The sequence below is a fragment of the Phaseolus vulgaris genome, chromosome 7, assembly GCF_051622355.1.
Source record: "Phaseolus vulgaris cultivar YP4 chromosome 7, ASM5162235v1, whole genome shotgun sequence".
Classification (NCBI taxonomy): Eukaryota; Viridiplantae; Streptophyta; class Magnoliopsida; order Fabales; family Fabaceae; genus Phaseolus; species Phaseolus vulgaris.
The window spans coordinates 30,674,955-30,747,043 of record NC_143504.1 but is presented as its reverse complement, the minus strand read 5'-3'; positions in this window follow the sequence as shown (position 1 = coordinate 30,747,043).

Here is a 72,089-nt window from a genome sequence, read left to right as displayed (position 1 = left end):
AAATTTGATTTCTCCATCCTCATTGTGTTCTAAGTGATTTACTTAGAAAAAGAATTATGTGAAGATTTTGAGGGATAGTTTTTGGCTAAGGCAAGACTTGGTATTTAAGTAGTCCTTAGTGACTCACCTCTCTTACCTGGAAAACTACCTTCATTAACTTTCCTCTTCTTTCTTAAGGTAAAGCACTTCTACACAAAAAGTTTTAGTCATGTCTTCTCACTCCTCTAAATCTCTTAAAAGTGATGTGAAATCCTTGAAATCTCTTTTAAAACAACTTTCCAAGGATATTCAATCAATTTCATCTAAACAGTTGGAGAATGAGGCCAAAACTAATGAATTGACTACAGCAAAGGATGAGAAGTCTCAAATTTCAAAAAAATTACATTCTCATGCATATAGCTCTCAGGTTTATGATTCTTTTGGGGAAGAAAGTCTTAGGATAAATAAATATCATCAACCATCCCCTAGGAGAGCTAGAAAAGAGAGACAAGAAAACCTAAAGGAAGTTAAGAAATGAGGATGAAGAAACATATCTATATTGGGAGATGAAGGTAGAGCAATTGTTTCCTTGCAACCATGTGAGTGAAGAAAAGAAAGTACCCTTAGCTACCTTAAGTTTTCAAGGTGATGCTATGTATTGGTGGAATGCCCTAAAAAGAGAGAGGCATCTCCACAAGGACCCTCCCATTACAAATTGGAATGACCTTAGGGGAGCCTTGAGATGTCGTCATATTCCCTCACTTTACAATAGGAAGTTGATGGACAAGCTCCAAAGACTTCATCAAGAAAATATGAGTGTAGAAGAATATTGGCAAAAGATGATGTCATATATTAAGAGGGCAAGGATTAACGAAGACAACCATACCACCATAGCTAGGTTTTTAAGTGGTCTCAAACTTGAGATAAGAAACAAAGTTGAACTTTTACCTTATAGAGATTTAAATGACTTGATTCAACTCAGCATTAAAGTTGAAAAACAAATTTTGAGAAAACAATCAAGTCAAAAACAAAGTTCATACTATGTATCTTATGACAAGGATGAGTTTCCTAGACGGGAAGAGCATATAAAAGAAACATCTCTAGAACTTTCCCAAAACCTAGCCGAGCATATCTCACACACTCAAGCTAGAGCTATTCAATGTTAAGAATGTCTTGGTAAGGGCCATCTAGCATCTCAATGTTCCAATGAAGGATCTATGATCTTAAGGGACAAAGATGAGAATAGTAGCCAAGAAAAAGAAGCCAGTGAGAGTGATGAAATGTAAAAATAGAAAAGCAAGAGAAAACCCTTGGGAAGAAAACGGCGTGGGAGAAGAGTGTTCCTTCCCACATGGTCATTCAATAAGAAGGAAAAATTGAAAATACCTTTGAAAATATGCCTCTTGTTGAACAACCTAGCCTTACCTTTTGTAAAGGAACACTTGCAAGCATGGTAAAAAAAGAAGAATCCTTAAAAGAGGCTTGCATAGATAAAGATGTAGTAGATTATTTTTCATATGTGCTAAGATCTCACCAAGTGAAGGTCAAGTTATCTATAGGCCTCTACAAAGACAAATTTTTTTGTGAGGTAGTGCCTAAAGAAACTTGTCATGTCTTATTGAGACAACCATTGCAAAGAATTAAAATTTTCCTGAACAAAGGTTGTATCAATGAGACTACCTTCACATATAAAAAAGAAATTCTTCATGAAGGAGAACTCATGGGCCAAATTAGAGTTGATAAAAATCTAGAGCTTTTAAAAGGAAAACTCTTGTCAACCATGAGAAAAGATGTTTAAAGACATTACCCTAGATACATTCATTGTTTTAAAAATACATCTAAGGCGATGGCTCATTGATCCTGCCGGTAACTTGAACGTGGGTGAATCGCTTCGTAACACTTTCTGCCCTGTCTTCGCGACTGCGTCTCCTGAAGAATCACCTTCTGAACTCTCTCTCTCAGATGTCTTCAAAATGTGACCTGCAAAATACACAGACGGCGCCTCTAGCGGTCGTTTGCACTCCGACGATCAAGTTAGTTCAACAGAACCACCAGAAACTGGAAACTTAGTAAAAATGTGTGTGTGAGAAAAACTTGCACTCTGTTTTTCCTCTCTCCTCCTCTCACTCTCCCTCTGATTCTGCCTTTTATCTCTCTTTCCCTGCTTCTGGGCATAACAGAATTCTGTTATGCTTTTCTGGCATGTGTCAGAACCCTGTCATGCTCTTCAGAGAAAGCGTACCTTCAGAATCAGCAATGGGGAGCGTGAGAGTCTGCGCATGTCTGCGCTTGGCTGCGCCTGTCTGTACCTTTAGCGGTACGGAGTGCTCTTTTGTCTGGACCGCACCCCTCTCAGATGGTGACACGTGGAGGCCTGCAACTCACATCTAACCACACACGTGTCACTTACTGGAAGGGTTCTAGCGCCTCTCTTTGTCCGCCTAAGCTACGCCCTTGCGGAGTAACTTAGGATGCTTCTCTTATCTGGGTAAATTGCACACTCTTAGGAGTGGACGTCGGGTGTGGCTGGTCTAGGCGCACTCACCGAACGTTACTCTCTGTGTAGGCGACTTACCCTTCTGGATGACACGCACGTAATGGGTTGAGGGAATCACCAATCACTGACTGGCTTACTAGTTCCCTCAGGCCACTCTCGTGCATGATTCCTTGAGGTGTGCTCATGCGAGGTCCATGCGTAACGCTCTCGCTGGGAACCTTAGTCCCAGTTTAACTGCGTGTAACACGAGACCCCGATGACAATACACCCGATGACTGATCAGTGTTATTTCGCTACTCGCGCTCTGCCTCCAGGCGTGAGTCTGGGAACTGGTCTGCTGGTGGTCACTTGGCTACTGACCACCGATCACCATTCTGGGTGACCTATCCCCCGACCTCTCTGCCGCCTGATCTGTCGGTGGTGACTTGGTTACTGACCACCGATCACCTCTCTTGGCGATCGTCCCCCTACCTCTCTGCCACCTGGTCCACGTGTCACCCTGCGAGTGGTCCACATGGTTCTCTGATGCTGACGTCATCGACTACCGATGACCGATCGGATCACAAGCCCCCCAGTCTCGAGTCGAGAACTCGTTCTCAGCGAAGAGACTAAGTGGTCGTGCCCTCAGTCCACGTGGCAAGTGGGGCCGCCTCACGTGCCACCTCACGTGCTGCTTCTTTAATGTTTGGACTTCCTTTCTTAATCTCGCGACACGTGGCCCCATCAACGGCCAGCGCTGTGCGTCGCTAGCGCTTCTTTCATTCAAATTGGCGCGCCCTTCCACTGTTCCTTCATCTTCTTCATTTGACTCCCAGACTCTCTGCGAACTTCTCTTCTGCGCACCCATCTTTCTTCAAATTCTCTGTGATCCTAAACTCTTACGATCATTCAAAGGTATGGTTTTTCTTTTCCCTGGCCCCTTTTTGGTCATCTTTACCGATTGCATTTATCATTCTAGTTATCATGCATCCATCTTCCCTGTTTTTCTTCTTCTCAACCCGCGCTAGGGTTTTTCTCGTGTTTCCGCTTTAACTTCTGCCTCCCCTTCTTTCTCCTTTACCTGGGCATTTCTTCCTCATTCCCTCTCTCTGTTTTTCACCGAACCATCCATCACTCTCTCCCTTTCTATTTCTGACCCTTCGTTTTCCTCCATTGCAGCTATCTCTCGATGGCTCGCTTGAAGCAGACCGCTCGTGTCATTGCCTCTTCTTCTGGTGCACAGCCCTCCGCGAGTGCACCAGCTTCGCCACCGCCTGTTGTCACCTCATTCCATGACAACGCCAAGGTCTATGACTGGGCCCCTCTGGCGTTGCTATCTGAAACGTCCATCTTGCTACCTGAGGACCATCTTAACTCACTTCTGAGCCACGACCCGGACGAACCCTCGTGTTCCATAGACAGGGAAAACGACTTCCACATCCGAGTCCGCATCCCTCCCCGAGGGATGCCCATTTGCGCTGACGACAGGGCCACCAATGGGGTGCCCTTCGTTTTTGTTTTCTCCACGATCTTCAAAAGGTTGAAGCTGCGACTCCCCTTCACCTTCTTCGAGAAAGAGCTGATGATGGAGTTGAACGTCGCGCCCTGCCAACTCCACCCCAACGCCTGGGCCTTCATCCGGGCGTTTCAGATCCTGTGCAACCACTTTGGGCACAACGCCTCGGTGGAGGTGTTCCTTTACTTCTTTGAGGCGAAGAAACCAGGGGATAGGTTTTGGGTCAGCCTGAACGGGGTTGCTGGACGGGTGCTTCTGGGCCTGTACCAGCAGTCCTTCAAAGACTGGAAGGGCAGATTTTATATGATATCCGCCACCCCACAAAGCCCTCATCTGCTCGAGGGGTACCCCCTCTACTGGGTCCCCCAGGTTCAATTTAAAAAACCCAAGGACCTCGAGACCATGGCCCCCTACGAGCGCGAGCTGTGTGGGCTGCTCCTGGGGGCTAAGTATGACTCCGCTCGCCTCATCAAGGATGAGTTTGATGTGGTTTCCCTGAAGAAATATATAGGTAGTTCTTTCTCTGCCGCCCCTTAGGACATTTATACCTCCTCATGCATGCTCTTATACTTTTCACCTTGCTTGCGTCTCTTAGCTGTCTAATTTTCCCCTTTCTTGCCTATGCAGATTCAATGTCAGGGAAAGATAGGAGGTTGGCGGTGTTGGAGCTCGCTAAACGCCGAGCGGCCAAAGGGACTGGCTCTTCCTCTTCCACCACTGAGCCAATTGAAGCCCCTCCACTCTCGGTCGCGCCAGCCGAAGGCGCCGAGCAAGGGAAGAAAAGGAAAAGACTGGTGAAGGCTTCTTCGCTGGTACCTGCTGCTGCTGCTGCCTCAGTGGAAGAGGAAAGCTCAGGCTCCCCCCTCATTCACCGCCAGAGGAAGAAAACAGTGGTTGAGGGGGTCTCGTCTCTCCAGCCTGGAGGGATCGAGGTGGTAGAGGTAGAGGAAGGTTCACCACCTCCCTCTCCCTCTACTCGACCTGCCCCAGAGCCCGCATGCCCACCTTCTCCTAGCCAAAAATCGCCTCCAATCTCTCAACCGCCAACTTCCCCCCCAGCAGGCCAATCACCTGGTCCATCCGCTCACCCTGCTGGGGGTGTTTCTACTCAAAACGAGTGTGCCCCGCCTCCAATAACAATCTCCACCGCCAATGCTGAACATGGTGGGTCTGGCTCGCGCCCAAGCAACACTGGAGCCAACCATGAGAACTTCAGCAGAGTTATCTCCATGGTGCGACAGCACATCAGCAACGGGGAGCTCGTCGACTGGAGCGGGGAGGAGATAGATGCACACCTTGCCAAGCAGGTGGTGCTCTCGCTGGAGTTCTCCACCCAGCATCGCAAGCAGAAAGCCCTGGAAAAAAGGGTGAAGGAACTTGAGCACGACAATGAGTCGCTGCACAGTGACCTTGAAGCCGCTCAGGGGTCTGTTGAGCTGATGCGAGGCATGGTGGAGAAGGCCAGGAGGGAGTATTTGCTGCAGGTCCAGGAGACCATCAAGATGGAGATCTTGATGGGGCAGACTGTTGGTCCTCTGGACTGCAAGGTGGCAGAGCTACAGGCTGAGAATTCTTCCTTGCGCGAACGGAGTCAGATGGTGGAGGAGTTACAGGCTGAGAACGCCTCCCTACGCCAACAGGATTCTCAGCGGGTGGAGATGCTCAAGGCCGCCAAAGAGGCAACTGCTGCTGCTGAAAAGAAACTTGAGGAGGCAGTGGGCAAGCTGTCTGAGGCTGCCTCCTCCCTTGCTGCCCTTACCACGCAGAGGGATGCTGCAGAGGCTTCGAGGCGAAGTCTGGAGGCGGAGAAAGAGGACTTGATGAACGTGGGCGCCGATTCCCTCATTGATGGATTCGAGCTGGCGCTCGAGCAAGTCCGCTGCGTCCTCCCAGAACTGGACCTTGCGCAATTCAGCATTCATCACTCGGTGGTAGATGGAAAACTTAGGCCTCCTACTCCCTGAATCTCTTCCTTTTTGTAAATTTGACTTCTTCTGTACAAAGCTTCATTCTGTAACCTTATGTTTCTGCACCATTCAACTCTTTGGAACTGACAATTGTATGAACATCTCTGGTGATATATACCTTGGTTTCAACTGCTCAATTTCTCTTTGTATTTTCTTTGGACTTCACTTATCTTTATGTGCGCGACTAACTGTTAGCTAGTTTAGGTTCAGCGCGATCTTGGGCTTTACCTTTCCTTTCGCACACGACTAAGTGTTAACCAGCTTAGGCTTAGCGCGATCTGCTTCTCTTACTCTTTGCGCGCGACTAAGTGTTAACCAACTCAGGCTTAGCGCGATCTGCTTCTCTTACTCTTTGCGCACGACTAAGTGTTAACCAACTCAGGCTTAGCGTGATCTGCTTCTCTTACTCTTTGCGCACGACTAAGTGTTAACCAGCTTAGGCTTAGGGCGATCTGCTTGATCACGACTGGCTATTCCCTCAGCTTGGTGTTTAACAGTCCTCGTGCGCTGCTTTGTACTACTAGCCAATTACCGACAACTCCTCAGTGATCGCTCTTTAGTCCTTACTTAGCTTTCTCTGTCGCTCTAGCGCTAAGTGCATAAAGGACCTTGACATCGATCGCTCAAAGTGAGGCCTCGTCTTGGGAAAAGGAAGTGTTTCTCGCTAACCCCTTTCCCTTTCCCCGAGGTCATCACCCTTTGGCGGGTTGAGTCGCTCACTCCCTGTCTCACTCCTGGGGTGAGAAAGGTTTTCTGACTGAGAGTCTTACTGGGCCAATATTGGTGCATGCCAAGTGGGTAAGGACGTTTTGTCAAAACCTTTCCTTTCCCTCTCTTGGTTTTACTAGCACCCCTGGCTTTTCAAACCTTTCTGCTTGCGCTCACACCTGGGGTGAGGAAGACTTAGATCGGTGCCAGTACTTGCGCCTAGGGCAAGTAGGGCCTAACCAATCACCTGCACTTGCACCTGGGGCAAGGAGGATTTTAACTTTAATACTTGAGCACACTTGATATGCTGGAAATTTTTCTTTAATTGGGTGGCCTCGTTAAAAACCCTCTTTAGGGAAAAGAGTGCCCCCTTGTCTGTTCAACTGTTTCCACCACATACAAAGCATGCGTCTTTTAGCGCGAGAACGCCATTGTTGTACAACTTTAACTGAAATAAAATTTTAAATGGGTGGCGTTCCACGTTCTGGGGATTGCTCCTCCTTCCAAAGTCTCTAGGCGATAGGCTCCGTTCTCTAATGTCTCCACCACTCTGTACGGGCCTGTCCACTTTGGGGATAACTTGTTCTGCATGTCATTCTGATGCGCCTTTCTCATCACCAGATCACCTTCCTGGAAGCGCCTGGGCCTCACTTTAGAGTTGTGCCTCCGCTCTACTCTCCTCTTCACAGCTTCAGCACTGACTCTGGCCTCTTCTCGCACTTCGTCTAGCAGATCCAGGTCCACCTTACGCTCTTCATTGGACTCTTCAGCAACGAAGCTCAAGAATCTGGGGGAGCTCTCCTGTATCTCTACAGGAATCATGGCGTCTGTCCCATAGACAAGGCTGAAGGGTGTCTCATGGGTGCTGGACTGTGGGGTGGTGTGATAAGACCACACAATTCTGGGGACCTCCTCTGCCCAGCCTCCTTTGGCTTTGTCTAGCCTTCGCTTCAGCCCCCTGAGCAGCACTCGATTTGCTGACTCCACCTGCCCATTTGTTTGTGGGTGCTCCACTGAAGCGAAAACCTGTTGTATCTTTAGCTCTTCACACATCTTCCTCAACTGATGACTGGTGAACTGGGTGCCATTGTCGGAAACCAGCCTCTTGGGTATTCCGAAGCGGCAGACAATGTTCTTCCAGACGAAGTGTTCGACTTTCTGTGCGGTGATGTGTGCAACTGGCTCTGCCTCCACCCACTTAGTGAAATATTCGATGGCCACAATGAGGAACTTCATCTGCCTTGTCGCCAGGGGAAAAGGTCCTAGGATGTCAATCCCCCATGTATGGAATGGCCACGGGCTATGGATGGACCTCAACTCCTCAGGGGGTGCCTTGTGCCAATCTGCATGCAGCTGACTTTGTTTGCATCGCTGAGCAAACCTTATGCAATCTTCCTTCAGCTTTGGCCAGTAGTACCCCACGCGGAGTACTCTACTTGCCAAAGCGCGACCACCTACATGGCTTCCACACACCCCCTCGTGCAGCTCAGACATGAGTCTGGTGCATTGCTCGCCGTGTACACAGATCTGCACAGGGTGAGAAAATCCAAATCTAAATAGGCTTCCATCTATGAGAGTAAACTTACTTGAACCCCTCTTTATTCTTTTTGCCTCTGCCAGATCGGGCGGGAGTACACCATCTTCTAGGTATAGCCGGTATAGCGTCATCCAGGTGTGGGGTTCCTTCTCCGCGTGGACCTCCATCGACTCACCGATCTTTGAGGGTCGCGATCTCACCCTCGGCGCTCTCAGCGTCTCTTGAGTCAACGACCGATGACCGATCGTTAGACGCTCCATTGACTTGTATACATGAAGCACCTGGTTGTCTGACACAAACGCGCGCGGCACCTTCAGGGTCTCCTGAATGACAGTCCTCTGCTTCCCCCCTTTGCCTGAGCTGGCCAGCTTGGCAAGCAGGTCTGCTCGGGCGTTCTGCTCTCTTGGTACATGCACTAACTCAAACTCGGCGAAAGACGTCTTCAGGAGCTGCACATACTCCAGGTAGGCTGCCATCTGGGGGTCCTTTGCTTGGAACTCCCCGGTAACCTGCCCGGTGACCAGTAACGAATCGCTCTTGGCCAGCAGATTTCTTGCTCCCATTTCCCTTGCTAGCAACATTCCCGCGATCAGGGCCTCGTACTCCGCCTGATTGTTGCTAGCTTTGAAGGCGAAACGGAGGGACTGCTCGATCAGTACTCCGTTTGGCCCTTCCAGGATGACTCCAGCGCCGCTTCCCTGCTGATTAGAGGAGCCATCCACCGATAACACCCATCGGAAATCTAGCCCTTCTGCAGGTGTCGCGATGGACGATAGCTCGACTACGAAGTCCGCGAACACCTGCCCCTTGATCGGTCCTCGGGGCTCGTACTGAATATCGAATTCCGACAATTCTACTGCCCACTTGACCATCCTTCCTGCCACATCAGGTTTCTTCAATACATTCTGGATAGGCAGATCAGTCATCACCACCACTGTGAAGCTGTGGAAATAATGCCTGAGTCTTCTGGCTGAGAATACCACCGCTAGAGCAGCCTTCTCGAGGGCCTGGTACCTTGTTTCAGGGCCTTGCAGCACCTTACTTACGAAGTAAACAGGCCTCTGGGCCTGGTCCTGTTCTTGCACCAGGACTGAACTGACTGCCCTCTCCGTAACAGCAAAGTATAGACGAAGAGGGATGCCTACCTGGGGCTTCCGCAAGACTGGTGGGCTTGCCAGATACCCCTTCAACTTAATGAAGGCCTCCTCGCACTCCTGCGTCCAGAGAAATCTGCTGTTGCGCTTGAGACACTGGAAGTATGGGTGACCTTTCTCCCCACCAGCAGACATAAATCGGGACAGTGCTGCCAAGCGACCGGTGAGCTGCTGCACCTCCTTCACCGTCGTTGGGCTCCTCATTGCCACGATCGCCGCACACTTCTCCGGGTTAGCTTCGATTCCTCGCTCTGTCAAGAGGAAACCCAAGAACTTCCCAGCCTCCACACCGAATATGCATTTCTCAGGGTTGAGCTTCAGCCTATACTTGGCAACGGTGGTGAATAGCTCTTCCAGATCAGCTGCATGATGCTTCTTCTCTTGGGACGTGACCACCATGTCATCTACATAGGCGTGTACGTTCCTTCCCAGCATGGGCGAGAGCACCCTATCCATGAGCCGCTGGTAGGTAGCCCCCGCATTCTTCAACCCAAATGGCATGACCTTGTAGCACTAGCAAGACCGTTCCGTCATAAACGCGGTCTTGCATTCGTCCATTGGGTGCATCCTGATCTGATTATACCCTGAGAAAGCGTCCAAGAAGCTGTGTCTCCTGAAGAATCACCTTCTGAACTCTCTCTCTCAGATGTCTTCAAAATGTGACCTGCAAAATACACAGACGGCGCCTCTAGCGGCCGTTTGCACTCCGACGATCAAGTTAGTTCAACAGAACCACCAGAAACTGGAAACTTAGTAAAAATGTGTGTGTGAGAAAAACTTGCACTCTGTTTTTCCTCTCTCCTCCTCTCACTCTCCCTCTGATTCTGCCTTTTATCTCTCTTTCCCTGCTTCTGGGCATAACAGAATTCTGTTATGCTTTTCTGGCATGTGTCAGAACCCTGTCATGCTCTTCAGAGAAAGCGTACCTTCAGAATCAGCAATGGGGAGCGTGAGAGTCTGCGCATGTCTGCGCTTGGCTGCACCTGTCTGTACCTTTAGCGGTACGGAGTGCTCTTTTGTCTGGACCGCACCCCTCTCAGATGGTGACACGTGGAGGCCTGCAACTCACATCTAACCACACACGTGTCACTTACTGGAAGGGCTCTAGCGCCTCTCTTTGTCCGCCTAAGCTACGCCCTTGCGGAGTAACTTAGGATGCTTCTCTTATCTGGGTAAATTGCACACTCTTAGGAGTGGACGTCGGGTGTGGCTGGTCTAGGCGCACTCACCGAACGTTACTCTCTGTGTAGGCGACTTACCCTTCTGGATGACACGCACGTAATGGGTTGAGGGAATCACCAATCACTGACTGGCTTACTAGTTCCCTCAGGCCACTCTCGTGCATGATTCCTTGAGGTGTGCTCATGCGAGGTCCATGCGTAACGCTCTCGCTGGGAACCTTAGTCCCAGTTTAACTGCGTGTAACACGAGACCCCGATGACAATACACCCGATGACTGATCAGTGTTATTTCGCTACTCGCGCTCTGCCTCCAGGCGTGAGTCTGGGAACTGGTCTGCTGGTGGTCACTTGGCTACTGACCACCGATCACCATTCTGGGTGACCTATCCCCCGACCTCTCTGCCGCCTGATCTGTCGGTGGTAACTTGGTTACTGACCACCGATCACCTCTCTTGGCGATCGTCCCCCTACCTCTCTGCCACCTGGTCCACGTGTCACCCTGCGAGTGGTCCACATGGTTCTCTGATGCTGACGTCATCGACTACCGATGACCGATCGGATCACTCATGAACTCTATACTCCTTTACCTTTTGCAAACGATCCATGGGAAGATATAAATCTAGATTTTATATTAGAGCTTCCTTGGACCACAAAAGGTATCGATTCCATTTTTATGGATAAGCTCTTCTCTAGAGAAGTAATTGTACCGTTCCGTATCCGGGCGTTGACAAAGTCAAGGTTAAAGTCAACGTCGGGGTCAAAGTCAACATAAGGCGCCGCCTAGGTGAGGAGACGCCAAGTGCAAGCATTGCCAAGACAGGGCGTCGCCGAAAGGAAGTGTCGTCAAGGTAAGGCGTCGCCTAGGTGAAGGCATCGCCAAGTCAAGGCGTCGCCCAGCTAGGGCGTCGCCAAGGCCAAGTGTCACAAAAGCAAGGCAATCACAGTGTCGCTCCCCGATACCCATGGGTAGGAAAGACCATGGAGGGAGCGACGTCGTGGGAAGGCCTCAAATCCCGATAATCCAGGGTAGTAATAAAGAGAAGAGAAAGGTGGCTTCAAGGCCATAGTAATAGCGCCAGTGTAGAGCAACCTGACTCGTGTAGTGCCCCTGCCGCCCCAGAGACGCCTTTGGGATAGATACGACTCATGAGGAGGGTCACGCCCAGGGTAGCCGGGTGCAGGGTACGAGAGGAAGGTAGATACGCTCTCAAAGTGAGTGACTAGATGTTTGGGGGCATGAGTTGGCACCCAAAAGGTCACCCCTTGCGCAGATGCACTCCCAGGTAGGAGGACTCACACGAGGAAATACCCTCAGATGGGGTCACGGCGCTGTGAGGCCTTCCACGTGTACAGCAGCTGATGAGAATCAAATAAAGGAGGCTTTTATTAATGGAGGAAAAGGACATCCACCCTCACATTTGAAGTTCTTCCTTCTAGTCTTCTCAAAATTAAAAGAAGACATAAAATAAAGATGAGGCCCAAGCCCAAAGCCCAAGCCCAAGCCCAAGAAGGCCAAAGCCCAAAGAGCCTAAGTCCATCCCATGAGGGGCAAGGCCAAGCTTTGAAATACTCTTGTATAGTTTTAGGAGGTGTGGTTATTAAATAAAGGTGTGTGAAAATGTAAAATAAAGTCACATTGTCCATGTGACTTAGGAGAGTGGTGTAGGTGTAGTTTTTGGGAGGTGTCATAGTAGAAAAAGGTCACACCTCCCATGTGACTTGTTTTTGGTGGGAATTTCAAATGAGTTTATTTGAAATTTCCCACTTATTTTTCAGCACCTTAGGCTATAAATAGAGGTGCTTCCTTTGTAAAATTCAGATTGGAATTTTATAGTAGAGAGACTATACTCAATTTTGGAGAGAATTTGTGAGTTTTGAGTCTTCCTCTTCTTTGCCTTATCTTGTGAGCTATGGTGAGCTTCAAGTGGTGGCACTCCATCACTTATCTTGGTTCAAGGTTCCAAGTGGCGTGAATGGCTTCTTCCAATTCTCAAAATCCAGCAAGCATCTTCTTCTATAAGTGTTCTTCTTCCCTTTTCTTCAATTTTCCATTGGGTAGTTTTGATTCCTAGAGTTTACTCCTTTTTCTACCGTTTAATTTTGTGTTTCCAGCATTGTGTTCTTAATTCTGTTTTGGTTCAGTAGCTAGCTTTTAAATTCTGTCCAGTTTTAATTCTTGTTCTTCTTTCCTTTTGTTTTGATTCAATTTGACAATACATGGACTTCCATATGAGTCTTGGTTGGTGCTTAGTTTTGGTGAGTTCTTGAATTTAGAACATTGATCCAATTCTAAAGTAAAGTGCCTTTCAAATCCAGCTCAAGTTGTTCCTAAGAATGTCAAGAATCATGTGTTCTTGTAGTTACATTCACATCATGTGGTATCAAATAAAGGAGGCTTTTATTAATGGAGGAAAAGGACATCCACCCTCACATTTGAAGTTCTTCCTTCTAGTCTTCTCAAAATTAAAAGAAGACATAAAATAAAGATGAGGCCCAAGCCCAAAGCCCAAGCCCAAGCCCAAGAAGGCCAAAGCCCAAAGAGCCCAAGTCCATCCCATGAGGGGCAAGGCCAAGCTTTGAAATACTCTTGTATAGTTTTAGGAGGTGTGGTTATTAAATAAAGGTGTGTGAAAATGTAAAATAAAGTCACATTGTCCATGTGACTTAGGAGAGTGGTGTAGGTGTAGTTTTTGGGAGGTGTCATAGTAGAAAAAGGTCACACCTCCCATGTGACTTGTTTTTGGTGGGAATTTCAAATGAGTTTATTTGAAATTTCCCACTTATTTTTCAGCACCTTAGGCTATAAATAGAGGTGCTTCCTTTGTAAAATTCAGATTTGAATTTTATCTAAAGAAACTATACTCAAAATTGGAGTGAGCATTTAGAGAGCTTTGAGCTTCTTCTCTAGTCTTATCTTGAAGGACCATGGTTTCCTCAAGTGGCGGCTTCCACACTCATCTAGGAGCATCCATACTTCTAGTGGCGTGATCATCCAACCTATCTTCCATCTTCATGAGCATTCTCTTCTCCTTCCTTTCTTCTTCTTCAATTGTTCATGTTACCTTGTGTTTTTGAGTTGTCTAGCTTTCGGTTTTTTCTATTTTCAGCACCTATATTCTGTTTTGTTTTTAAATTCTGTTCGGTTCTTTTGTTTAGTAGCTTAATTCTGTTCGGTTGATCTAGTTTCTATTTCTTTGTTGATTCAATTTGACAATATTTGGTTCATCCAAATGAGTTTGGGATTTGGTACTTGTTATTGGTGAGTTCTTGATCTTAGAACCATGATCCAACTTCTAAGAAAGTGCCTCTACATTTTCCAGCTCAAGGTGATTCCTCAAAGTGTCAAGAATCTTGTTCTATGTGGCTATTGGAATCACATCATGTGGTATCATGAGTCTTAGGTTCTTCTTGTTTAATTGTTGAGTTGTGTGCACTTTATTTCAAGAGCTCTTTTAATTTCTTGCAATTTAAGTTTCTGTTTTAGAATTTTAATTGAGTTTTCTTGCTGTTTTTCTTTTGCTCCAAGTGTTTGAGGAAAGGTTTATGGCACTCATAATTCTTATGAGTATGGTTGCTCTTTTGGAATGGCATTATCCTTCCTAGAGTTTACCTTAAGCTTCCTTTCATTTGTTACAATTTGTGTTGTGTCTTTTAATTTTTGAATCATGTCAAGTTGTGTCTTAGTCATGTTATTCCATATATGTCATTACTTCTAGTAGTACTTTTATTGTTTTGATTGTTTCTTGCTTTGGTGTCATATAATTTTCTGAATTGATGTTGATCCTTTGTGCATTTTCTTTTTAGAATTGAGTTCATACTTGTATTCTAGACCTATACAAGTTCCACTACATCATTTTCTATTATGTCTTTGCTAGTTCATCATCCTGTTTTTTATTCCTATTAGGATTCCTTTGTTTCTGAAAAAAGTGCTTACTGTTTTTCCTTATTTCAACTGATTTACGTACTGTAAAATTCTGAAATTCTGGATTTGAGATATTCAAAGTGTTAGAAAAGAATAGAAAAAAGAATCATTCAAAAATATGAAGTACACAAAAAATGATAAATAAAATAAAAAAAGTGTACATTTCTGCCGAAAAAAATACGGTAATCTGGCAGCGATTTTGAAAAATTTATTTCTCTCAATTGGCTTACTGTTTTTAATTGATTCCAGTGCCATTTTTGAGTTAACATCTTGAAGTTTCTGTGGTATAAATTTCATAATCCAGTTCGCTCTACAACGTTCCAGTTAAATCAGTGAATATCAAACACAGTTTGCATTAAAAAAAATTTTCCAGTAGCTAAATTTTTTTGTTTTCTTCATCTACTCTAGTGCTTTTCCTTAGGTATTCTTTTGTGTGCCTACTTTTCTCATTGAGTTCTTTATTTTCTTGATTGTCTTTCATTCTTACTCTTTGAGTTTGTCTTACATATAGTATTCCTTTTGCAATTACCTTTTCCTTGCTTATACCTTTTCTTGTTTGTCTTTATTGTTTCTTTGGTTTTGTGGTGGTTTGCTCTTAAGATTGGTGTGCTTGCTTTGACATATTTCATTTGAGGATTCCAAGGCCTCAAGATCAGATTGGAGCAAGAAAATTATTTCTTTGAGAGTGATATCTTTTTCAGCCTTAGTTCACTTCGGCAGTTTCATTACAGCTCACTGTTTTTGCTAATTTTTAACTTGTTTGCTGTTTTTGTGTGTTTGCTGTTTTTTATTTGTAAAATGGCTGGCTATTCAAGTGGTGCATCTTACAAACAGCATTCTCCTTCCAAAGCTTCAGTCCTAGGTGAAGAAGAACATAGAAGAAGGAGGCATCACCATCATTCTCATGAAGAGAGCTATAATCGTGACCAAAGATATCACCAAGTGTTCAACATTGCTTGTAAAAAAGTCCCTAGTTTTAATGGTGATAGTGATCCTAATGTGTATTTAGAATGGGAGACTAAGGTTGACCATTATTTTCATGTGTATAAGGTCCAAGATGACCAAAAACTTAGATTAGTTTCTTTATCCTTTTTGGGCTATGCCAAAGAATGGTGGCATAAAATTGTAATGGACATTATATATCGCAAGAAACCTCCCGTGGTTTCTTGGAATGCTTTGAAAGAGTGTATGCGCGCGAGGTTTGTTCCTCCTTCTAGGAAGGAACACTTGTTGAAGTTCCAAAGGCTTCCTCAAGGACATAGGATGGTAGATGAATACTTTAAAGATTTTGAAACAACTTTGACTAAAATGAATATGCATGCTAATGAAGAGTCAAAGATTAAATGGTTTGTACGTGGTTTGAAAAGAGATATTAGAGATTTTGTAGAATTAAAAGAATATTCTTCTTTAAAGAGCGTGTTTCGCAAAGCCATCAAGGTAGAATCATATCTTTTGAACAAAACTTTCAAAAATACTCATGATGATGATTTCTACAACTCTTCTAGGAAGGATGCAAACAAAATTTCTCCTTCCAATTTTTCCAAACAAACCATGTTTCCAAACAAAGTTTCTACTACAAATCTTTCTACTCCTAAGTCACCTACCAAAACTTCAAATATCAAATGTTTTAAATGTTTAGGTTTTGGGCACATAGCTCTTCATTGTCCACAAAAGCAAATCTTAAAGATCAACAAGGTAAAACAAGACCTAACTCACCCACCTACCACAAGTAAACAAGAAAAAGACAAAGAAGGCCAAGTTGACATGGGTCTTATCCTTTCACCTCCAAGGTGTTTTCCTTCCTTATCTTTTTCATTACCCAAGGTTCCTATTTCACCACCATCTTGGTTAAAAAATGTTAGGGATGATTTGTTCATACCTCCTAATGGTTGTCACCATTTAAGATGTCTTTTTCCAAAACATCACATCATTCCCAAACAAATTTTTCCAACTTGGTCGATTTATAGAACCTCCTTTTTTGAAATCCCATTATTTACAAATGCTAAGTCATGTTTACATTTTTCTTCCACTTTTAATTGTAAAACTAAACTGACTTTGTTATATGCAGGGATTCAGAATTCGTGGACGAATTCTCTCCAACTCGAGGAGTATGATGAGAATCAAATAAAGGAGGCTTTTATTAATGGAGGAAAAGGACATCCACCCTCACATTTGAAGTTCTTCCTTCTAGTCTTCTCAAAATTAAAAGAAGACATAAAATAAAGATGAGGCCCAAGCCCAAAGCCCAAGCCCAAGCCCAAGAAGGCCAAAGCCCAAAGAGCCCAAGTCCATCCCATGAGGGGCAAGGCCAAGCTTTGAAATACTCTTGTATAGTTTTAGGAGGTGTGGTTATTAAATAAAGGTGTGTGAAAATGTAAAATAAAGTCACATTGTCCATGTGACTTAGGAGAGTGGTGTAGGTGTAGTTTTTGGGAGGTGTCATAGTAGAAAAAGGTCACACCTCCCATGTGACTTGTTTTTGGTGGGAATTTCAAATGAGTTTATTTGAAATTTCCCACTTATTTTTCAGCACCTTAGGCTATAAATAGAGGTGCTTCCTTTGTAAAATTCAGATTTGAATTTTATCTAAAGAAACTATACTCAAAATTGGAGTGAGCATTTAGAGAGCTTTGAGCTTCTTCTCTAGTCTTATCTTGAAGGACCATGGTTTCCTCAAGTGGCGGCTTCCACACTCATCTAGGAGCATCCATACTTCTAGTGGCGTGATCATCCAACCTATCTTCCATCTTCATGAGCATTCTCTTCTCCTTCCTTTCTTCTTCTTCAATTGTTCATGTTACCTTGTGTTTTTGAGTTGTCTAGCTTTCGGTTTTTTCTATTTTCAGCACCTATATTCTGTTTTGTTTTTAAATTCTGTTCGGTTCTTTTGTTTAGTAGCTTAATTCTGTTCGGTTGATCTAGTTTCTATTTCTTTGTTGATTCAATTTGACAATATTTGGTTCATCCAAATGAGTTTGGGATTTGGTACTTGTTATTGGTGAGTTCTTGATCTTAGAACCATGATCCAACTTCTAAGAAAGTGCCTCTACATTTTCCAGCTCAAGGTGATTCCTCAAAGTGTCAAGAATCTTGTTCTATGTGGCTATTGGAATCACATCAGCAGCCAAGTCAGAATAGAAACGCCATTTTGTCAGGTACAAGGTAATTAAGGTTATTTAATACAGTTTCCATTTCGAGCGTTTAAGGTACTATAAATGCTCCCAAGCGGTTTAAACGTCTTAAATGCGCTGAACGCTTTATAATTAAATGCGCTTTAAGGCGCTTTGAATGCTGGAGTAGCTTAAATAGCGCTTTGAATGTTGGAAACGGGGTTCGAACTTTTAGTAGACTTTCCCAGAGTACACTCTAGTTGCTTGCTCGAGTCTTGAGATTACGGACAAGGGACTAGAGAGAGAGAGGTTGTTTGCCAGAGGGAGAAAATAGACACTAGAGACAGTTTCTTTTGACCACCTTCAGAGGGCCATTCACGGTGCTCCGATTCGGAGGTGCATAGTTTTGGTGTTTATTGCTAGCTGACTTGAGCGTCGGAGTGCAAACGGCCGCTAGGGCGCCCTTTTGTCCTTCTTTGCAGGACTCCACAGGTAACCAGTGGGAAGGAGTCCCTAGCTGACGGGTGAGGTTGCGCACAAAGACGTCCCAGGTCAACCGGCCGGAACATTTGGCGCCCACCGTGGGGCCGATTTAAAACATCAGTCCCATCACAAGCAACGAAAACCTATCAAGCCACCACAACGTTGGAGGAAGTTTGAGGAAACAATGAAGAATGAGGGCTACCACTAGACAAGGTACCGCACGCGTTGCTAGTGAGGAAATGTCCATGCAGCAGGTCCTGGAGATAATGCGGGGGTTGCAGGATGATATGGCGGAGTCGAAGATGGAACAAGAACGTATGCAAGCGGATCTCGAAGCCTCGCATGTGAGGAACGAAGAGCTCCATCGTGTAAATGAGGAGTTGCGCCGGGGTTTGAGGAACGACCAGGGGCAACGTGAACAAGATGAGATGGAGGACCTCACCCCGCCAAGGGAGTTTTCCACTCCCTTCTCGCAGGAGATTCTGGATGCGACGATCCCCAACACGTTCGCAGGACCCAAGGCAATTTTCACTGGGATGGAGGATCCCGAGGCGCATCTTACTGTGTTCCACACGCAAATGGTGTTAGTAGGTGGCTCCGATGCCGCGAGGTGCAAGCTCTTTATGAGCACGCTGACAGGGATGGCAATGGACTGGTTCATCAGCCTTCCAAATGGCCATATCAACTCCTTTCGGAAGTTGCCGCAGCTGTTTAGGGACCAATACTTGGCGAACAAGGCCCCGCCGCCGGTTTCCTACGATCTGTTTGATGTGAAACAGTATCAAGGGGAGACCCTAAAGGAATACATCAACCGTTTCGGGGCCCAGGTGGTAAAAGTTGTCACGTCGGAGGAGCCTATGATTGTGTATGCCTTCAGGAAAGGCGTGTGTCCCGGCCCTTTTTGCGAATCTATTATTCGCAATCGCCCAAGGACTTTTGCTGAAATACGGCGTCGGGCAGTGGAACATATCGCCTCCGAAGGAGTGGTGTGCGAGAAGCGAACCAGCGTTGTGTCCTCCCGCCCGAGGGCGCAGACGCTGATTCAGCCCATGAGGGTCAACGAGACTACGACGGGGAGGAAGAATCCGGAGGGGAGACGCCCCTATGAGACCAGAAAAACCTTGCCCCGGGGTCCAGCAGGAGGCGATCGCCCCGCCAGAGAGAGGGCAAGGCCGGCGAGATACAACTTTGTGGCGGAGTTGAAGAACCTGATTGTCGTGCCTAACATAGTCGAGAGGTTGAGGCGACTGATAAGGTGTTAGGGCCTCGGAAAGACTCTTGGTCTGAGTTCGACGAGGCTTTTGGTCATCACATCGACAACTGCCTGTCGTTGGGTTACCAGCTAGATGAGCTGGTGAGAAGCGGGTTTCTGAAGGATTACGTCGCAGAACCCGCCGCGACCGCCGCCCTGCCGGCGCCAACGGAAGAACAACCGCACGAGATGCATGTTCTCGGCGAGGTCCACACCATCGCTGGAGGTTTTTCCGGCGGAGGACGCACCGCCTCCCAGGAGAGAATCTCAGGTGATCCATGGGAGTCGGACCTCGTGTTCACAAGGGCGGATCTGCGAGATGTCGTGCCGCACGACAATGATCCCGTGGTCATTTCGGTTGTCAGGGCTGGAAGAAAAGTGCACAGGGTTCTAGTCGACCAGGGAAGTTCTGCAGACGTCATGTTCTGCTCGACATTCAACAAGTTGCGGTTGTCTCCCGACCTTCTGAGGCCCTACACAAGGTGCCTATATGGGTTCGCAGATAACCAAGTGGAAGTCCGAGGCTACTTGGAGCTGAGGACAACATTCACAGATGCAGAGGCCTCGCGTACCGAAAGCATCCGGTACTTGGTCGTAAACGCCAACTCCGCCTACAACATTTTGTTGGGCAGACCGGCGTTGAATAGGCTGAATGCAGTGGCCTCCACGCGCCACATGAAGATGAAGCTGCCAGATCTCAGCGGCAAGGTGATTGTCATCAAGTCGGATCAGGAGGAGGCGCGAAAATGTTATGAGAACAGTTTGAAAACGAAGAGAGGCGTGTTCATGGTGTTTGAGCGTCCGCCAAGTGTAGACACGACGATGATTGAGGCGATGGCCGCTGGGTCAACGCCTGACGAGGCCATACCCGTGAGGGCAACGCCCGAGGCAGATACACTCATGGAGGAAGGCCCCGACGACGCGGCGCCCGTGGAAGAGGCAGCGCCCGTTAAGGATAATAGCAGGGATCAGCAGGCGGCTAACGTGGTGGAGCGGGAGATTGGCGGCAAAATGTTTAAGCTAGGGCGTTTGCTGAGCCAAGAGGAGCAGGAGGAGGTGGCAGGGGTGATTTCACGCCACTTGAATGCTTTCGCGTGGTCTGCCTCGGATATGCCCGACATCGACCCTGATTTCCTATGCCATCACCTTAGCATGGACGCCACGGTCCGCCCCGTGCGCCAAAGAAGGAGAAAGTTTAATGAAGAGAGGCAGCTGGTGGTAAGGGAAGAAACGCAGAAGTTGCTGAGTGCTGGTCACATCAGGGAGATTCAATACCCTGAATGGCTGGCCAACGTCGTCCTGGTGAAGAAGGCGAATGGGAAGTGGAGGATGTGTGTGGACTTCACAGACTTAAATAAAGCGTGCCCGAAGGACTCGTACCCACTGCCCAGCATCGACGCGTTGGTGGACAACGCCTCCGGTTGCAATGTACTTAGCTTCTTGGATGCATTCTCGGGATACAACCAGATCAAAATGCACCCGCGAGATGAGAGTAAAACTGCGTTCATGATGGAGACCAGCAGTTACTGTTACGAGGTGATGCCTTTTGGGCTGAAAAACGCAGGCGCCACCTACCAAAGGCTGATGGACAAGGTCCTAGCGCCCATGTTAGGAAGGAATGTGTACGCCTACGTGGATGATATGGTAGTAGCGTCGAAGGATAGGGCACAGCACGTGGCGGACCTAGAGGAGTTGTTCGTCACTATATCCAAGTACCGCCTCAAGCTAAACCCCGAGAAGTGTGTCTTCGGGGTAGAGGCCGGTAAGTTCCTAGGTTTCATGCTCACGAAGAGGGGAATAGAGGCGAACCCCGACAAATGCGCAGCAATCATCGCCATGCGAAGCCCGACGTCAGTAAAGGAAGTGCAGCAACTGACGGGGCGGATGGCGGTGCTCTCAAGGTTTGTTTCTGCTGGAGGAGAGAAGAGGCACCCATATTTCCAGTGCCTCAAGAGGAATAGTCATTTTGCATGGACTGATGAATGCGAAGCGGCTTTCATCAAGTTGAAAGAATACCTGGTGACGCCACCGGTCCTCTGCAAACCGATAGCGGGTGTGCCCCTCCGGCTGTACTTCGCGGTGACAGAGCGAGCTATCAGCTCTGTGCTGGTCCAGGAGCAGGACCAGATTCAAAAGCCCATCTATTTTGTGAGCAAGGCCTTACAAGGCGCGGAGACGAGATACCAGGTGCTGGAGAAGGCAGCGTTGGCCGTGGTATTTTCGGCCAGGAAGCTCCGTCATTACTTCCACAGCTTTACAGTGGTGGTGATGACGAACCTCCCTATACAAAAGGTATTGCAAAAACCCGACATAGCTGGACGAATGGTGCACTGGGCGGTGGAGTTGTTGGAGTTTGACATCCAGTACGAGCCCAGAGGATCCATCAAAGGGCAGGTGTACGCAGATTTTGTGGCGGAACTCTCGCCCGGAGGTGAACAAGAGGTGGAGGCGGGCTCACAGTGGTTGCTCTCGGTTGATGGCTCCTCCAACCAACAAGGAAGTGGTGCGGCAGTAGTCTTGGAGGGACCCAATGGCGTGCTGATCGAGCAAGCTTTGTGCTTTGCCTTCAAGGCAAGTAATAATCAGGCTGAGTACGAAGCTCTGGTTGCAGGGATGCTCCTGGCTAAGGAGATGGGCGCGCAGAACCTTTTGGTGAAAAGCGACTCCCAGCTGATTACGGGGCAGGTATCAGGCGAATTCCAAGTGTACCGCCCTAGTAGTCGGAAGTGATGACGTGGCACCAAGCCACAGAGTAGGCGTGTGGACAAGGCGCCAGAGTTGCAGAAGGGAAGGAAGTTGGGGGGTTCGTGTAATCGCCAGTTATTAAGTTGGCGTGCTCCGATCTCCAGCATACAGGCGATCGCCCAGTTGAAGATGAAATCCCCAGATGGTAAACTCAGGCGACCAAGTGATTGGAGATCGCCAGAACAAGCACATCGCCGAAGATGAAGGTGGTGCAGATTATGAAGGTGGCCGGCGAGACCACAGGGAAGGTGTACGAGAGCACTCTAACTCGCCAATTCCAGTAGAGATCGCGCTCCCAAGTTATCTATGCACTGGGCAGTACCATGCATAAGTAACTTAGCCAAAAAGAGAGTCAGAAGCAGCGCCCAAGTCAAGGAGGCTCCAGATGGTGGCACGTGTACGACTGGATGCAAGCCACGTGTCCAGGTCTGTAACTGCCAGGAGAGAGAAAGTGACCAGGTATATAAGAGTTCTCAACGAACTTTCTGAGGTACGCGCGTTCAGATTACACTCTTTACGCTTGCGAGTTATAGAGCTTTCTGTGAGAGAGAATTTGCACGGTTCCTGTTCTTAGTTTCCTCTTAGTATTTGGTGATTCAGTCACTGACTTGGGCGTTGGAGTGCGATCGGCCGCAGCGGCGCCGCTCTGTTCCTTTGCAGGTTCTTGAGGTGGATCTCGAAGAAGAACGGAGGTTTGAAGCGGTGCACACATCGATCCTTTGACGAGGCAGTTTCCAGCGTTCTGGTCAACAGGCAGGATCATCAGGCGCCCACCGTGGGGCCGTGTAAAACTTGCTCCCATCCACAGCGTGAGTTCTTGGAGGTTTTCAAAGTTTTCTGCGTGGTTGTGTGCTGGTGCAACCATCGTTCGCTGTTTGCTTGAGATTTGTTCGGTGATTTCGCGTTTTATACCGTTCGTTTGGGTTTTTGATCGGTGAAGTGAGGTTTTCTGCTGTCTACGCGTGATTTGTTCGGTGGAGTTTGAGTTCTTTCGCTCGTTTGGTTATCCGCGGGGAAAGCGGTGGTTTCTGGTGGAGTTGCAGGTTTGTTTGAAGGTTTGCGGTGTTCTTGAGTTTTCTTGCGGAGTTTCGCACAGTTTTTCCGATTGATCGCTGAATCGATCGTAGCTGAAGTACGTGTTGTTCGCTGCATCCTGTGATTCGCTGAGTTTCATGAGAAAAATGAGAAGCAATCGTTCAAGTCCAGTTGCACCCGTCGCTGCTGAAGGCGCCGCCGCCATGACCATGGCGCAGATGGTAGAGATTATGCGCTCGTTGCAGGCAACGGTGGAAGCCTTGCGCAAAGAGCAGGCGAGAATGCACGACGACCTGGCCGCCTCTCGGGCCAGGAATGACGAGCTTAGCATGGTGACTGAGGAGCTGCGTTAGGCTCTTCAGGAGCAGCAGGGGCGTTCCGTTGCTGAAGAGGTCGCGCCGTCGTCGCCACCTCGCGTTTTTCCTATGCCCTTCGATCAGGCGATTACTGACACGCCCATTCCTGCGAGCGTGGTTCCGGTTAATGCTAACTTGGAGAGTGACTTCCCGAGCGTAGAAATCGGCCTAAAACTCCATCGCCTCGCCCAACCGCCTTTCAGCCTCCTCCTTGGCCTCTTGCGCCAACTTCAGAGAGGCTTGGTAGGCCTCGTTTTGGCGTCCCAGAGCTTTCTTTTCCTCCTCCGGAGCAGCCACCCTTGCTTCCAGGGCCTGGAGGGCTTGTATGTTTAAGTTTGCGTTTCTAGCTTGGGCGCGCCAGTCAAGGGCCACGGCCAAGAAGGCTCCCAAGTAGAAAGGCATTCCTTCTCTGCCCCTTCACCTTTCTCTTCTTGGACTATACTGGGAGGGGGAGAGGTAGCACTAGGGGGGATGTCCCTGAAGGAATCCCCTCCCGGAAGCGATGCTGCTGGAAGGGAGGGAACCCTCGCAACCTTCCTCCTCTTGAAGGATACCACGCCATCAGAGTCCTCATCATCGGAGAGGATCTCCATAACCCTTTTTCCTTTGTCAAGGGGGGTTGGAGCCGGTGATGAAGGCACAACCAGTGGGACTGCGGCGATGGGCGGAGGTGATCCAGGTGTTTGAAGTGGTTGGGGGCTATGTGGGGGTGGTGAAGATGAGCCTAGTGGGGCTTCGGTAGTGGTCGGTGTTGGTAAGGGAAAGGTTAATGAGAGGTTTGGATCGGCGGCAGGGGCGGAGGAGGCGCCAGCTTTGGTGGCACGAGCAGCCTTCAGTGCTTTCGCCAGGACCATCCTCTTGGAAGCATCCATCACCGATCCTACATTCAGACGAACCAAATAATAGAAGTTAAGGCTAATGCAGTTATACAAATCCACAAAGCGCGCAGATGAACGAGACATAAGGCACTTAGCACCGAGGAAAACAGGTGGAGGAGGCCAACAGAGCAAGCATGATGCAGTAAAATACAGATAACAGAAGGCAATAAAAGAGGAGCCTCCCTACCAAAGTAGGTGGACAGGGAATGGGCGTTGTACTCGCACGCGATGAGCTTCAGCGTGTCGAAAACGATCCCCAACCCAGCCAAGGCCTTGCACACCTCCCTATCAGTAGAGGACAGCTCATCCAGGGCCTTGGCCTTGAGCAGCTTGGGATGCTCTGTCCAATATAGAGGGAAGCCGTCCAAGGCTGTGGGGTCATGCTTGGCGCAGCACACCCTGAAGAATTTTCCCTTCCAGCTTTTGTACGAGTTTTGGAAGAGGGAAAGAAGGATCCTGCTAGCGATCCCGGAAAAGCTTACCCAGAAGCTTTTCCCCTGCTTCTTCACCTCGAAGAAGTGTAAAAAGACGTCCACAGAAGGGAGGACGCCTAGATACCCACAAAGAATCTGAAAGGCCCGAACGAAGGCCCAGCTATTGGGATGTAACTAGGCAGGGGCCGTATTGATCTCCGTGAGGAGTTCCCTCTCGAAGGGTGTGAACGGAAGGCGTACCCCGATGCGTTTAAATACAGTTTGATACATGAAGAAGAAGGGGTTCCCTTTCCTGGGTCTGTCGTCCACAGAAACAGGTTCCCCTGGCCTGCCGGGACGAACGGAAATGTGGGCATCATGGGTGCGGCAGAAGGCATTGAAATTGTACAAATGGGGATCACCGCGATGGTTCTCCAAGTCCTGAAAGGTCGTCAGAGTGGTGCACTCATTTAAAAGCTCGTCAGGGGCCCATGTATAGAGGACCTTATTGTCGGTCTTGGGGGAAGAACCGGACCTTTGTTTCAGGCGCACCATGATGCGGATAAATAACTGGAGAAAGAAGAAAGGAAAAGGGTTTTAACAAGCGATGCCAAGGCAGAAAAGGGAACAAAACCCTAGAAAATGCCACCCACACGAAGAAACCCAGAAAGGAGGAGAAGAGAACGGAGAAGAACGGAGGAGCGAAAGGATGCAGAAACGCAGAAACATAAATAGTCCCAGGCAGTTCAATACACAGCGATGCAATGCGATGAAGAAGAAGAGTCATGGAGATGGAAAAATCATACCCTTTAATGTCGAAGTGTGAAAGGAATGGAAGTGCGAAGGAAAGAGCAGAGATCGCAGAGAAAGAGCTCGAAGGCGATGAACAGTGCGGAAATGCAGAGAGAATGGATGAAACAGTGGTTTGAGCGCGGGGTTTTGGGTAACTTAAACGTTACATTTGCAACCCGAGAGGCGCTAATTGGGGACCGTGTGATCGAGCCGCGTGCCAAAGGATTAAGCGCTCAAGGGGAGCGCAAGGGACTTTAGAGGCTAACCGTGTGACGATCCACGTGGCGCGTGATTAAGCGTGGCCCCAAAAGGTGTTACCTTCCCCGCTTCAGATGATGTCCAATCAGCCATTAAGAGCACCCACATGGTTCAGAGAATGTCAGGTCAATAGTTCGAGAAGTGTTAAGTCAGCAAAGAATGACACGTCACCAGGGTGACACGTGGATGGCGTGGGCGAGACCTTAGTCTTTGCGCTGAAGACAAGTCTTCAGCTTAAGACTGAGGGGCTTGTGTACCGTTCCGTATCCGGGCGTTGACAAAGTCAAGGTCAAAGACAACGTCGGGGTCAAAGTGAACATAAGGCGTCGCCTAGGTGAGGGCGTCGCCGAAAGGAAGCGTCGTCAAGGTAAGGCGTCGCCTAGGTGAAGGCATCGCCAAGTCAAGGCGTCGCCCAGATAGGGCGTCGCCAAGGCCAAGTGTCACCAAAGCAAGGCAATCACAGTGTCGCTCCCCGATACCCATGGGTAGGAAAGACCATGGAGGGAGCGACGCCGTGGGAAGGCCTCAAATCCCGATAATCCGGGGTAGTAATAAAGAGAAGAGAAAGGTGGCTTCAAGGCCATAGTAATAGCGCCAGTGTAGAGCAACCTGACTCGTGAAGTGCCCCTGCCGCCCCAGAGACGCCCTTGGGATAGATACGACTCATGAGGAGGGTCACGCCCAGGGTAGCCGGGTGCAGGGTACGAGAGGAAGGTAGATACGCTCTCAAAGTGAGTGACTAGATGTTTGGGGGCATGAGTTGGCACCCAAAGGGTCACCCCTTGCGCAGATGCACTCCCAGGTAGGAGGACTCACACGAGGAAATACCCTCAGATGGGGTCACGGCGCCGTGAGGCCCTCCACGTGTACAACAGCAAAGTCAGAATAGAAACGCCATTTTGTCAGGTACAAGGTAATTAAGGGTATTTAATACAGTTTCCGTTTCGAGCGTTTAAGGTACTATAAATGCTCCCAAGCGGTTTAAACGTCTTAAATGGGCTGAACGTTTTATAATTAAATGCGCTTTAAGGCGATTTGAATGCTGGAGTAGCTTAAATAGCGCTTTGAATGTTGGAAACGGGGTTCGAACTTTTGGCAGACTTTCCCAGAGTACACTCTAGTTGCTTGCTCGAGTCTTGAGATTACGGACAAGGGACTAGAGAGAGAGAGGTTGTTTGCCAGAGGGAGAAAATAGACACTAGAGACAGTTTCTTTTGACCACCTTCAGAGTGCCATTCGCGGTGCTCCGATACGGAGGTGCATAGTTTTGGTGTTTCTTGCTAGCTGACTTGAGCGTCGGAGTGCAAACGACCGCTAGGGCGCCCTTTTGTCCTTCTTTGCAGGACTCCACAGGTAACCAGTGGGAAGGAGTCCCTAGCTGACGGGTGAGGTTGCGCATAAAGACGTCCCAGGTCAACCGGCCGGAACAGTAATGAAACTTCATAGTTTACCTCTAAGCAAAGTATTGAAAAGAGCTCCAAACTTTGAAAACCATTTTTGGAGGATACTTTTAGAAAAACATGGAACTAAGTTGTACTCTTCAAATTCTTATCATCCTCAAAAGAATGGTCACACTGAAATTGAAAACATAGCTCTTTCTACTATACCTAGAGTAATCATGAAGTGCACACACAACTCTAGAGATGAGCATGCATACAATAAAGTAGTCCACAAGACTACTAATATTTCTACATTTGAAGTTGTATGTGGACTTAATTCTCTTTCTCCTTTTAAGTTGTCACCATTTCCTAAAGGATTTATGCCTAAGGAAGAAGTAACAAAGATTGAAAATTTTAAAATGAGGATTAGAGAACACATACAACGACCAAAAGAGAAATATTGTAAAAAGTTGCCAAAAACAAAAGAAAAACAAAAATGGCAACTTCATAAAATTGATATAACTGCTTCAACTAACTCATTTGCTTTATTTGATAATCCCCCTAGATGGACGTTTGATCCGGGAGGACGAGCTTAGTTGTCAACGCAAGAGGCTGCAATCCGAGATCAACACTGTGGATCTGAGGATAGATTTTCTCAAGAAGGAGGAGATGATGGACACCATCCAGCCATATACATCCATCTCCCTAGCCATGAAGAAGAAGAAGCAATGGATTTGAGGACAAATCCTTTTCAAGAGGGAGGGGATGATGGAATAGGCCCCAACACCAATCCTATCAAAGGCCACCAAAATGCTACATTTAAGGCAATCACTAGAGTCATAGTCAAAGAGGGGTCAAGGGGACATTTTTACATGTCATAGACTCTAGTGTGAGATAGTTCTTCTTCCTTTTCTAGTTAAAGTAGCATAGTTTAAATCTTTTTGTAAATGTGATGAAACATGCAAAGTGGTACTTAAAAGGCTAAACCTAAGTTTAATTAGAAATAACCATTTCTAAGTAAACTTGGGACCGGCCCAATTAGCTAGACGTAATGGGCGTAAATTCTAGACCAACCACACAAGGAATACTTCTACAACTTACCTCCATTTAGGCGCCAGTTCACCCATGTGCTCCCATGTGCCATGTGCTCCATGTGCTTCCATGTAATTTGGCTAGCATTTCATTTGTATTTGGCTCTTCAAATTCTAGCCCTCCAATCCTATATAAGGAGGTGCTTGGCTCTCATTTTGTAAGATTAAATTGAGTATTGTTATGCTGCCAAACTTGAGCCATACTTTACTCCCTTGCCTAAGATTTAGGTCTTAATCTTCAATCCTTCACCTACCAAAGGGGGTTGGCCGAATCTCCCTCAATTTCCCTACTCTCATGCACCTCCAAGGCAGCCACACCTCCTAGGAGGGCCTTGATCCATCAACAAACCGTTAAGCTTCCGCAAACCACCCAAAAACCACAAAAGAGAAGAGCTCAATGCCATCAGTGTATGTTTGCACTAGATCATATAGACTTCCTAGGGTTTGTTGTGAGTTCAAAGGGGGTGCATGTAGATAAAGAAAAGCCAACACACACCAATGTTAGTGAGGTACAAAGTTTTCATGAACTTGCTAGTTTTTATAGGAGGTTTGTGAAAGACTTTAGTACCAATGACGCACCTCTAAATGTCGTAGTAAAGAAGGATGTGGTTTTTAAATGGGGACAAAACCAAATTGGTGCTTTTGAAAGTGTGAAAGAAAAATTGACTAAGGCTCCCATTTTAGCCCTTCCTAACTTTGCTAAAACATTTGAAATAGAATGTGATGCCTCAAACATAGGCATTGGGGCTGTCCTCCTTCAAGAGGACCACCCTATAACTTATTTTAGTGAGAAACTTAAGGGGAGTTATCTCAACTACTCCACCTATGATAAAGAACTTTATGCTCTTGTTAAAGCCTTGAAAAATTGGCAACACTATCTTTTTCCAAAGGAGTTTGTGATACATAGTGATCATGAATCTCTTAAATATTTGAAAGGCCAAAGCAAGCTTAATAAGAGTCAGGCTAAGTGGGTAGAGTTCATTGAGCAATTTCCTTATGTGATCAAACATAAGCAAGGCAAGACAAATGTGGTTGCGGATGCTCTTTCAAGAAGGTATACCTTGCTAAATGTTTTGGATGTTCAATACTTAGGTTTTGATCACATAAAGGAAATCTATAAAGATGACCTTGATTTCTCTCTTCTCTATCAAGAGTGCTTAAAAGGAGGGCACAAAGACTTTTTCATCCATGATGGTTTTCTTTTCAAAGGAAAAAAACATTGTGTTCCCCAAGGGTCTTTACGATAATCTCTTATTAGAGAGGCACATAAGGGAGGTCTTATGGGACACTTTGGGGTAGCCAAGACTTTAGATACATTGCATGAGCATTTCTTTTGGCCACACATGCGTAAATCCGTACATAACTTCTGTGAAAAATGCATAACATGTAGGAAGGCTAAATCCAAAGTGCAACCATATGGTTTATGTACCCCTCTTCCCATCCCTACTTTTCCTTGGGTAGACATTTGCATGGATTTCATATTAAGTCTTCCCAAGACATCCAAGGGTATGGATTCTATCTTTGTGGTAGTGTTCCGCTTTTCTAAAATGGCTCACTTTATTCCATGCCACAAAGTAGATGATGCTTGTTTTGTTTCAAATCTTTTCTTTAAGGAAGTATTTCGTTTGTACAGGCTTCCTAGAAGTATTGTATCCGACAGAGATTCAATGTTCTTAAGTCACTTTTGGAGGACTTTGTGGGGAAAACTTGGAACTAAACTCTTGTTCTCTACTACTTGCCATCCCCAAACTAATGGTCAAACAGAAATGGTTAATAGAACTTTGGGTCAAATGTTAAGGTTCCTTATTTCCGGGAACCCAAGGGTGAGGGAGAATTTACTACCTCATATTGAGTTTGCTTATAATAGAGTAGTACATTCTACTACTGTCCACATCCCTTTTGAGGTTGTCTATGGGTTTAATCCCCTCACACCTCTTGACCTCCTTCCTATTCCTGTACTTGATGAGGTGTTGTGCAAAGATGGTTTTGAGAAAGCTTTGCACAACCACATCAAACAAAAAATTGAAAGGAAGGTAGGTAAGTATGTTGACCATGCCAACAAAGGCACAAGGCATTGATTTCTGAACCCGGGGATTGGGTTTGGCTACACTTGAGGAAGGATAGATTCCTTACTCATAGAAAGTCCAAACTTATGCCACGTGGTGATGGTCCTTTTCAGGTCATCAAGAAGATTATTGACAATGCCTATGAGTTGGATCTTCCTGATATGTACTTAGGTAGTCATTCTTTTAATATCAGTGATCTAACTCCCTTCTCTACATGTCTTTCAAATTTGTGGACGAATTCCCTCCCACCCGGGGAGCTAGGAGCAGAGCATAGACTCTGGGTGTTGAGCATCAATTGGTCTCTTTCTTTTTTAATTTCCGTAGAGTAGGTCTATATAGCATAATTAGGAGGTGAAAACATAAGAATGGGCCCATGAGATGTCCATTAGGGTAGGAAGGAAACCCTACTTTCTAGAATAGGTTGAATGGTGCGGCATTGACCAAGGTCAACACCTTAGCCCCACCATATTATGCTTCTTCCCTTTCTACCCTCTTTTCTTCTTTTCCAAGGCTCCTAAATGTTGAACCAAGTGGTGTTCAAGATTTGAAGAATCCAAACCCTTTGAAGGAGGATGGAGGCTGGTTGTGCTTGTTGTTGCTGTGCTGCCCTTTTAGATAAGATCTGGGGTAGATTTAATATGTAATCCACTATTGATTGAATCCAAAGCATAAGCACTCCCAATCCTTTTAAAAGAAAAGTGTTTTTCAAACTAAGTGAAAAACAACCTGTTGTTTTATCAAAACAACCGATTGTTTTATACTTAGGTGTTTTTAGAAAAGGTTGAAAACTATTTTTCAAATCGTTGAGCTGTCAAAACCAAAAAAACCGATTGATTCGAGGAAACAACCGATTGTTTGTTTTGATACCATAACAGAAAAATAGATTGTGCTTTGACTGAGCATTAAATGATTTTCCAACTGTTTATGCTCCAGTTTTTAATGCTTTGACCATTCTTTAAATGCAATTAATAGTTTGTTACGATTTGATAACAAACAAACAACTTTGTTTTACAAATAGAAAAACAGATTTGGGTTTTTCACAACTTACTGATTTTGAAAGAGTTGAGATTGCTTAGAGATTGAGATTGATCAAAGAGTGTGAGCTAGGATTTTCTGCTTGTATTGATTTTAGATTTGTTCTGTAACAAGTGTAATCCTTGTATCTGTTGAAAGAAACTTTGTGTGTTTGCTGAGAAGTGTTGTGTGTTCTTGAGGGGATCAGGATCAACATTCGTAGTGTTAGTGTGTTTGACCAAAGGAAGTTTGTGTCTTAAGGGGATCAAGGTCACTTCTTTGGTTGTGGTGTAAGTGATCTAGGTTTGATTGCTTAGTGGAATTCCTCAGTGGTTTCTGAAAGACTGATTGTAGCTCTGGGTTTAGAGTGAACCAATATAAATCCCTGTGTGCATTTTCTCTATCCCTTAACTCTTTAAATTCAATTTTTATATTTGTAAACTGGTATAAACAACTGATTGTTTTTCAGGTGCTGTTGTTTTTGTTTTGTGTTTTGGCAAACTGATTTCCTTATCATTTGTTTCTCGAAGTAATTTCATTCTTGGCTTAAAAGTTTGTGAAAACTCTCTTTAAACCATTCACCCCCCTCTAGTTTAAAGCCATACATTCTAACACTAAATCTATAGATAGGAGGCCTCCCCCAGTATAAAGACAAGCTGAATGAAATAGAGAAAAGTTACTCTGCACATTTTGTGTGAGATGCTAGTGAGGCTTATTCTTCTTAGTCTTTAGTCTTATCTTGTGAGAATTTGAGAGCTCTCAAGTGGCGGCTTCCAACACTTATCTTCGAGTCATTTCATCAACCAAGTGGCGTGCTCATCATCTCAAAATCCATTTCTCATAAGCTTCCTTTTCCTTCATCTTTTCCTTCCATTGTCATTCCATTCAATTCATAAATATGTTCTTATTTTGGTTTCCTTTTGTCTATTCAATCATTGCTTCCATTATTGCTTTCCATGCTTAAATTCTACACCTGTAATTGTCATCATCTTCACCTTATAATTTCCTTTTCCTTTTGCCTTTGTGAAATTAACCTTCACATCTACTTAACCATTTGGTTAAGTTCATGTCCAGTGGGGATTTTCCTTAGGTTTTCACTATTATTTGTCTAACAATCTCAATCATAAATCTAAAGTGTCACCTAAATGAACAATCCTAAAATCAACTCACATCAGACTCCAACAAAACTTGAAAGAATAAATTTTAGACAAGCAAGAAAAGTTGAAAGAAGATGATGACAAAACTTTAAGCAAGACAAACAAGAAAAGCACGTTTAAGACTCTAAGACACTTATTTAAAGTTTTAATTATGAAGTTTTAATTTTTTTAGAAATTGTAAAAGCAAGAAAGATTAAATTTCACATATGAACACAATTTGCAAAAAAAAAAAAAAAATCCTCTTTAGCATTTTAAAGTTGAAATGTTAATTGCACTGAAATAGTTTTTGTCTTTTTGTTTTATGGATTCAAAATGTCCACATTCTTGGCATGCATATTTTTAATTCACCTTCAATTTTTTCAAATGAATTGGGATTTAATTCATATGATCACTTCAATTCTTCGTTTGGAACTAAATCAACTACTACTAAAACAAATTCTAATTATTTTTAGTTATTTACAATTAAAGTTAAAATAAGCAGAATGGATGTAAGACTCCTAAAAACAAAAAACTCAAGAAAAATAAGTATGGTTAAAAAAAATTGACACAAATAATTCAAAAGGAGAATTTAATTTGCTTAATGAATAGAAAGCGAAATTATAAATGACAAAAAATTTAAAGACTGAATTGAAATTGTTGGAAGATAAAGACATAATTGAAATGTGCTGGCATTTTAAAACAGAAAATCAACTCAGAAAAGATAATTACAATTAAAACCATGTTATGAATACCATATGTTGTGAGTTGATTTTAGATTGACACATATTTTAGAAGTTTCACTTTTGGATTATGATTCTCATTAGCAGAATATGGTGAAACTTGTTAGAGATTATTAGATATTATTATTTATGTAATGGACTTAGCTCATATGTTTATTATTTCTATATAAACATAATTTTATATGTTCAATATACAAAATAAATTTACCCCATTCTTTCTTTTTCTTAATATGGTATCTAGAGCATAGGGTAACGGTTCAATTTTTGTTGGTGAACCCACTGTTCACTGGAATTTTCTAGCCACCACCCCACCGCCTCGCCGGAGTCACCACCACTGCCTTACCAAACTCTCGTCGGAGTCGGAGTGTCACCGCCACCTCGCTAAACTCTTGTTGAAGTTGTGATTGTCACCTTACCAGACTCTCGGTGGAGTCGCCGCTAGAGCCGTTGCCGCACTCTCTCCGGAGTCATCGCCAAAGCCTTCATCGTTGTTGGTGCCGCTAATTTGCTGGTGACTAGATCTATCCTTATCATCTATGGCTTCTTCCGCTGTCATTATGCCGATCTATTTATACTAATTATGTCAATTTCAAAAATTGGATGGAACCAATTATGAAACTTGGGCTTCAGATATTAAATTATGGTTTAAGAGTCAAGTTCATGTTGATCATCTTACTTGTTCCAATGTTGTTAAAAATGAGGTTTCTCGTTGGTTGAAAATTGATGTTCAATTATGCATTGTTATCAAATCTTCAATTCACTTATTTTTAAATCAATTTTTTCTTACCTATGAGACATGTTCAAAAGTTTGGGAACGAGCAAAATTATTATACACCAATGATACTCAACGTCTTTATGGTGTATGTTAAAATATCCTCACTGTTGTTGCTTCCAAACGCCATGATGGTACAATGGCGGAATATTTGGGTAAACTTCAAGCTTTTTTTCATGATTTTAATGAGTTATTGCCTCCTGCCTCTAATCCTTTAAAGATCCAAGTTCTTCATGTTAGTGGGTTTGCATGGCCTTCATGATAATTATTCTTATGTTTGTGATTAATTTTTGGGATCTTCTATCGTGTTCAATTTTACTTTCACTTGTTTTATACTTGTACGTGTACTAGGTAAACACACCACTGATATAACGCCTCATGTTGATGACTCTTCTCCTTTAGTCTCTCAACATAATCGTACTCGCCCTCACAAGACGGGAAAAGGGCGTCACAAGTGATGGAAGAGGGCCAAGCTCAACACCCCATGAAAGACAAGAGCCAAATCTAGAGCGTCTAGAGCCAAGTGGGGAGCGTCCAGCACAAGGAGAAGAGCGTCTAGAGGGGGAGCGTCTAGAAGGAGGAGGAGAGCGTCTAGGACCTCTTACTAGGTCCATGACCAAGCTACGGATGGGAGCCTTGGGCCAAGCCACGGATGGGAGAGAAAGAATCATGTATATGCTACATGAAGGCCCATTAAGGGTAGCTTAGTATTAAGTGTAGTGTAAATAACATAAACTTGTTTCCATGTGATTTACCCTAGATTTTGTTCACGTTCTAGAATGTTTCTTCAAATGGCCGGCCATGTGGTGTAATTTGCATTTCATTTTGATTAGCATTAGGGTTGCATTATGGTCCTCCTTAGCCTATAAAAGGAGGAGCCTACACCTTGTATTTTCAAGATTAAATAGAGTATTGTTATGCTGCCAATTTAGTGCCATACATTACTCCTTGCCTAGCTTCTAGGTTTTAATCTTCATTTCACCACCTTCAAAGGGGTTGGCCGAACCTCCCCATTTCCACAATCTTCATGCACCTTCAAGGTCACCGCACCTCTTAGGAGGACCTTGTTCATCTCTTCCATTAAGCTTCCGCACCATCTTCCACAAACATCCAAGAAGAGCTCATAGGAAATCCATCAACAAGTGTGACCATTGTGGCAAACTTGGCCACAAAATTGTCAAATTTTAAACCTTACACAATTGTCCTCCTGAATCTGTTGCGGTTGCCCAAACTGCTCATCTGCAACCTGCTACTGTGGACCATACTTCATTTGATACCCTAGGCCAGCTTGTGATGGAGATAAAAAAGAAGAGGAATTCACTAATGGAGGAAGAGGCCATCCACCCAAACATTTAAAGTTCTTCGTTCTAGTCTTCTAAAAAATTAAAGAAGAATTAAATAAAGAGAGGATCAAGCCCAAAGCCAACAAGAAGACTACAAGCATTCAAGAATGGGCTCCAACTAATATCTTTCTTTGTAATTTCTTTTGTATAAATTTGTAAAAATGTTCCGTCCGGTTGACCGGGACGTCTTCGTGCGCGACCTCAACCATCAGCTAGGGACTCCTTCCCACTGGTTACCTGTGGATTCCTGCAAAAGAGAGGACAAAGAGGCGCCCTAGCGGCCGTTTGCACTCCGACGCTCAAGTCAGCCAGCAAGAAACACCAAAACTGTGCACCTCTGTCTCTGAGCACCGTGTATGGCACTCTGAATGATGGAGATCAAGCCCAAGAGAACATGGAGGCCACTCATCAAGCTCAAGAAGAGGTGGAGGCACAAATGGAGGACGCCCATGGAGGTCAAAGTCCACCTCAAAGGATTACAAGAAGCATGTTCAAAGCCTTGGGAGCTAGAGGACATTTATTTTCTCTTTTTGTAGTGTCTTTAGTTGAAGGTGCTTAGAGGGAAACCTTAGAAACCTCTTTTGTTATAGCATCTTTTAGGTTTTAGTTAGGAGCTTTAGGGGGGTGTATTAGTAGATAGGTGTAGGAGTAGAAAAGGGGGTGCCAAAGTGAAGGAAAGGATCACACCTTCCTTGCTTTGCAAATTAGCGCCGGTTCTAGATGGTTTTTGGAGGGAATTTTGAATTGTTTAGCTTTCATTTTTCAGCACCTTAGGCTATAAATAGAGGTGCCTTCCTTGTAAAATTCAGATTTGAATTCATCTAAAGAAACTATACTCAAAATTGGAGTGAGCATTTGGAGAGCTTTTGAGCTTCTACTCTAGTCTTATCTTGAAGGACCATGGTTTCCTCAAGTGGCGGCTTGCACACTCATCTAGGAGCATCCATACTTCTAGTGGCGTGATCATCCAACATATCTTCCATCTTCATGAGCATTCTCTTCTCCTTCCTTTCTTCTTCTTCAATTTGTTCATGTTGCCTTGTGTTTTGAGTTGTTGTTGTTTCGGTTCCTCTAATTTTCCAGCACCTATTTTCTGTTTGTTTCTTAATTCTGTTCGGTACTTTTGTTTTTGATTCAATTCTGTTCGGTCTCTTCTTTTTATTTGTTCCTTTGTTGATTCAATTTGACAATATTTGGTTCATCCAAATGAGTTTGGGATTTGGTACTTGTTATTGGTGAGTTCTTCATTTTTAGAACCATGATCCAACTTCTAAGAAAGTGCCTCTATATTTTCCAGCTCAAGGTGATTCCTCAAAGTGTCAAGAATCTTGTTATATGTGGCTATTGGAATCACATCATGTGGTATCATGAGTCTTAGGTTCATTCTTGTTAATTGTTGAGTTGTGTGCACTTTATTTCAAGAGCTCTTTAATTTCTTGCAATTTAAGTTTCTGTTTTAGAATTTTAATTGAGTATTCTTGCTGTTTTTCTTTTGCTCCAAGTGTTTGTGGAAAGGTTTATGGCACTCATAATTCTTATGAGTATGGTTGCTCTTTTGGAATGGCATTATCCTTCCTAGAGTTTACCTTAAGCTTCCTTTCACTTGTTACAATTTGTGTTGTGTCTTTTAATTTTTGAATCATGTCAAGTTTTGTCTTAGTCATGTTATTCCATATATGTCATTACTTCTAGTAGTACTTTTATTGTTTTGATTGTTTCTTGCTTTGGTGTCATAATTTTCTGATTTGATGTTGATCCTTTGTGCATTTTCTTTTTAGAATTGAGTTCATACTTGTATTCTAGACCTATACAAGTTCCAATACATCATTTTCTATTATGTCTTTGCTAGTTCATCATTCTGTTTTTTATTCCTATTAGGATTCCTCTGTTTCTGAAAAGAGTGCTTACTGTTTTCCTTATTGCAACTGATTTACGTACTTTAAAATTCTGAAATTCTGGATTTGAGATATTCAAAGTGTTAGAAAAAAGAATCATTCAAAAATATGAAGTACACAAAAAATGATAAATAAAATAAAAAAAGTGTACATTCCTGCCGAAAAAAATACGGTAATCTGGCAGCGATTTTAAAAAATTTATTTCTCTCAATTGGCTTACTGTTTTTAATTGATTCCAGTGCCATTTTTGAGTTAACATCTTGAAGTTTCTGTGGTATAAATTTCATAATCCAGTTCGCTCTACAACGTTCCAGTTAAATCAGTGAATATCAAACACAGTTTGCATAAAAAAAAAATTTTCCAGTAGCTAAATTTTTTGTTTTCTTCATCTACTCTAGTGCTTTTCCTTAGGTATTCTTTTGTGTGCCTACTTTTCTCATTGAGTTCTTTATTTTCTTGATTGTCTTTCATTCTTACTCTTTGAGTTTGTCTTACATATAGTATTCCTTTTGCAATTACCTTTCCTTGCTTATACCTTTTCTTGTTTGTCTTTATTGTTTCTTTGGTTTTGTGGTGGTTTGCTCTTAAGATTGGTGTGCTTGCTTTGACATATTTCATTTGAGGATTCCAAGGCCTCAAGATCAGATTGGAGCAAGAACATTATTTCTTTGAGAGTGATATCTTTTTCAGCCTTAAATTCACTTCGGCAGTTTCAATTGCAAAGCTCACTGTTTTTGCTAATTTTTTTAACTTGTTTGCTGTTTTGTGTGTTTGCTGTTTTTAATTACAAATGGCTGGATTTTCAAGTGATGCATCCTACAAGCAGAATTCTCCTTCCAAAGCTTCAATTCTTGGTGAATTACATGAAGCTCAAAGAACAATTAGAAGGTTGGAGGAGAAATTGCAAAAGATGGAGGTCCAACAAACTAGACCATCTCCTTCTATCCATGATGGACATCATTCTCATAGACCATCTTCAAGAGCTTCTTCAAATGATGTTGGCCGTGAAGATGAGCATAGGAGAAGGAGACCTCCACCCCAAGTCCATGGACAAAGACATCATCACCAAGGGGAAAGAATTCACTACGGCAATGGCTTCTACCATGATGCAAAGTCCAAGCTTCCTTCGGTCAAACTACCTTGTTTTAATGGTTCTAGTGATCCAAATGTGTATTTAGATTGGGAGGCTAAGTGTGAACAAATTTTTGAGATCCATGAGATCCAAGATGATCATAAGCTCAAGCTAGCCACCCTAGAGTTTAGTGATTATGCCATGAAATGGTGGCATGGAATTGTAAAGGACATTATCTATCACAAGGGTCCTCCCGTGGACTCTTGGAACTCTTTAAAGGATCATATGCGCGCTAGGTTTGTGCCCCCACGTTTTAGGAAAGACCTCATGTTGAGACTCCAACGGTTTCAACAAGGCACGCTAAATGTGGATGAATATTATAAGGAGCTTGAGACGCTTGTGCTTAAAATTGAATTAGAAGAAAGAGAAGAAGCCATGGTTGCTAGGTTTGTGAGTGGTCTTAGGAAGGATATCCAAGACATTGTTGAGTTACAAGAGTATTCATCATTGGGCTCTTTAGTTCATCTTGCAATGAAGGTGGAAGCCCAACTTGCTAAGAAAAACTCTTTTAAAAATGCTTCCAATAATGGATACTACTCCAAGTCTTGGAGAAACAAAACTTCTTTTTCTAAACATCCTTCCAAAGATTCTTCTTTCAAATCCAAGGAATCTAAGCCATCAACATCTAGACCTAAGTCTCCCACTAGAACATCTAACACTAAATGCTTTAAATGTATGGGTTATGGTCATATTGCTGCAAATTGTCCTTCCAAACGAAGTATGTACATGCATGAGGGCATTGTAGTTAGTGAGCATGATTCGGATTCTTCAAAGCATTCATTGCATTCTCATGCATCTAGTGAGGAAGAGAGCGAATGTCCACTTGAAGGGGACTTGTTAGTTGTGAGAAGACTTCTTGGACAAGTTTCACAACCTTTTGATGAAAGTCAAAGGGAAAATATTTTCCATACAAGATGCCTTATTCAAAATAACATTTGTTCCTTGATAGTGGATGGGGGTAGTTGTGCAAATGTGGCTAGTACAAGAGTAGTAGATAAGCTTGGATTGCCTACTATCTCTCATACAAAGCCCTACAAGTTACAATGGCTTAGTGAAGTAGGAGAAATAATTGTTAATAAACAAGTCCTCATCCATTTCTCCATTGGAAAATACAAAGATGAGGTATTATGTGATGTTGTGCCCATGGAAGCCACTCATGTTCTTTTGGGAAGGCCTTGGCAATTTGATAGAAAAGTTTTACATGATGGCTTTACCAACAAATTATCTTTTGAATTCCATGGTCACAAGGTTACTTTAAAATCTCTCTCTCCAAGAGAAGTCCATGAGGACCAAGTTATCATGAAGAAAAAGAGGGAGAGTGAAAAAGATAAAAAAGATAAAAAAGATAAGAGTTCTAAGCCTACACTCCTTGTGTCTAGGCGTGACATTGAAAGGGAAATAGTGGCTCATCATCCTCTTTTTTTAGCCATCCCTAGAACTCTTAGCATAGAATCACTTGTTGATAGTCCTCATTGCTTGGAAAATTTGGTAGAAGAGTTCAAAGATGTGTTTCAAGATCCTCCAAATGGACTTCCACCTTTGAGAGGGATTGAGCACCAAATTGATTTGATACCGGGCTCTTCTTTACCAAATCGTCCCGCATACAGGACCAATCCAAGTGAAACCAAGGAAATTCGCCAACAAGTTGAGGCTTTGATTGAGAAAGGGTGGGTGCAAGATAGCATGAGTCTTTGTGCTATGCCTATCATCTTAGTGCCAAAAAAGGATGGCACATGGCGAATGTGTTCGGATTGTAGGGCCATAAATAACATAACAATTAAGTATAGGCATCCCATACCTAGACTAGATGATTTGTTGGATGAATTACATGGTTCTAAAATCTTTTCAAAGATTGATCTTAAAAGCGGCTACAATCAAATCTGTATCAAACCGGGTGATGAATGGAAAACGGCTTTTAAGACCAACTTTGGTTTATATGAGTGGTTAGTTATGCCTTTTGGTTTAACTAATGCACCAAGTACCTTCATGCGCCTCATGCATCATGTTCTTAGACCTTTCATTGGTAAGTTTGTTGTGGTTTACTTTGATGACATTCTCATTTATAGCTTATCTTTGAATGACCATAGGTTGCATGTTAGGAAAGTTTTGGAAACCCTTAGGAAGGAACATTTGTATGCTAACCTTGCTAAATGTATGTTTGCTCTTGATCATATAGAATTCCTAGGGTTTGTTGTGAGTTGTAAAGGGGTCCATGTGGACAAAACAAAGGTGGTGGCCATTCAAAATTGGCCTACACCGAAATCTTTGAATGAGGTCCGAAGTTTTCATGGGCTTGCTTCTTTCTATAGAAGATTTGTCCCAAACTTTGGTACCATTGCCGCACCACTCAATGACATAGTGAAAAAGGATGTGGTCTTTCATTGGGGAGAAGCACAACAAAATGCTTTTGATACTTTGAAAGAAAAATTGACTAATGCTCCCATCTTGGCCCTTCCTAATTTCACTAAGACATTTGAGATTGAGTGTGATGCTTCAAGCATAGGTATTGGGGCTGTTCTCCTTCAAGAGGGCCACCCCATAGCCTATTTTAGTGAGAAATTGAAGGGAAGTCATCTCAACTATTCCACCTATGATAAGGAATTATATGCACTTGTTAGGGCTTTGTTTACTTGGCAACACTATCTTTTTCCCAAAGAGTTTGTGATACATAGTGATCATGAATCTCTTAAATATTTGAAAAGCCAAAACAAACTTAACAAGAGGCATGCTAAGTGGGTGGAATTCATTGAGCAATTTCCTTATGTGATCAAACACAAGCAAGGCAAAATAAATATTGTGGCGGATGCTCTTTCTAGAAGATACACCTTGCTATATGTGGCTATTGGAATCACATCACTGAAGGTGGTAAAAAGAACTGTGTATATGTGTGTGTGTTTTCTCCCTCAGGCAAAGATCTTTCCCCAGTCCCTTGTCTGTAGTCTCAAAGCACGAGCAAGCAACTAGAGAGTTCTGGTGAATTTGCCAAAAGTTCGAACCCTATTTCCAACATTCTCCACGCTATTTAAACTACCCAAGCATTTAAAGCGCCTTAACGCGCCTTTAATTGCAAATGTAACGCACTCAATCAGCGTATCTAATCAGAAAACGTAGCGCATTTAAGACGTTGAAACGCTTGGGAGCCATTATAGTACCTGAATGTTCGAAACAGAAACTATATTGAATGACTTTAATTACCTGGCACCTGACTAGAGGGTGTTTCTATTCTGACATGGTTGTCGTACACGTGGAGGGCCTCACGACGCCATGACCCCATCTGGGGGCGTTTCTACGTGTGAGTCCTCCTGCTTGGGAGTGCTACTGCGCTAGGGGTGACTTTTTGGGTGCCAACTCATGCCCCCAATTATCTAGTCACTTACTTTGAGAGCGTATCTACCTTCCTCTCGTACCCTGCACCCGGCTACCCTGGGCGTGACCTTCCTCTTGAGTCGTATCTGTCCCAAAGGCGTCTCTGGGGCGGCAGGGGTACTTCACGAGTCAGGCTGCCCTACACTGGTGCTATTACTATGGCCTTGAAGCCACCTTTTCCTTCTCTTTATCACTGCCCCGGGTTATCGGGACCTGAGGCCTCCCCACGGCGTCGCTCCCTCCATGGTCTTTCCTACCCATGGGTATCGGGGAACCACACTGTGATTGCCTTGCTTTAGTACTGTTTGAGCTGGCGACGCCCTGGTTGGGCGACGCCTTCATCTAGGCGACGCCTTGCCTTGGCGACGCCTCTTCTTGGTGACGCTGGCATTTAGCGTCTCTTCACCTATGCGACGCCTGGTGTTGACTTTGACCTCTGGTGTTGACTTTGACCTTGACTTAGTCAACGCCCGGGTACGGGACGGTACACAAGCCCCCCAGTCTTAAGCCGAAGACTTGTCTTCAGCGTAAAGACTAAGGCCTCGCCCACGCCGTCCACGTGCCATCTTGATGACGTGTCGCTCCCTGCTGACTCAACAATTCTCGAATTATTGACGTGACGCTCTCTGAACCATAGGAGCGCTCTTAATGACTGATTGGACATCCTCTGAAACGGGGATAATAACACCTTTTGGGGCTACCCTTGATCGCGCGCCACGTGGCCCATCGCACGGCCAACCTCTAGAGACCCTTGCGTTTCCCTGGGGCGATTGATCCTTTGACACGTGGTACGATCTCACGGCCCTTAGTTAGCGCCTCTTGAGTTGCGAAATGTAACGTTTAAGTTACCCCCAAACCCCGCGCTCACCCCACTGTTACATTCATTCCCTCTGTGTCTCTGCACTGTTCGTCGTCTTCAAACCCCCTATCTCTGCAATTGCTGTTCTCCCCTTCCTGTGTTCTTCTCCCGCCTTCACTTTGATAGCAAAGGTATGACTTCGAATACTCACGACTCTCCCCTTTCGTCGCATTGTATGATTTATTGAACTGCCTGGGCCTGTTGACATTCATGCATTACTGCGTTCTTCCGCTTCTCCTTTCTTCTTTGTTCCCTTCTCCTTCTTTCTGGGTTTTCTCGCGTGGGTAATGCTTCCTGGGGTTCACTCCCCTTCCTGTCATGGTTACACTTGTTAAAACCTTTTTCCTCTCTTCTTTCTCCAGCTATTTATTTACACCATGACGCGCACGAACGCGGAGCCTGATTCCTCCCCCAAGACCCTCAAGTCCAACTACAAAGCCTACTACCCATGGGCCCCCGACGAGCTTTTGAACGAGTGTACCAGCCTGACTACCTTCCAGGACCTGGAAGCTCACCGTGGGGATCCCCATTTGTATAACTTTAACGCTTTCTGCCGTACTCATGACGCCCACATATCCGTCCGTCCCGGCAGGCCTGGGGAACCTGTTTGTTTGGACGACAGACATAGAAAGGGGAAACCCTTCTTCTTCATGTACCAGACCGTGTTCAAACGCGTAGGAGTGCGTCTCCCATTCACCCCCTTTGAACGGGAACTCCTCACCGAAATCAATACCGCCCCCGCCCAGCTCCACCCCAACAGCTGGGCATTTGTAAGGGGGTTTCAGATTCTTTGCGGACACCTTGGCATCCTCCCTTCCGTAGACGTTTTCCTGCATTTCTTTGAGGTGAAAAAGCAGGGGAAAAGCTTCTGGGTGAGCTTTTCCGGGATCGCAGAATCCTCCTCTCCCTCTTCCAAAACTCTTACAAAAACTGGAAGGGGAAATTCTTTAGCGTGTGCAGTGCCAAGCACGACCCCACAGCCTTGGACGGCTTTCCCCTCTATTGGACGGAGCGCCCTAAGCTGCTTAGGGCCAAAGCCCTGGAAGAGTTATCTCCTGCCGACAGGGAGGTAAGCAAGGCCTTGGCTGGGCTGGGGATCGTTTTTTATACTTTGAAGCTTGTTGCTAGCGAGTACAACGCTCACGCCCTAACAACATACTTTGGTAAGGAGACCTTTCCCTCGTCCCCTTTGCTGTGAACACCCTGCTACCGAGTGTTTGTTCCCATTACTTCCTCCCCTGTTTCCCATGGTGCCATGTTACTTGCATCTCACGCCTCTATGTGTATTGTAATTTTGCATAGCTGCTTTGGTCCTAATTTCTGCTGCTTGGTTTGTTTTGATGTAGGATCTGTGATGGACGCCTCTAAAAGGATGATGCTGGCGAGAGCAATGAAGGAGGCTCGTGTCGCCAAGGCGAGCGCCTCCTCCGTCCCTGCTGCTGCTCCGATCCCCCCACCAACTTTGTCACCGCCACCTCTGGTCACTGCCGAAGCTCCCTTAAGCTCATTTCCGTCATCTCCACATAGCCCCGAGGCGCTTCCAACTCCCAGCTCTCCTCCGCCCATCGCCGCCGTTCCCCTAGCCGCGGCCTCGTCACCGGCTCCAACCCCCCTTGACAAAGGGAAACGGGTCTTGGAGATTTTATCAGATGATGAGGACTCGGAAGGTGTGGCGCCTTTCAAGAGGAGAAAATCTGCGCGGGTTCCTCTTCTGCTAGAGGCATCGCCCCAGGGAGGAAATCCCTTCATGGATGACCCTCCAAGCGCGACTTCGCTTCCACCCCAAACAGTCCAAGAGGATGGGGGCGAAGGTGCCGAGTCTGCCCCGCCCCCGCCACCGGTTGAAGTCTCTGCTTCCCCTGCTCCCGTCGCTGCCGCTGCCGCCCCCGATCTCATCACCATCCCTCCTCCAATCATGCATCTGATGAGGGGCTTCAGTGGCGGGACTATGCCAGAGGGCACCGATAGGAAGGAAGGCATGCCTTTCTACTTGGGGGCCTTCTTGGCGGTGGCCCTTGAATGGCGCGCCCAGGCTAGGAATGCTGTCTTGCAAACTCAAACTCTCCAGGCCTTGGAAACAAAGGTAACTGCTCTGGAGGAGGAGAAGAAAACCTTGGGATGCCAGAACGAAACTTACCAAACCTCCCTGAAGCAGGCGCAAGAGTCCAAAGCAGAAGCTGAGAGGCAACTGGCAGAGGCATTGGAGCTCCAGGCTGACTTTTATACTCGGGAAGTCGCCCTCCAAGTTCAGATAACGGGCCTTCAGGAATTGGTCAAAGCTGATGCAGAAGTTCAAAAGGACTTGAAGGACCGTTGCTGCGAGCAGGCTGACAAGATGGAGCGGATGGAGGGGGAAATGGCCACCCAAGCCAAGGCTATGGGCCTTCTCCAAGCTGACTACGACAAACTACAGGCCGAGGTCAGTCGGCTTCGTGTGGAAAAGGAGGCTTTGGAGAAGCAGGTAGCCTCTGGGGACGCCGCCATCGAAGAGCTAGAGAAGGACAAAAAGGCCCTCATCCAGGAGATGGCGGGTACTTTCGAGGAAGGGTTCCAAGAAGCTTTGGCTCAAGCAGTCTGCACGAATCCGGGGATTGACATTTCCAGCTGTGATTCCACTCACCACGTTGTTGATGGAAAGGTCGTGCCCTTGGAGATAGACGACTGAGCCGCCACCCCCCGATCATCAACCTCGCTTCCTCTCTAACCTCATCCAGTAGATCCAGGTTCAGCCTTCTCTCTTCATTCGAGTCTTCCTCTACAAAGTTCAGGAATCTCGGCGAGCTCTCCTGAATCTCCACTGGAATCATCGCATCACACCCATAGACTAGGCTGAACGGGGTCTCATGGGTTCCTGACTGCTCGGTGGTATGGTATGCCCAGACTATACGGGGCACCTCCTCAGCCCAGCTTCCCTTGGCTTTTTCTAGCCTTCTCTTCAAACCTCTCAGCAACACCCGATTAGCTGACTCCACCTGGCCGTTTGTCTGAGGGTGCTCGACGGATGCAAACACTTGTTGAATTCCCACCCCTTCGCAAAGCTTCTTCAGCAGGTGGCTTGCAAACTGAGTCCCATTGTCCGACACCAGGCGTTTAGGCACTCCAAACCGGCACACGATGTTCTTCCACACGAAACCTTCGATCTTGTGTGCGGTGATCTGGGCCACTGGTTCTGCTTCGATCCACTTGGTGAAATATTCAATCGCCACCACCAAGTACTTCATCTGCCTGATCGCCAGTGGGAAAGGTCCCAGGATGTCGATTCCCCATGTATGAAATGGCCAAGGGCTATAGATCGACTTCAACTCCTCGGGAGGCGCCTTATGCCAATCGGCGTGCTGTTGGCATTGTTTGCAACATTGGGCATACCTCTTGCAATCTTCTCTCATCGATGGCCAGTAGTACCCTGCACGGAGAGTCCTCGCGGCCAGAGCTCGACCCCCGACGTGGCTTCCGCATATACCCTCGTGGAGCTCTGCCATGATTCTCGTGCACTTCTCGCCATGTATACATTCCAGGAGCGGGTGAGTGAACCCAAACCTGTACAGATCGCCATCAATCAGGGTGTACTTGCTAGAATTCTTCTTTACCTTCCTAGCCTCAGTCGGATCCAGCGGGAGAAGGCCATCCGCCAGGCACCGCTTGTACTGTGTTATCCAAGTGTCTGGCTCATGGGTAGCGCAGACCTGCATCACGTTCACCTTCTCTCCCCGACATGCTCTAATTCTCGGCGATCTCAGAGTTTCTTGCGTCAGGGACTTATGGCTTCTCGCTGCTTTCTCCGTCGACTTGCTTATCTGAAGGACCAGGTGATCTGCCACAAATGCTCTCGGCGTCTTCAGAGTTTCTTGAATCACCGTCCTCTGCCTACCCCCCTTGCCTGAACTGGCGAGCTTAGCTAGCAAGTCAGCTCGGGCATTCTGCTCTCTGGGCACATGCACTACTTCAAAGGAGGCAAAGGAACTCTTCAATTCCTGCACATATTCCAGATAGGCCGCCATTTGTGGATCTTTAGCCTGGAACTCGCCTGTTACTTGCCCTGTGACTAGCAGCGAGTCACTCTTAGCCATCAGCACCCTAGCTCCCATCTCCTTGGCCAGCAAAATTCCGGCGATCAGCGCCTCATACTCTGCTTGATTGTTACTGGCTTTGAAGGCAAATCTCAAAGATTGCTCGATCAGCACGTCGTTGGGCCCTTCTAAAATGACTCCAGCACCGCTACCCTGCTGGTTCGACGATCCATCCACCGAAAGTACCCAACGGAAATCGTCCCCTTCAACTCGCGTTGCCTCGGATGAGAGTTCGACCACGAAATCTGCAAAGATTTTCCCCTTAATCGGGCCTCAGGGCTCATATTTGATATCAAACTCCGACAATTCTACTGCCCACTTCACCATCCTTCCTGCAACGTCAGGCTTCTTCAAGACCTTCTGGATGGGCAGGTCAGTCATCACCAGTATTGTGAAGCTATGGAAGTAGTGGCGCAACCTCCTCGCCGAAAATACCACAGCCAGCGCAGCCTTCTCCAGGGCCTGATATCTCGTTTCGGGGCCCTGCAACACCTTGCTCACAAAATAAATAGGCTTCTGAGCCTGACCTTGATCCTGGGCGAGCACCGCACTCACCACCCTCTCAGTTACAGCAAAATACAACCTGAGAGGGATTCCCACCAGCGGTTTGCACAGAACCGGCGGGCTCGCCAGATACTCCTTCAGCTTGACGAAAGCTTCCTCGCACTCTTTCGTCCAGACAAACTTATTGTTGCGCCTCAGGCACTGAAAATAGGGATGGCCCTTCTCTCCGCTAGCTGACACGAAGCGAGACGGGGCTGCCATCCGTCCTGTTAGCTGCTGGACTTCTTTCACCGTAGCTGGGCTCCTCATTGCCAAGATGGCAACACACTTGTCGGGGTTGGCCTCTATGCCTCTTTCAGTCAAGAGGAAACCCAAAAACTTCCCAGCCTCCACGCCGAAAATGCATTTCTCTGGATTCAGCTTCAATCTGAACTTGGCGATCGTTGTGAACAACTCCTCCAAGTCGGCAACGTGCTTGCTCTTTTCCGGCGAGGTTACGACCATGTCATCGACGTACGCTTGCACGTTCCTTCCCAGCATCGGTGCAAGTACTCGATCCATTAGTCTCTGGTACGTGGCCCCCGCGTTCTTCAGCCCAAACGGCATCACCTTATAGCAATAGCACTACCTCTCCGTCATGCAGGCTGTCTTTTCTTCATCCATGGGATGCATCTTGATCTGATTATACCCCGAGAAGGCATCCGGGAAACTCAGCAACTTACACCCCGCAGCATTATCCACCAGGGCGTCTATGCTTGGTAAAGGATATGAATCCTTCGGGCAAGCTTTGTTCAAGTCGGTGAAATCGACGCACATGCGCCATTTCCCGTTACTCTTCTTCACCAGCACGACATTTTCCAACCATTCAGGATACTGAACTTCCCTGATGTGGCCCGCAGCGAGGAGTTTCTGTGTTTCATCTCTAATCGCCTGCCTCCTCTCCTCGTTGAACTTTCTTCTTCTTTGTCGCACTGGTCTCACCAAGTTGTCCATCGCCAGATGATGGCACAAGAAGTCGGGATCAATCCCGGGCATGTCCGAAGCGGACCATGCAAACGCGTCCAGATGCCGCTCAATCACCTTGGCGATCTGGTCCCGGAGCTCGACCTCCAGAGATCTTCCCAGCTTGAAGATCTTTCCCCCGATCTCTGTCTCGAGCCACTGCTCGACAGGTTTTGGCCTGGATTCTCTGGCGATCACCGCCCTGGCGATTCCCCGCTCTCTCGCTTCCTCAGGGCGATTCTGCGCCTCTTCCTCCTCCAGACCAGCGTCTCCCTCCACTAGCTCGACGTCCACCATCTCCACGTCCCTTCCGACGGTCTCTTCCGCTACCGTCGATCTGGGCTTCACACCGGGAGGTGGGGTGGTTGTTACATAACTCACTGATCTCTTGTTTTTCAGGCTATTCTCATAGCACTTTTTCTGTTCTTTCTTATCAGACTTGATCGTGATCACCACCCCCTCCATAGACGGCAACTTCACCTTCATGTGCCGAGTCGACGGAATGGCGCCTATCCTGTAAAGCGTGGGCCTTCCCAACAGGATGTTGTATGCTGAAGGAGCGTTTACGATGAGGTACTTGATTTTCTCCGTCCTCGACCCAGCCTCATCCGTAAACGTGGTTCTCAACTCAATATACCCCCTGACCTCCACCTGGTCACCAGCGAACCCATACAGGCACCCTCCATAGGGCCTTAGCTGGTCAAGGGGCAACTCCAGCTGCGTGAAAGTCGGCCAGAACATCACGTCTGCCGAGCTTCCCTGGTCCACCAGAACTCTGTGGACCTTCCTTCCCGTCGTAATCAACGAAATGACTATGGGATCGTTGTTATGGGGCACAACGTCTCGAAGATCCTGCTTGGTGAACGTAATGTCCACCTCCGGCGAGTGATCTTCGAACATATCCACTGTACCGCCCTGGTGGTCGGGTGTGATGACGTGGCATCCTGCTACAGTATAAGCGTGTTGACGAGGCGCCAGGTTGGCAGAAGGGAAGGAAGTCGGGGGGCTCGTGTAGTCGCCAGTTGTTATATTGGCGTGTTCCGATCACCAGCTTACCAGAGTCGGCGATCGCCAGGTTCAAGGATGAAGTCGCCAGATGTAGATTCAGGCGACCTAGTCATTGGAGATCGCTAGAGCAAGCACATCGCCGAAGATGAAGGAGAAGCAGATTATGAAGGCGGCCGGCGAGACCACAGGGAAGGTGTATGAAGGCCCCTAACTCGCCAGTTCCAGTAGAGATCGCACTCCCAAGTTAGCTATGCACTGGGCAGTACCATGCATAAGTAACTTAGCCAAAATGAGAGTAGAAGCAGCGCCAAGTCAGGGAGCCTCCAGATGATGGCACGTGTACAGTTGGATGCGAGCCACGTGTCCAAGTCTGTAACTGTCAGGAGAGAGAAAGCTACCAGGTATATAAGAGTTCTTAACAAACTTTCTGAGGTACGCACGTTCAGTTCATACACTTTACGCTTGCGAGTTAGAGCTGATTGTGAGAGAGGATTTGCACGGTTCTTGTTCTCTTAGTATTTGGTGATCCCGTCACTGACTTGAGCGTTGGAGTGCGATCGGCCGCAGTGGCGCCGTACTGTTTCTTTGCAGGTTCTTGAGGTAGATCCCGAAGAGGAACGGAGGTGAGAAGCGGTGCGCACGTCGATCCTTTGACGAGGCAGTTTCCAGCGTTCCGGTCAATAGGCAGGATCATCAGGCGCCCACCGTGGGGCCGTGTAAAACTTGCTCCCATCCACAGCGCGAGTTCTTGGAAGTTTTCGAAGTTTTCTGCGTGGTTGTGTGCTGGTGCAACCATCGTTCACGGTTTGTCTGAGTTTCGTTCGGTGAATTTGCGTTTTGCACCGCTCGTTTGGTTCGATTGGTGGAGTGAGGTTTCCTGCTGTTTGCGCGCGTTTTGTTCGGTGGAGTTTGAGTTCCTTCGCTCGATCGGTTGTTCGAAGGGTTTCTGGTGAAGTTGTGGTTTTCTTCGAAGGCTTACGGTGTTCTTGAGTTTTCTTGCGCATTTTTGCACTGTAATCTCCGATTGATCGCTGATTCGATCGTGGTTGAAGTGTTGTTCGCGGCATTCCTGTGATTCGCTGAAGTTCATGAGAAAAATGAGAAGCAATCGATCAAGTCCGGTCGCGCCCGTGGCACCTGTCGCTGCTGAAGGCGCCGCTGCCATGACCATGGCGCAGATCGCAGAGATGATGCGCTCGTTGCAGGCAACTGTGGAAGCCTCACGCGTAGAGCAGGCGAGAATGCATGAGGACCTGGTCGCCTCTCGCGCCAGGAACGAGGAGCTCAGCAAGATGACTGAGGAGCTGCGTCAAGATCTTCAGGAGCAGCAGGGGCGTTCCGCCGCGGAAGAGGTTACGCCATCGTCGCCAACTCGTGTTTTTCCCATGCCTTTTGTTCAGGCGATCGTGGACACGCCCATTCCCGCCAGCGTGGTTCCGGTTAAGGCTGTTTTCACCGGCGTGGAGGATCCTGAGGCTCATCTCACCATGTTCCATACGCAGATGATGCTGTCAGGAGGGTCAGACGCCGTCTACTGCAAGATGTTCGTGAGTACGCTCCAGGGAACGGCGTTAGAATGGTTCGTGAGCCTGCCTAACGGCCACGTAACCAATTTCCAACAGTTCTCGAAGATTTTTGTCGAGCAGTACATCGTGAATAAGGCACCGCCAGGGTGTCTTATGATCTGTTTGATATAAGGCAGTACCAGGGAGAGTCCCTCAGAGAGTACCTGAATCGCTTTGGAGCGCAGATGGTCAGATCGCCGGCCAAGGATGAAGAAATGCTGGTTTATGCCTTCAAGAAGGGCGTGCAGCCAGGACCATTCTGCGAGGCCTTGATCAGGGCTCACCCTGCGACGTTTGCTGAAGTCAGGCGACTTGCGGTGGCTCATATCGCTGACGAGAATGAAGTCGGCGAGAAGAGAGGAAGGGTGGCTCCCGCCAGGCCACGCGCCCAGACCAGGATCCAGCCGCAGAGGGTGCTGGAGACAGCAGCGGCGGTCAGGAAGGACCAGAGGACTCGCCATCCTTACGATAGGAGGAACAAGGGAAGAAGCCAAGCGCGCCAGCAACCAGCACGCCGGGAATTCAATCGCCCGCCTAAGCACAAGTTTGTCATGGGGCTGGCGGATCTGATCGCCATTCCTAACATATCGGCTAGGTTGAAAGCGCCTGAGAAGGTGGGCGACAAGGTGCTGGGGTCAAAGCCGGACGCCAGGTGTGAGTTCCACCAGTGTTTTGGCCACACTTTGGACTCGTGTTTGTCTTTGGGATACCAGCTCGACGATCTGGTTAAGAGCGGGTTCCTAAATGACTATCTGTTGGACAGGAGGACGGGGGGAGCGTCGAGTTCCCAGCCAGCAGGTGGAGAAGCCCAGCAACACGAGATGCCTATCCACGGGGAGATCCACACCATTGCAGGGGGCTTCTCAGGTGGTGGATGCACCGCATCGCAGAGAAAGAAGTATGCGCGATCGGTGATGACAGTGGATATGTTTGAAGATCACTTGCCGGAAGTGGACATTACGTTCACCAAGCAGGATCTCCGGGACGTTGTGCCTCATGACAACGATCCCATAGTCATTTCGTTGATTACGGCGGGAAGGAAGGTCCACAGAGTTCTGGTGGACCAAGGAAGCTCGGCAGACGTGATGTTCTGGCCGACTTTCACGCAGCTGGAGTTGCCTCTTGACCAGCTAAGGCCCTACGGAGGGTGCCTATATGGGTTCGCTGGTGACCAGGTGGAGGTCAGGGGGTACATAGAGCTGAGAACCACGTTTACAGATGAGGCTGGTTCGAGAACGGAGAAAACCAAGTACCTCATCGTAAACGCACCTTCAGCATATAACATCCTGTTGGGAAGGCCCACGCTTAACAGGATAGGCGCCATCCCGTCGACTCGGCACATGAAGGTAAAGCTGCCGTCCATGGAGGGGGTGGTGATCACGATTAAGTCTGACCAGAAAGAAGCGAAAAGGTGCTATGAGAATAGCCTGAAAAACAAAAGATCAGTGAGTTATGTAACAACCACCCCACCTCCCGGTGTGAAGCCCAGACTGACGGCAACAGAGGAGGCCGCCGGAAGAGATGTAGAGATGGTGGACGCTGAGCTGGGGGAGGAATGCTGGCCTGGAGGAGGGAGAGAAGCGGAATCGCCCTGAAGAAGCGAGGGAGCAGGGAATCGCCAGGGCGGTGATCGCCAGAGAATCCAGGCCTAAACCCGTCGAGCAGTGGCTCGAAAAGGAGATCGGAGGAAAGGTCTTCAAGCTGGGAAGATCTCTGGAGGTCGATCTCCAGGACCAGATCGCCAAGGTGATTGAGCGGCATCTGGACGCATTTGCATGGTCCGCTTCGGACATGCCCGGGATTGATCCCGACTTCTTGTGCCATCATCTGGCGATGGACAACATGGTGAGACCGGTGCGACAGAGAAGAAGAAAATTCAACGAGGAGAGGAGGCAGGCGATTAAAGATGAAACACAAAAGTTCCTCGCTGCGGGCCACATCAGGGAAGTCCAGTACCCTGAATGGCTGGCAAATGTCGTGCTGGTGAAGAAGAGTAACGGGAAATGGCGCATGTGCGTCGATTTCACCGACCTGAACAAAGCTTGCCCGAAGGATTCGTATCCTTTGCCAAGCATTGATGCCCTGGTCGATAGTGCTGCAAGGTGCAAGTTGCTGAGTTTCCTGGACGCTTTCTCGGGATATAATCAGATCAAGATGCATCCCATGGATGAAGAGAAGACAGCCTTCATGACGGAGAGATCGTGCTACTGCTATAAGGTGATGCCATTTGGACTGAAGAACGCGGGGGCCACGTACCAGAGGCTGATGGATCGATTACTTGCACCGATGCTGGGAAGGAACGTGCAAGCTTACGTCGATGACATGGTCGTGACCTCGCAGGAAAAAAGCAAGCACGTTGCAGACTTGGAAGAATTGTTCACGACGATCGCCAAGTTCAAGTTAAAGCTCAACCTGGAGAAATGTATTTTCGGCGTGGAGGCTGGAAAGTTTTTGGGTTTCCTCTTGACTGAAAGGGGAATAGAAGCCAACCTAGACAAGTGTGCCGCCATCTTGGCGATGAGGAGCCCAGCTACGGTGAAAGAAGTCCAGCAGCTAACAGGTCGGATGGCAGCCCTATCCTGCTTCGTGTCAGCTAGCGGAGAAAAGGGGCATCCCTATTTTCAGTGTCTGAGGCGTAACAATAAGTTCGTTTGGACGAAAGAGTGCGAGGAAGCTTTCGTCAAACTGAAGGAGTATCTGGCGAGCCCGCCGGTTCTATGCAAACCGCTGGTGGGAATCCCTCTCAGGTTGTATTTTGCTGTAACTGAGAGGGCGGTAAGTGCGGTGCTCGCCCAGGATCAAGATCAGGCTCAGAAGCCTATTTATTTTGTGAGCAAAGTGTTGCAGGGCCCAGAAACGAGATATCAGGCCCTGGAGAAGGCTGCGCTGGCTGTGGTGTTTTCGGCGAGGAGGTTGCGCCACTACTTCCATAGCTTCACAATACTGGTGATGACTGACCTGCCCATCCAGAAGGTCTTGAAGAAGCCTGACGTTGCGGGAAGGATGGTGAAGTGGGCTGTAGAATTGTCATAGTTTGATATTAAATATGAGCCCCGAGGCCCGATCAAAGGGCAAATTTTTTCAGATTTCGTGGTTGAGCTCTCATCAGGGGCGACGCGGGTTGACGGAGACGATTTCCGTTGGGTACTCTCGGTGGATGGATCGTCGAACCAGCAGGGTAGCGGTGCTGGAGTCATTTTGGAAGGGCCCAACGGCGTGCTGATCGAACAATCTCTGAGGTTCGCCTTCAAAGCCAGCAACAACCAAGCAGAGTACGAGGCGCTGATCGCCGGAATTTTGTTGGCCAAGGAGATGGGGGCTAGGGTGCTGATGGCTAAGAGCGACTCGCTGCTAGTCACGGGGCAAGTAACAGGCGAGTTCCAGGCTAAAGATCCTCAAATGGCGGCTTACTTGGCGTATGTGCAGGAGTTGAAGAGTTCCTTTGCCTCCTTTGAAGTAGTGCATGTGCCCAGAGAGCAGAATGCCCGAGCTGACTTGCTTGCCAAGCTCGCCAGTTCAGGCAAGGGGGGTAGGCAGAGGACGGTGATTCAAGAAACTCTGAAGACGCCAAGGGCATTTGTAGCAGATCACCTGGTCCTTCAGATAAGTAAGTCGACGGAGAGAGCAGCGAGAAGCCATAAGTCCTTGACGCAAGAAACTCTGAGATCGCCGAGAATTAGAGCGTATCGAGGAGAGAAGGTGAATGTGATGCAGGTCTGCGCCACCCATGAGCCAGACACTTGGATAACACAGTACAAACGGTGCCTGGCAGATGGCCTCCTCCCGCTGGATCCGACAGAAGCTAGGAAGGTGAAGAAAAATTCCAGCAAGTACACACTGATTGATGGCGATCTGTACAGGTTTGGGTTCACTCACCCACTCCTGGAATGCATACACGGCGAGAAGTGCACGAGAATCATGGCAGAGCTCCACGAAGGTATATGCGGAAGCCACGTTGGGGGTCGAGCTCTGGCCGCGAGAACTCTCCGTGCAGGCTATTACTGGCCGTCAATGAGAGAAGATTGCAAGAAGTATGCCCAGTGTTGCAAACAATGCCAACAGCACGCCGATTGGCACAGGGCACCTCCCGAGGAGCTGAAGTCAATTTATAGCCCTTGGTCGTTTCATACCTGGGGAATCGACATCCTGGGACCTTTCCCGCTGGCGATCAGGCAGATGAAGTACTTGGTGGTGGCGATTGAGTATTTCACCAAGTGGATTGAAGCGGAACCAGTGGCCCAGATCACCGCACACAAGATCGAAGGTTTCGTGTGGAAAAACATCGTGTGCCGGTTTGGAGTGCCTAAACGCCTGGTGTCAGATAATGGGACGCAGTTTGCAAGCCACCTGTTGAAGAAGCTTTGTGAAGGGGTGGGAATTCAACAAGTGATTGCATCCGTCGAGCACCCTCAGACAAATGGCCAGGTGGAGGCAGCTAATCGGGTGTTGTTGAGAGGTTTGAAGAGAAGGCTTGAGAAAGCCAAGGGAAGTTGGGCTGAGGAGGTGCCCCATATAGTTTGGGCGTACCACACCACCGAGCAGTCAGGAACCCATGAGACCCCGTTCAGCTTGGTCTATGGGTGTGATGCCATGATTCCAGTAGAGATCCAGGAGAGCTCGCCGAGATTCCAGAACTTCGTGGAGGAAGACTCGAATGAGGAGAGAAGGCTAAACCTGGATCTACTGGATGAGGTCAGGGAAGAGGCGAGGTTGAAGGCTGAAGCCGTGAAGAGAAGGGTCGAACGAAGATACAACTCGAAGGTGATGCCAAGGCAGTTTAGAGAAGGCGATCTGGTGATGAGGAAGGCCCACCAGTACGAGATGGAGAATACACTGTCACCCAAGTGGACTGGACCGTTCAGAATAACCAAGGCGCTCGGGAACGGAGCCTACCACTTAGAGACGCTGGAAGGAGGGGCGATTCCTCGCACCTGGAACGCCACACACCTGAAGTTGTACTATAGTTAAGAGCTTTATAAGTAAAGACAAACACAAATGTCATATTACAATATCTCTGATGAAACAGTTTGAAAGGGGGCACTCTTTTTTCCCTAAGGAGGGTTTTTAATGAGGCCACCCAATAAAAGAAAAGTTTTCGAAGTATAAGGCGTTTTCTGGTTGCATGTTTGCTGTTTTCCAAAAGTTTTGAAGAAAGACCTTGTCACTTGTAAGTGATTTAAGGCAAGAAAAGATATGTCGCATGTTTTCCAGTTAAAGTTTTTAAGTCCTCATCGTTTTTCGGCGATCGGAGGCACCAGTTAAAGTTTTAAGTCCTCATCGTTTTTCGGCGATCGGAGGCACCAGTTAAAGTTTTAAGTCCTCATCGTTTTTCGGCGATCAGAGGCACCAGTTAAAGTTTTAAGTCCTCATCGTTTTTCGGCGATCGGAGGCACCAGTTAGGTTTTCAAAGTCCTCATCGTCTTTCGGCGATCGGAGGCACCAGATAAAAGACCTCAACGCCCTCGCGCGTTTTGAGGCAAGTAAAGACCTCCTCGCCGTTGAGCTAGTGCAGGCGAGAAAGAGTAAAAGTCCTCCTTGTTTCTGGGGGCGAGAAGATGTAACCCCTGGGGCAATGTAGAGGCACCAGTACAAGTCCTCCGTGTTTCTGGGGGCGAGAAGATGTAACCCCTCGGGCAATGTAGAGGCAAGATAAAGACCTCCTCGCCGTTGAGCGAGCGCAGGCGAGAAAGAGAAAAAGTCCTCAGTGCATCCAGGGGGGAGGAGATGTACACCCTGGGCAAGTTGAGGCACAAGATAAAGACCTCCTCGCCGTCGAGCGAGCGCAGGCGAGAAAGAGAAAAAGTCCTCAGTGCATCCAGGGGGGAGGAGATGTACACCCTGGGCAAGTTGAGGCACAAGATAAAGACCTCCTCGCCGTCGAGCGAGCGCAGGCGAGAAAGAGAAAAAGTCCTCAGTGCATCCAGGGGGGAGGAGATGTACACCTTGGGCAAGTTGAGGCACAAGATAAAGACCTCCTCGCCGTCGAGCGAGCGCAGGAGAGAAAGAGAAAAGGTCCTCAGTGCATCCAGGGGGGAGGAGATGTACACCCTGGGCAAGTTGAGGCACCAGATAAAGTCCTTCTCGCCGATGAGCGAGTTCAGGCGAGTTAAAGTCCTTCTCGCCGATGAGCGAGTTCAGGCGAGTTAAAGACCTTCTCGCTTACACGCGAGCGTAGGCAAGATAAAATCCTTCTCGTCTCGAACGAGTTCAGGTATGGTGCAGAGGGTGGAAGAAGTTTGGAAGGTGACTAAGGTAGGTTCGAAGAGAACGCCTAGTTAACCGGTCTTTCGCTCTGAAGTTCAGGGGGGCAAAGAAAGGTCCCAAAGGGCGCTTCTACCCCAGATAAAGAAACCATTGCCAAAGCATGAGGCCAGAAAGAAGCTGATATTACCAAGAGTTCTTGGCGAACGGGAAGAGTTCAAACAGCGGCGAGAAGGTTAAAAGACCTGTTTGATGAAGCAGGTCGAGTGGGAAGGTGTTTTGAGCCAATAACTGAGTTACAGTTCGTTGCTTGAAAGGTATTCTTACGATAAGGTTAGTGCCTTAAGAGTACAAGTTGGTTAAAGTAATTATTGCTTAAGTTTGAAGTGGTTTGAAGCAGTTAAGTCAAAAGTCGCGTTTGCAAAATCACTAAGTTAAATCCGATAAAGTTAAGCAAGCAAGGAAAGCTGAGGTGAGTGAAGAAGTTATGAAAGGGAAAACGAAAACCTTTGTCATTAACAGGCAACAGTGGATAACAGTTTAGAACATATATACGAGGAACATAAAAGTTTGTTACAAGTTATATTACAAGGGAAATCATAAAAGTAGCAGATGAAGAAGAGTTGATTAGTCTTCAGCAGGAACGACCTTTCCATCTACTACTTCGTTGTTCAGCGACACCATGCTGAGATCGAGATCGGGGAATAGGCAAGCGAATTGTTCCCGAGCGGCTTCGAATCCAGCAGCCAGAATCTGAGCAGAGTTTAGCTTGAGTTCTTCAATTTGCCCTTGAAGTTCCTCAATCTACTTCTTGAGCTCTTTATTCTGCTGCTCCAGCTCTTCAACCTGTTTTTTGAGTTGTTCGTTGGTCTCTTGAGCCTGGAGAAGGTCTTCAGTAACCTTCTTGGATTCCGATTGTGCTTGGGCCAACTCAGCAGCCACCTTCCCTTTCTCTTTGTTGGCCTCGACGAGATCAGCCATGGCGTCGTCCCTCGCCTTTTCTACTTGCCCAAGTAGTTTCTCTCGGTCGATCGACCTCTGCTCCAGTTTTTGCACCTTAGCGGCGTCAGCTTTCATGAGAGCCTCCAGGTCGACCACCTTGGCGCGAAGAGGCACAATTTTGCTTTCCAGCTCGACTTTCTCTTGGGCAAGTTCGTGAACTTTGCGGCGAAGGTCAGTAGCCTCCTTGCGCGCCAGCCTGAGCTCGGTATTCATTGCATCCTCCACTCGGGAGTGTTCGATTTCTGCAAGCGTCAGGCTGAAAGACAATTTCTCCACCTCGACCTTCATAGTGCTGTTTTCAGTCTTGAGGTTGAAGAGATCGTCTTGAAGCCTCCTGGTGGAGCTCTCCACAGCCCTTGTTATGATCGCTGGGATATCCTCTACTATGGTTTTCAGCTTGGCAGTTAGAGGCTCCCACATCCTTGTGACTTCAAGGGAAAGGTTTGCTGCTTGGAGAAGCGCCAGGTGGGCTTGTTGTGGGTTCTCGCCGCCACCTTCCTTAGCAATATCTTCAGCAGTTGCTTCCTGGCGTGGCGACGCAATCGGGGATTCGGTAATCAGAATTGGAGAGGCATGAGCAACCTCATCCCCGATTGGAGCATTTTCTGCAGCTGAAGCGTTTGAAGGGGGGGCCCCTCCAGCTGACATGTATGGCGTAGAGGCGCTTGGGGGGTCCTCCAGGAAATTTGGCTCTTGGGCCTCAGCTGCAGGTGGCGCAGTGGCCAGTGGAACCGCTTGGACTGGTGAGTGAGGAGCCTGTGGTGTTGGTGATGATGGAGGAGGAGCAGGCGTCGATGGTGGTGTTGAGGTTGGAAGAGGGGGTGGAGCAGGTGGTGAAGAAGGGGCCACCCTCTTCCTCTTTGTAACGAGGCCATCCTCGGTGACCTCGTCATCCTCTTCTTCCTCCTCATGGATGACTTGAGGGGCCTTTCTTTTGGGTCTCTTAAGGACCAATTTTTTGCGTTGGGCGGGTTTCTTAGGCGGTGATCGCCCATGGACGATGGCCTTCTCGACCGCCGAGTTGGGCACCGTTTGGGAACCGGTCGCCAACCCGTGGTTTCGAGCGAGTGCCTTTAGTTCGGCGAGCATGCCTTTGCCCAACATGTTGTCTGCATGAAACGAAAATGCATAGGTTAACTCAAAGAAGAAAAAAGATAAGTGTATAAGGTAATAAACAGCAAGGCAGATGGTATATGCACGGGAAAGGTAAAACCAAAGTCTTGTGCATAACGCACAAGACGCCCAGAAACGGTTAAACAGAAGCAGTATCGAAGCAATAGTTTGAATGTCCTAACCTATTTGAATTTCTAGCTGATCTTCATAGAACTCGAAGGATATCAAGGTGGTGGTCAGGAATGTTATATTGGCGCCCGCCACCCTCTTCCAGAAAAGACAGAGGTCTCTGTCCAATGCTCCCATGCTGTCAGGACTTCTGGGCCTCCTGAAGCAGCTCTTGGACTCCTTCTTCCCCTTGTCCACCCAGTACAAGGGGAAGCCATCGAGAAGGGAGGCGTCCTTGTCGTTCGCACGTACTTGGACGAACTTCCCCTTCCAGTCTTTGTACGATTGCTGGAAGATGGTGAAGATGGACCTCCCAGCAATCGCGTTCAAGCTGACCCACAGGCGTTCTCCTGGGTGCTTGGCTTCGAAAAGGAATAAGAACACGTCCACCGACGCGGGCAACCCCAGATGGTCGCACATTACTTGAAAGGCTCGAACAAACGCCCAGCTGTTGGGGTGAAGCTGGGCGGCAGCAATGTTGAGCTCGGTCAGAAGTTCCCTCTCGAATCGGGTGAAAGGGAACCTGAGCTTGACCTTCTTGAAAAAAGTCGTATAGACAAAGCAGAAGGGCCCGTCGGCGCTTACTTTGTCATCAACACACACAGGCAGATCGGCGGGGCAAGGCAGCACCATCATCTTCTCGTCGTGCTCCTTGTGAAACGATTGATGGATCTCGTCCCCCTTAGTCAGCCGCAAAACTGCTCCCGCAGTGTTCACCGACGACGTCTCCTTCAGAAGGGTCGAGTTGGCCCAGGGATACAAAGTTTTGAAGTCGGGCAGGGGAACGGGGGCTCCTCCAGCGTTAGGTGGAGTCGCCTGGGCCAGGACAGGTTGGGAAGACACAGGCCTCTCAGCCTGCGAAGATGAAGCGCCACGAACTTGTGTTGGGTCGTGTGCTTGTGAAGGAAGGTTTCGTGCTGAAGGAGGAGGGTTCGGGGTAATCTTTGTGCGAGTCATGATAGCAGCTGCAAAGGAAGAAGAAAGGAAAAATGATCAGGGGGGTTACAGAGGCTGACTCGATCATAGAAGGAAGGTGAAGAACGAACGAATGTAGGTTCGTTGCGACGATTGACGAAGCCCTAAGTTACGCAGAAGGAGAAATGGAAAAACAACCCATAGCGTATGCACCAGACAATTACAGGATGATGCGAATCGGTGAAAATGCAAGAAAAACCAGCAGATGAAGGAAAGTAGGTACCTTTCGATGATCAGGAAGACGATGGAGGAAGATGGTGATCTAGAGCGTCGAAGAGCGTTGAGAGTTTTCGCAGAAAGAAGTTGGAGCGTTCGTGAATGCGAGGGAAAGTGATGAAACAGTGCTGAGTGAAAATGGGTTTAAGGGTTTTTTCGAAATGGTTTTAGGAAGCGCAAACGGCAAATGAAGAGAGCCGTTGATGAAGCCACGTGTCGGGCGATGAGTGAAGGGTTTGGTGGAGCGTCAGAGCAGCAGAAGGTACAACCGCTTGGAATTCTGCGTCAGTGCCACGTAGATCGGTGTTGACGTAGGCTTTTTCAGTCTTTTCGCTAGACAAGTCTTCGCTTAAGACTGGGGGGCTTGTGTACCGCCCTGGTGGTCGGGTGTGATGACGTGGCATCCTGCTACAGTATAAGCGTGTTGACGAGGCGCCAGGTTGGCAGAAGGGAAGGAAGTCGGGGGGCTCGTGTAGTCGCCAGTTGTTATATTGGCGTGTTCCGATCACCAGCTTACCAGAGTTGGCGATCGCCAGGTTCAAGGATGAAGTCGCCAGATGTAGATTCAGGCGACCTAGTCATTGGAGATCGCCAGAGCAAGCACATCGCCGAAGATGAAGGAGAAGCAGATTATGAAGGCGGACGGCGAGACCACAGGGAAGGTGTATGAAGGCCCCTAACTCGCCAGTTCCAGTAGAGATCGCACTCCCAAGTTAGCTATGCACTGGGCAGTACCATGCATAAGTAACTTAGCCAAAATGAGAGTAGAAGCAGCGCCAAGTCAGGGAGCCTCCAGATGATGGCACGTGTACAGTTGGATGCGAGCCACGTGTCCAAGTCTGTAACTGTCAGGAGAGAGAAAGCTACCAGGTATATAAGAGTTCTTAACAAACTTTCTGAGGTACGCACGTTCAGTTCATACACTTTACGCTTGCGAGTTAGAGCTGATTGTGAGAGAGGATTTGCACGGTTCTTGTTCTCTTAGTATTTGGTGATCCCGTCACTGACTTGAGCGTTGGAGTGCGATCGGCCGCAGCGGCGCCGTACTGTTTCTTTGCAGGTTCTTGAGGTAGATCCCGAAGAGGAACGGAGGTGAGAAGCGGTGCGCACGTCGATCCTTTGACGAGGCAGTTTCCAGCGTTCCGGTCAACAGGCAGGATCATCCACCGTCATCACCGACCGCGCGTACTTCTTCCTCTGCGATGCGGTGCATCCACCACCTGAGAAGCCTCCTGCAATGGTGTGGATTTCCCCGTGGATAGGCATCTCGTGTTGCTGGGCTTCTCCACCTGCTGGCTGGGAACTCGACGCTCCCCCCGTCCTCCTATCCAGCAGATAGTCGTTTAGGAACCCGCTCTTAACCAGATCATCGAGCTGATACCCTAAGGACAAACACGAGTCCAGAGTGTGGCCAAAGCCCTGGTGAAACTCGCACCAGGCGTCTGGCTTTGGTCCCAGCACCTTGTCGCCCACCTTCTCAGGCGCTTTCAACCTAGCAGATATATTGGGAATGGCGATCAGGTCCGCCAACCCCATAACAAACTTGTGCTTAGGCGGGCGATTGTATTCCCGGCGTGCTAGCTGCTGGCGTCCCTGGCCCCTCCCCTTGTTCCTCCTATCATAAGGATGGCGAGTCCTCTGGTCCTTCCTGGCCGCCGCCGCTGTCTCCAGCACCCTTTGCGGCTGGATCCTGGTCTGGGCGCGTGGCCTAGCGGGAGCCACGCTCCCTCTCTTCTCGACGACCTCACTCTCGTCGGCGATGTGAGCCACCGCAAGTCGCCTGACCTCAGCAAACGTTGCAGGGTGAGCCCTGATCAAGGCCTCGCAGAATGGTCCTGGCAGCACGCCCTTCTTAAATGCATAGACCAGCATTTCTTCATCCTTGGCCGGCGATCTGACCATCTGTGCTCCAAAGCGATTCAGGTAGTCTCTGAGGGACTCTCCCTGGTACTGCCTTATATCAAACAGATCATAAGACACCCTGGGCGGTGCCTTGTTCACGATGTATTGCTCGACGAAAACCTTCGAGAACTGCTGAAAACTGGTTATGTGACCGTTAGGTAGGCTCACAAACCACTCTAATGTCGTTCCCTGGAGCGTGCTCACAAACATCTTGCAGTACACGGCGTCTGACCCTCCCGACAGCATCATCTGTGTATGGAACGTGGTTAGATGAGCCTCTGGATCCTCCACGCCGGTAAAGACAGCCTTAACCGGAACCACGCTCATAGGAATAGGCGTGTCAGTAATCGCCTGAACAAAAGGCATAGGGAAAACACGAGGTGGCGATGACGGCGCCACCTCTTCAGCAGAAGAACGCCCTTGCTGCTCCTGAAGAGCTTGACGCAGCTCCTCAGTCACCTTGCTGAGCTCCTCATTCCTGGCGCGAGAGGCGACCAGGTCCTCATGCATTCTCGCCTGCTCTATGCGTGAGGCTTCCACAGTTGCCAGCAACGAACGCATCATCTCTGCCATCTGCGCCATGGTCATGGCAGCGGCGCCTTCAGCAGCGACGGGCGCAACTGGACTTGAGCGATTGCTTCTCATTTTTCTCATGAAACTCAGCGAATCACAGAATGCGGCGAACAACACTTACTTAAGCTACGATTGAGTCAGCGATCAATCGGAAAAACTGTGCGAAACTCCGCGAGAAAACTCAAGAACACCGCAAACCTTCAAAGAAACTTGCAACTCTACCAGAAACCACTGCTCTTCCCACGGACAACCGAACGAGCGAAAGAACTCAACTCCACCGAACAAAAACCCAAACGAACGGTGTAAAACGCGAATTCACCGAACAAATCTCAAGCAAACAGCGAACGATGGTTGCACCAGCACACAACCACGCAGAAACCTCGAAAACCTTCAAGAACTCACGCTGTGGATGGGAGCAAGTTTTACACGGCCCCACGGTGGGCGCCTGATGATCCTGCCTGTTGAACGAAACGCTGGAAACTGCCTCGTCAAAGGATCAACGTTCGCACCGCTTCAAACCTCCGTTCCTCTTCGAGATCCACCTCAAGAACCTGCCAAGAAACAGAGCGGCGCCGCTGCGGCCGATCGCACTCCAACGCCCAAGTCAGTGACCGAATCACCAAATACTAAGAGAACAAGAACCGTGCAAATCCTCTCTCACAGTAAGCTCTATAACTCGCAAGCGTAAAGAGTATAATCTGAACGTGCGTACCTCAGAAAGTTCGTTGAGAACTCTTATATACCCGGTTACTTTCTCTCTCCTGGCAGTTACAGACTTGGACACGTGGCTCGCATCCAACTGTACACGTGCCATCATCTGGAGCCTCCTTGACTTGGGCGCTGCTTCTTACTCTCTTTTTGGCTAAGTTATTTATGCATGGTGCTGCTCAGTACATAGCTAACTTGGGAGTGCGATCTCTACTGGAACTGGCGAGTTAGGGTGCCCTCATACACCTTCCCTGTGGTCTCGCCGGCCGCCTTCATAATCTGCACCACCTTCATCTCTGGCGATGTGCTTGCTCTGGCGATCTCCAATCACTAGGTCACCTGAGTCTACATCTGGCGACTTCATCTTTAACCTGGTGATCGCCGATTCTGGTACGCTGGAGATCGGAACACGCCAACTTAATAATTGGCGACTTCACGAGCCCCCCGACTTCCTTCCCTTCTGCCAACCTGGCGCCTTGTCAACACGCCTATACTGTAGCTTGATGCCACGTCATCACTTCCGACTACCAGGGCGGTACAGTACATATGTAAGAGTTGCTGCCCTAGAAACTTCAGCCTTCATTGCTTTCTAACTGTGTATGTCTTGCTTCATGGTGTCTCTGACACATTTATCTCCCTTGGTGCAGGTTCGAAAATAAACCAAGAGATTTGCATGAGTTTGCGGGCTTCGTCTTCCTCCAGCGCTGACTCTGATGGCCCCTGAAAAAGTGGCTCCTTTGTGATTTGCATGAGTTGTAATATTTGCGCTATTCCCATTGTATCGAACATTGTTTGTAACATCAACTTTCCTATATCACACTTGATTTTTTGCAACGTCGCTTTACTCTGCATACGTTTCGCATACTGTGTACTTTTCCTTTGTCATGTTCCTCAACGGCGCCTGCCTTCATCTAGGCGACGCCTTCACCTAGGCGACGCCTTCATCGGGGTGACGCCTTCACCTGGGCGACACCTTCACCTAGGCGACGCCTTCACCTGGGCGACGCCTTCATCTAGGCGACGCCTTCTTTCTTGGCGACGCCATGACCTAGGCAACGCCTTCTTTCTTGGCGACGCATCACATTACTTCAAACGGAGAAAGATAAAGGCTGAAAACCAAGGCACTTCTTTTTCTCAAACTGGTTTTACCTTTTATTTGGGTGACCTCATTAAAAAACCCCCGAGAGGGAAAAAGAGCGTCCCCTTCAACTAAATTGTTACACACTGCTTACATAAGTCAACTGAAATAAAATTTTAAATTGGCTGCATTCCAACTGCGCGGGATAGGACCTCCATCCAAAGTCTCCAGGTTGTACGAACCGTTGCCCTTAGCCTCAGTAACTCTAAAGGGTTCGGTCCACTTGGGAGACAGCTTATTCTCCAACTCGTATGGTTGAGCTTTCCTCATCACTAGGTCGCCGACCTGAAACTGTCGCGGCTTTACCTTAGAGCTATATTGCCGCTCTACTCTTCTCTTCATCGCCTCAGCTTTTATTCTGGCTTCTTCCCTGGCCTCGTCTAGCAGATCCAGGTTTACCCGCCTCTCTTCATTGGATTCCTCCACCACAAAGTTTTGAAAACGTGGTGAGCTTTCATGTATTTCTACTGGAATCATCGCGTCCGACCCGTACACCAAACTAAAAGGCGTGTCCATAGTAGAGGATTGGGGCGTGGTGTGGTATGCCCATACTATCCTTGGTACCTCTTCCGCCCACGCCCCTTTGGCTTTCTCTAGCCTTCTTTTTAACCCCCTCAGCAGAACTCTGTTTGCCGACTCCACTTGTCCATTAGTCTGGGGATGTTCAACCGATGCGAACACTTGTTTGATTCCTACCTCAGCGCACAGATTTCTCAGCTACTGACTGGCAAACTGGGTCCCGTTATCGGATATCAGGCGCCTAGGTACGCCAAAGCGGCACACAATGTTCTTCCACACAAAATGCTGTACTTTGTGCGCAGTGATCTGTGCTACGAGCTCTGCCTCTATCCACTTGGTGAAGTACTCGATGGCAACGATCAAATACTTCATCTGCCTGATTGCTAGTGGGAACGGGCCCAGGATGTCGATTCCCCATGTATGGAAAGGCCACGGGCTGTATATGGACCGCAATTCTTCTGGCGGCGCCTTGTGCCAGTCGGCGTGCTTTTGGCATTGCCTGCACCGCTGGGCGTGTCGTGCGTAGTCTTCTTTCACTGTTGGCCAGAAGAAACCTGCGCGTATTACTTTGGAGGCTAGGGACCTTCCCCCTACGTGGCTCCCGCAGATGCCTTCGTGTAGCTCTGCCATTATCTTGGTGCACTCGTCGCCACTTACGCATGTTAGGATAGGGTGAGTGAAACCGTGCCTGAACAACACCCCATCCACCAGGGTGTACCTTGCGGCGTTTCTTTTGACCTTTTTACCCTCTTCAGGCTCTACTGGGAGAGCCCCATCCGCCAGGTATCGCTTGTAGGGCGTCATCCAGGTGTCTCCCTGGGTCAAAACGCATACCTGCATCTGCTATTCTTCGGGCACATCCGCGTACGTGCTGATGCGGGGCGCCCTCTGCGTATCTTGGGTCAAAGAGCAATGACTCCTCGGCCTTCCCCTTGTTGTATAAATATGGAGGACATCCACTCTGTTGTCTTCCACGAATCTACGCGGAGCTTTGAGAGTCTCTTGGATCACTGTCCTCTGTCTACCCCCCTTGCCTGAACTGGCCAGCTTTGCAAGCAGGTCAGCTCTGGCATTCTGCTCCCTCGGGACATGTATCAGCTCAAGAGCGTTAAATGCTCCCTTCAACAACTGGACGTATTTCAGGTACGCCGCCATCTGTAGGTCCTTCGCCTGGAACTCACCTGACACCTGCCCCGTAATTAGCAGGGATTCGCTTTTCACTAGGAGGTTTTGCGCGCCCATCTCCTTGGCCAGGAGCATTCCGGCTATTAGGGCTTCATACTCCGCCTGATTGTTACTCGCCTTGAAGGCGAAACGCAGGGCCTGCTCAATCAGTATGCCGTCGGGTCCCTCCAAGACTATTCCCGCTCCGCTCCCTTGTTGGTTGCAAGAACCATCAACCGAGAGCAGCCACTGCGAGCCCACTTCCACCTCTTGCTCACCTCCGGGCGAAAGTTCCGTTATAAAATCTGCGTACACCTGCCCTTTGATGGATCCTCTGGGCTCATACTGGATGTCGAATTCTGACAGTTCCACCGCCCAGCGCACCATTCTTCTTGCCACATCAGGCTTCTACAGCACCTTCTGTATAGGGAGGTTTGTCATCACCACCACCGTAAAGCTGTTGAAGTAATGACGGAGCCTCCTGGCAGAGAACACTACCGCTAGCGCCGCCTTCTCCAGCGCTTGGTATCTCGTCTCAGCTCCTTGTAATGCCTTGCTTACAAAATAGATGGGCTTCTGACTCTGGTCCTGCTCCTGGACCAACACAGAACTGATAGCCCGCTCCGTTACGGTAAAATACAAACGGAGGGGCACGCCCGTTATCGGTTTGCAGAGGACCGGTGGCGTTGCTAGGTACTCCTTTAGCTTAATGAAAGCCGCTTCGCACTCATCAGTCCATGCAAAGCGACTGTTTCTCTTGAGGCACTGGAAATATGGATGCCCCTTCTCTCCCCCGGCGGAAACAAACCTTGAGAGCGCCGCCATTCGCCCTGTCAGCTGTTGCACCTCCTTTACCGACGTCGGACTCCGCATGGCGATGATCGCCGCGCATTTGTCGGGGTTCGCCTCTATCCCCCTTTTTGTGAGCATAAAATCCAAGAACTTACCGGCCTCTACCCCGAAAACACACTTCTCCGGGTTTAACTTGAGGCGATACTTGGATATTGTGATGAATAACTCCTCCAGATCCGCCATGTGCTGCACCCTATCCTGCGACGCCACTACCATGTCGTCGACATAGGCGTACACATTCCTTCCAAGCATGGGCGCCAGGACTTTGTCCATTAACCTCTGGTACGTGGCGCCCGCGTCTTTCAGCCCGAAGGGCATCACCTTATAGCAGTAACTGCAAGTCTCAGTCATGAATGCATCTTGATTTGCTTGTACCCTGAGAAGGCGTCCAGGAAACTCAGCACCTTGCTGCCGGACGCACTGTCTACCAAGGCGTCGATGCTGAGCAGCGGGTACGAGTCCTTTGGGCACGCCTTATTCAGGTCCGTGAAGTCCACGCACATCCTCCATTTTCCATTCGCCTTTTTCACCAAGACGACGTTTGCAAGCCACTCGGGGTATTGAATCTCCCTGATGTGGCCAGCGTTCAACAACTTCTGCGTTTCGTCCTTCACCACCTGCTGTCGCTCCTCATTGAACTTTCTCCTTCTCTGGCGCACGGGGCGGACCGTGGCGTCCATGCTGAGGTGGTGGCACAGGAAATCGGGATCGATGCCGGGCATATCCGAGGCGGACCATGCGAAGGCATCCAGGTGGCGCGAAATCACTTCTGCCACCCCTTCCTGTTCTTCTGGGCTCAGCGAACTCCCTAACTTGAATGTCTTGCCGCCAATCTCCCTTTCTACGGCGTTAGCCGTTGGTTGTTCCCTGCTACCATCCTCGACGGGTGCCGTCTCTTCTACGGGCGCTGCGTCCTCAGGGCCTTCCTCCATTGGTGCATCAGCTTCAGGCGTCGCCTTCGCTGGTAGGGCCTCGTTAGGCGTCGACCCAGCGGGCGTCGCCTCAACCATCGTCGTGTCCGCGCTTGGCGGACGTTCATATACCATGAACACGCCTCTCTTCGTTTTCAGGCTGTTCTCATAGCACTTCCTTGCCTCCTCTTGGTCTGACCTGATGACTATCACCTGACCACTGAGGTCTGGCAGCTTCATCTTCATGTGGCGTGTAGAGGACACCGCGTTCAAACGGTTTAACGCCGGCCTGCCAGCAAAATATTGTAGGCGGAGTTGGCGTTCACGACCAGGTACCGGATGCTTTCGGTACGGGAGGCCTCTCCGTCCGTGAACGTAGTCCTCAACTCCAGGTATCCCCGGACTTCCACCTGGTTATCCCCAAACCCATACAGGCACCCCGTGTAGGGACTCAACAGATCGGGGGACAACCGTAACTTACTAAAGGTTGACAGAAACATGACGTCTGCCGAACTTCCTTGGTCGACAAGCACTCTGTGTACCTTCCTTCCGGCTGTGACGACCGAGATGACAACGGGGTCGTTGTCGTGGGGTACCACATCCCGGAGGTCTCCTCTTGTGAACACGAGATCCGACTCCCACGGCTCCCCCGAGAGTCTCTCTTCGATTGAATTGACCCCCCTCACGTATTTCTTCCGCTGGGAGGCGGTGGGTCCCCCGCCGGAAAAACCTCCAGCAATGGTGTGGACCTCGCCAAGCACAGGCATCTCGTGTGCTGGTTCTTCCGCTTGCGGCGGCGACAAGGTGGTGGTCGTCGTGGGCTCCGCGACATAATCCTTCAAAAACCCAGTCCTCACCAGCTCATGTAGCTGGTAGCCCAACGACAGGCAGTTATCAATGTGGTGCCCGAAAGCCTCGTGGAATTCGCACCAAGAGTCTTTGCGAGGCCCTAACACCTTGTCGGTCTTCGCCGGTCGCCTCAGCCTCTTAGCTATGTTAGGCACGACGATCAAATCCTTCAGCTCAACCACGAAGTTGTACCTCGCCGGTCTCGCCCTTTCTCTGGCCGGGCGATCGCCTCCCGCTGGACCCCGGGGCTGGGGCTTTCTGGCCTCGTAGGGGCGTCTCGACTCTGGCTTTTTCCTTCTCGTCGTGGTCTCATTGACCCTGACGGGTTGAGCTCGCGCCGGTCCCCTCGGGCGTGAGGGTACGACGCTGGTGCGTTTCACGCACACCTCCCCTTCGGAAGCAATATGTTCTACCGCCCGACGCCGTAACTCAGCAAAAGTCCTGGGGCGGTTGCGAATGATGGATTCTCCAAAAGGACCAGGGCATACGCCTTTCACGAACACGTACACGATCATAGGCTCATCTGTCGTTCCAACCTTCACGACCTGGGCTCCGAATCGATTGATGTATTCCTTAAGGGTCTCCCCTTGATACTGCTTCACATCAAACAAATCGTAGGAGACTGGCGGCGGGGCCTTGTTTGCTAAGTATTGTTCCCTGAACAATCGTGACAATTGGCGGAAAGATGTGATATGACCGTCTGGGAGGCTGATGAACCAGTCCATAGCCATCCCAGTTAGGGTGCTCATAAAGAGCTTGCACTTGGCGGCGTCAGAACCGCCTACCAGGACCATCTGTCTGTGAAATGCGGCAAGATGCGTCTCTGGGTCCTCCATCCCCGTGAAGATCACCTTGGGGCCTGCGAACGTGTTCAGGATCACGGCATCTAGAATCTCCTGCGAGAAAGGAGTGGAAAACTCCCTTGGTGGGGAATGGTTCTCCATCTTGTCATGTCCATGCCGCCCCCGGTCATTTCTCAGGCCCTAGCGCAACTCCTCATTCACGCGGTGGAGCTCTTCATTCCTCTCATGCGAGGCATCAAGATCTGCCTGCATGCGTTCCTGTTCCAGTTTCGACTCCGCCATATCCTGCTGCAGCCCCCGCATTATCTCCAGGACCTGTTGCATGGATAGTTCTGCTGGGGCTGCGCGTGCTGTACCTCGTCTGGTGGGGGCCATTGTCACTCCAACCTCCTCCAACGTTACTGCAACTTAGTAGATCTTCTCGAACTTGTGATGGGACTGATGTTTTATATCGACCCCACGGTGGGCGCCAAATGTTCCGTCCGGTTGACCGGGACGTCTTCGTGCGCGACCTCAACCGTCAGCTAGGGACTCCTTCCCACTGGTTACCTGTGGATTCCTGCAAAAGAGAGGACAAAGAGGCGCCCTAGCGGCCGTTTGCACTCCGACGCTCAAGTTAGCCAGCAAGAAACACCAAAACTGTGCACCTCCGTCTCTGAGCACCGCGTATGGCACTCTGAAGGTGGTAAAAAGAACAGTGTATATGTGTGTGTGTTTTCTGCCTCAGGCAAAGATCTTTCCCCAGTCCCTTGTCTGTAGTCTCAAAGCATGAGCAAGCAACTACAGAGTTCTGGTGAATTTCCCAAAAGTTCGAACCCTATTTCCAACATTCTCCGCGCTATTTAAACTACCCAAGCATTTAAAGCACCTTAACGCGCCTTTAATGGCAAATGTAACGCACTCAATCAGCGTATCTAATCAGAAAACGTAGCGCATTTAAGACGTTGAAACGCTTGTGAGCCATTATAGTACCTGAATGTTCGAAACAGAAACTGTATTGAATGACTTTAATTACCTGGCACCTGACTAGAGGGTGTTTCTATTCTGACATGGCTGTCGTACACGTGGAGGGCCTCACGACGCCATGACCCCATCTGGGGGCGTTTCTACGTGTGAGTCCTCCTGCTTAGGAGTGCTACTGCGCTAGGGGTGACTTTTTGGTGCCAACTCATGCCCCCAATTATCTAGTCACTTACTTTGAGAGCGTATCTGCCTTCCTCTCGTACCCTGCACCCGGCTACCCTGGACGTGACCTTCCTCTTGAGTTGTATCTGTCCCAAAGGCGTCTCTGGGGCGGCAGGGGTACTTCACGAGTCAGGCTGCCCTACACTGGTGCTATTACTATGGCCTTGAAGCCACCTTTTCCTTCTCTTTATCACTGCCCCGGGTTATCGGGACCTGAGGCCTCCCCACGGCGTCGCTCTCTCCATGGTCTTTCCTACCCATGGGTATCGGGGAACCACACTGTGATTGCCTTGCTTTAGTACTGTTTGAGCTGGCGACGCCCTGGTTGGGCGACGCCTTCATCTAGGCGACGCCTTGCCTTGGCGACGCCTCTTCTTGGTGACGCTGGCACTTAGCGTCTCTTCACCTATGCGACGCCTGGTGTTGACTTTGACCTCTGGCGTTGACTTTGACCTTGACTTAGTCAACGCCCGGGTACGGGACGGTACAAAAACATATACGATTAGTGTTTAGGAAGGTACTAAGAGGGAAACCAAAAAGAGACCTATTTTGTAAGTACCTTAGGCGTTAGTTTTTAGGAAGAAACTAGAAAGTTGTCTCTTCACACTCCTTTAGGTGCTAGAATAGAAGGAGTTAGAAGGTGACCTTTCAAAAGCTTCTCTTGTACTTTGTGACCAGCCCTCTCTATTATAAAACGAGTGCTTAGGTCTTTGAAACAATAAGAATTGATTTTGTGAGTAAAGAACCTCTCCCAAATTGGTGAGTGAATTGAAAGAGAATTGTGTCTTCTTCTCTTCTAGTTTTATCTTGAGTGCATTCTTGGACTCTCAAGTGGCTGTAACCACACTCATCTTGAAGCCTTTCATCCTTCAAGTGGAGTGCACATCTCCAAGAGCTCCAACCACATAAGTTTCCTAGTTCTTTCGTCTTCTTCATCCATTTCCATTGTAAAACAAACTTTAAAACATCTCTTTGATGTTTCTAGTCATTTCAGTCGGTAGAACTTGCTTGTTTTGTTTTTTTATTCGGTAGTTCCTTTTAGTTTGCTGTTCTTGAGACTTTAATTGAGTTTCTTTGAGTTTTAATCGGTTCATTTGTGTTCTCTCTTG